Source organism: Malus domestica, chromosome 15, assembly GCF_042453785.1.
Source record: "Malus domestica chromosome 15, GDT2T_hap1".
Lineage (NCBI taxonomy): Eukaryota > Viridiplantae > Streptophyta > Magnoliopsida > Rosales > Rosaceae > Malus > Malus domestica.
Genome location: NC_091675.1, coordinates 48,003,035 through 48,075,123, shown reverse-complemented (window position 1 = coordinate 48,075,123; position 72,089 = coordinate 48,003,035). Strand labels below are relative to the sequence as shown.

The 72,089-nt window shown below is 36.1% G+C and overlaps 4 protein-coding genes across 7 annotated transcripts; 3 read left to right on the top strand and 1 right to left on the bottom strand.

Moving 5' to 3' along the window:
* The first annotated feature begins 3,406 nt into the window (after positions 1 to 3,406).
* On the top strand, positions 3,407 to 5,276 carry LOC103431703 (AT-hook motif nuclear-localized protein 28-like). The gene has a single exon (XM_017331291.3). The coding sequence runs from the start codon at positions 4,110 to 4,112 to the stop codon at positions 5,073 to 5,075; it is 966 nt and encodes a 321-aa protein (XP_017186780.2). The 5' UTR covers positions 3,407 to 4,109; the 3' UTR covers positions 5,076 to 5,276.
* A 22,823-nt stretch (positions 5,277 to 28,099) lies between these two features.
* On the bottom strand, positions 28,100 to 34,860 carry LOC103401985 (ubiquitin carboxyl-terminal hydrolase 16). 3 transcript variants are annotated; one of them, XM_070813343.1, is made up of 12 exons: positions 34,203 to 34,825; positions 32,805 to 33,352; positions 31,870 to 32,720; positions 31,688 to 31,779; positions 31,193 to 31,278; positions 30,920 to 31,082; positions 30,687 to 30,807; positions 30,417 to 30,574; positions 29,729 to 29,813; positions 29,428 to 29,640; positions 28,972 to 29,033; positions 28,100 to 28,865 (listed from the first exon to the last, which is right to left on the bottom strand). In XM_070813343.1, exons 1-12 carry the CDS (start codon positions 34,490 to 34,492, stop codon positions 28,436 to 28,438), a joined length of 3,099 nt encoding a protein of 1,032 aa, XP_070669444.1. In that variant the 5' UTR covers positions 34,493 to 34,825; the 3' UTR covers positions 28,100 to 28,435. The 3 variants fall into 3 exon arrangements, with proteins under 3 accessions (XP_070669444.1, XP_008338940.2, XP_017178717.2); XM_008340718.4 differs by having other exon boundaries at positions 31,870 to 33,352; positions 34,203 to 34,860; XM_017323228.3 differs by having other exon boundaries at positions 28,161 to 28,865; positions 31,688 to 31,776; positions 31,870 to 33,352; positions 34,203 to 34,860.
* A 22,198-nt stretch (positions 34,861 to 57,058) lies between these two features.
* LOC103401984 (eukaryotic translation initiation factor 3 subunit C) lies at positions 57,059 to 61,873 on the top strand. 2 transcript variants are annotated; one of them, XM_008340716.4, is made up of 4 exons: positions 57,059 to 57,250; positions 57,684 to 57,755; positions 57,884 to 59,668; positions 60,679 to 61,873. In XM_008340716.4, the coding sequence occupies exons 2-4, from the start codon at positions 57,732 to 57,734 to the stop codon at positions 61,651 to 61,653; spliced, it is 2,784 nt and encodes a 927-aa protein (XP_008338938.2). In that variant the 5' UTR covers positions 57,059 to 57,250; positions 57,684 to 57,731; the 3' UTR covers positions 61,654 to 61,873. The 2 variants fall into 2 exon arrangements, with proteins under 2 accessions (XP_008338938.2, XP_070670162.1); XM_070814061.1 differs by having other exon boundaries at positions 57,113 to 57,250; positions 57,512 to 57,755.
* Positions 61,874 to 66,400: 4,527 nt separating this feature from the next.
* On the top strand, positions 66,401 to 70,722 carry LOC103425266 (universal stress protein PHOS34). Its single transcript, XM_008363347.4, has 5 exons — positions 66,401 to 66,967; positions 67,111 to 67,214; positions 67,347 to 67,465; positions 68,731 to 68,824; positions 70,344 to 70,722. The coding sequence occupies exons 1-4, from the start codon at positions 66,757 to 66,759 to the stop codon at positions 68,813 to 68,815; spliced, it is 519 nt and encodes a 172-aa protein (XP_008361569.1). The 5' UTR covers positions 66,401 to 66,756; the 3' UTR covers positions 68,816 to 68,824; positions 70,344 to 70,722.
* Positions 70,723 to 72,089: the final 1,367 nt, after the last annotated feature.

Here is a 72,089-nt window from a genome sequence, read left to right as displayed (position 1 = left end):
GTTTGAAAATATAGAAAATAAAATTGGTATAATTAAAAAAAGGGTTGCAAATTAAAAATAGGTACAAACTAAAAATAAAAATATATGATTCAAAATTTAGCCATAAATATGTGTGTGTGTGTGTGTGTATCTAATGTAATATTTCTAACACTAAATGAATATATTTAGAAAATAAAATTTAATTATCTTGACATGTAAAATATTTTATTACTAAAATAATTAATGATGTTAATTAAAACCAAGAAACCTTAAATAAAAATTAAAAATAAATAAAATTTTAATTAATTAAAAAAAAAGGAATGAAAATCTAATTTTTCCTTAAGCAAAATATCCAATATTTCGGGACCGCAACTAATTTATATGCCAAAATAGGATTTACCTTCTCATGGGCATTCCTTCTTTTGGACGCAAGGAAGGACACATTGTAACAACGGCAGCGGCAGCGGCATCAGCATAACACGAAGGGGAAGGAGAATTCTCTCCCCTTCTTTCCTTTTCTATTTGAAAAGTTACGGTTTAGCCACGTTAATATTTTATATTAATTTTTTTCATAAAAATAATAAAATAAAAAATAATATGTGAAAGAAAATGAGAGAATGGAATAGGAATAGGAGAAGAGAAAATCTCCCTTCAAGAGCTCAGCTGGTACTGGTAGTGTGGTCTGTCCAAGTGTCCAGATCATGACGCCGTGTGGTCCACTTAATTTGTTGTTTTGCTTTTGCATTTAAATTGGTTTTGAAATTGGATAAAAGTAGACCAATCTTTTCTGATTTGGGGAAAGTGACAAATCCAAAGTTCCAAACCCAATAATGTATACACAAATGTGGATTGATATCTAAGCAAAATGATAAGGAACTTTGAACCCCCCTTTGATCAAGGCTTAAAAGCATGCCATCCCTTCGAAGCTTCAATTTAGCACATGAAAATTGAACCACCAAACTATCTATTTAGTCTCGTGTCATCTCTTTCTTACATTCAATCTTGTTGAGCTTTAGGGTAAAGAAATCGTGGAGTCAAAGTAAGTGACTTGAGACTCCACAACGTTTTAGATTCACAAGTTCATTTATGCACATATGACTTTCTTTCTTTCAATCAATGTCGATCAACCATTCTTTTTTTTTTTTTTTCTTTTTCTTCCTAGATAGAGGGGTAGCTTTAAAATGTTATGTCATTCTTTGTCCTGTTAGGCTATACTACAAGGAGTTTTTGAGTTTTTAGGGCAACTTTCTAACATGATGGAGTCTCATTGTCTTGCAAAATTAATCAAATAGGCCACTTGTCTGATCGGCCTCACCAAGATGTTATCTTACGATCGCAGATTATTTTTCCCTGCTAATTACTATTTCTACAATGCCATGTGTCATTTTATACGATTACTATGTGTGTATCTATTTCACACAACGATCTCTACGTGCTATGTGTCAAGCCATCTCCAACCAAAGGTTATATGTCACTTTTATCCCGCAAATGTGCAAAGTTCGTCTCCAATAAAGGCTTATTTCTTAGTTAGCAAGGTCTATATTTTAATATACAGCGTTTGCTATAAGTAGCCCTCTGGCCGACTTTTTATGTAACTTTTGTAGAGGTTGCGTTAGGCTTCTTTCTCTAAATACAACTATTATTGTATAACCCTGTACAACTGTAGATGGAAAAGATATAGTCGAGATTATACATGAAAAATAATCTTTTAAAGAGAGGAATCACAGCCCTCCGCCCTCTATAGCCCCTACATTGTTGGCGATGACTTCATGTCACATATGTGTTAATCTCTCCCGATTAATAACCTTTTTTATAAAAATAAAAAAATAAAAAAATAAAAAAATCAATTGTACACAACCATGTTTTCTGTCATATAACGTTCATGCCTCTTTTGGCGCAATAAATTATGTCTCTCTTTCATTATTTAGTTTTTTTTTTTTTTTGAAGAAAATGATATACAAACTTTGTTTAATTATGTTTGTTGTTTTCGTTTAATTAATCTAATGACCAAAACAAAAAGGTAACGCATGACAAGCTAAATTAGTTCTTTTATAAATTACTTAGCGAGAGAAAAACAACATAGTAGGAAGTCGGCAAAATTGCACAATGAAGGCTAACGTGCCATATTACCTACTCAATTGCCTTGTAAAAAAGAAAATTGTGATTCCAAATTATTAAGCAAAACAAGTAAGTAAAATTCTATTTTATTATTTTCTTCAATCTGTAACGTCTACTTTTACTTTTTAGTTTTGTTATCATCCTTCACATAGGATCATTTAGTATTAAAGAAAAAAAAAAGATGTGGAGTCTCATTTGCCTATCATAGTATTGTAAGACCATCTCCAACCGAATGGGTTATGTTTAGTCCCCGTCCAGATTATAGCCTTATAAGAAATTATTTTTTAATGAATAGTGTTAGGCCATATTTCTATATCATCTCCAACTGAAGAAAGTTATTTCTTAGCCTACTCAATAATTTATTATTTTAAGTTTGTTCTTTAATTTTATTGGTTAATTTTTTGAACATATTTTGAGTGCCACTTTAAGATGTGACCATGTGAAAGTTATTGAAAAAATTAAGGGAATGATTATTAGAAGGGGTAAGAGAGGGGTGTGTATGAAAAAAGTGTTTGAAGTGAATAGAATATGAAGAATTGAAATAAAATGAGGTAAGATAGTATGGAATGATGAAAAAGATGTAAAATATGGTGAAATGTCTTAGGTATTTATAGGGAAAAAAAATTAGAATTTTTTTTTTTAATTTCATCTTAAAAAAAATTCTAGCTGGACCCAACCAAAAGAGCTGGCTGGCTGGCTAAGGACTGGTTTGGTATTGCTGTGTTTTGAAAAAAAACTGCTGTGAGAATAAGCGGTTGTGCTGTGAGAATAAGCGGCTGTGAAATAAATCAGCATAGTGTTTGGTAAACTTTTTTGTAAAAGTGCTTTTGGAAAAAAAAAAAAAACAGTTTGATAGTGGGTCTTTTCATTAAACGAGCACTGTAGCTCCGTGTGCTTTGAAAAAAAACTAGTTTTCCAAAGCTACAAATAGCAGCTTCAGCTTTTTCCTTTGCTTTCAGCTTATTCTCACAACAGCTTCCAAAATAAGCCTTTTTTTTTCAGTTTACCAAACACCTAAAACCCTCACAGCTTTTTTTATGGGTGTTTTTTTTTAAGCACCTCACTCCCAAACTATCCCTAAAAATGGCCAACCTGCTGTGCATATGACTAAATTTTGGCCCGGTGAGTCCTAAGATTGTTTTTGCTCAAACCTCTATTGGAGATAAATTTTATGTAAAAAAAAAAAAAAGTAATTCTTCGGCCTAAAACCTTATAGTTGGCTCGGTTGGAGGTGACCCAAGTAACCTTGCCTAGAATATTTGGTTTTCACCTAAGTGGCCCATCAAAATTTGATTTGTCAACTCAATTGCGAGATGCTCTAATGCTAATTGTAACTAGAGAGAAAAAACAAAGTAAAAAAGGCATCCCCCATTGCCCAAAACCATAACCATCAACGACAGTCGCTTTCAATCCACTCGGTCGGACGGGAAGGCAGGCCTTCAAACTCAAACCCTCTCTCTCTCTCTCTCTCTCTCTCTCTCTCTCTCAAACTTTGAACGAAGTAATAGTAAGGCGGTGCCAAGCAGCTTGAGCCAACCAATACCCATTCTCTTCTCATTTTCCTCAATGACTGCTCTCTCTCTCTCTCTCTCTCTCTCTCATGTGTGATGTGTGGACCATAGTCTAGCTCTCCCAACCAGCGGCGCCATTAGTCTTAACTTGGTTTCCAAGCTCACCCACCTCCCCCTTCTCTCTCTCCCTCTCCCTCTCCCTTCCCAGTCTCCACTGCATCCATAGCCATATCATATCGTAACATTTCATCCACATCCCAAATTTTTTTATAAACAAATCCAAACACCCACCTCTCCCCTTCTCTCTTCCACTTCTCCCCTATCAACTGCATAGCCCCCAAAATCCTCCCTCTCCTTCCTCTTTATTTTATTCATATCTCCCCAAAACCCACCAATCATTTACCTTGTTTCAGTTCAGCAGCTAGACAGAGATATATATATATATATATTAGAAAGAAAAAAAAAGCAAAAACAAAAGAGAGAGAGAGAGGATCAACAAAGATGAAGGGTGAATATGTTGACAGCAAGAGTGAGTCCCAAACCATCTTCTCCAAGCTTCACCACCAAAACCTCCACCATCCCCACCCCCAACACCCCCACTTACACCACGCCCACCAATTTTCCAACCCTTTCCAAGTCATCCCCCACCGTGAATGCCAAACCTCCGAAGAAGAAGACACCAGCCGAACCAGCAGCGGCACCGCCACCGTCACCAACACCAACCCATCTCCCCACAACCCCCACCCCACCTCCTCCGCCGACCCCATCAACAATAACAACCCTTCTGCCGACGGAGCCACTATTGAAGTCATCCGACGGCCCCGAGGCCGCCCACCTGGCTCCAAAAACAAACCCAAGCCCCCCGTCATCATAACCCGCGACTCCGAGCCTCCAATGAGCCCCTACATTCTCGAAGTCCCCTCCGGAAACGACGTCGTCGAAGCTGTCTCTCGCTTCTGTTCTCGCAAAAGCATCGGGCTCTGCGTTCTCACAGGCTCCGGAACCGTGGCTAATGTCACCCTTCGCCAGCCGTCAACTACGCCAGGCGCCACCGTCATTTTTCACGGCCGTTTCGACATCCTCTCCATCTCGGCTACTTTCCTCCCCCACTCGTCGCCGTCTTGCCCCGTCTCCATCCCCAGCGGCTTCACCATCTCTCTGGCGGGCCCGCAGGGTCAGATCGTTGGAGGCCTCGTGGGCGGGGCCCTTATCGCCGCCGGAACGGTTTACCTAGTCGCCGCGTCGTTTAACAATCCTTCTTATCATCGCCTCCCCGTGGAAGATGAGGTGGTCAGGAACTCTGGCTCGGGTGAGGTCCATTCGCCGCAGTTGTCTGGGGGTGCAGAGAGTGGAGGACACGCGCCGCAGCCTTCACAGTCGTGTGGGATGTCCATGTACAGCAGTCAATTGCCTACTGATATAATATGGGCTCCAACTGCAAGGCAACCACCACCTCCGCCTTACTGAAAATGTTGATTAATTTTCTGTCTTTTTTTTCTCTTCTCCTTTTTTTGTTTTGTTTTTTATTTAATTTTATTTTCAGTGAGTACTCAGACTAGTTACTGTTAATTTAGAAACTAGAAGCTGGGTTTTATTATTATCTGAGATTGGGTACTTAAAAATATTTAAGTTGTTGTCTAATTTCTATGTGAATTACCATTGCTGTTCCTATGCGATTTTGGTTATTTGTTTTGATGTAGGATTTTTAAGTGAAGCTAGAATTTAGAAGCTGTTTTTCTTATTAACTCATTACCATTTGCCACTTAATAATAGTAATTGTTACTTGTTAGGGAGCAGTTATTGACATTCTCTCATGGTAGTCATTCATCATGCTTCTCTCCCCATTCGAAAATGAAACACTGAAACGACGAGAAACGTGAAGCATGACTATGTTAGACTTCTAATATCAGTTATTTATGATTTAGAGTGCTAATTACCATTGTTATTCTATGCTATTTTAGTTTATGTTTAGATGATTATTGCAAGTGTAAGATTAATATATTTGGATGGGGGATATTAAACCATGCAGTATTTTTATGTGAATTTAGACTTTGGAAGCTGTTTCTTTTGTTATTTAATTTTATCAAATATTAAGTTGTTAATAATGTAGAGTGTTTGATAGGAAACTATTAAAACGAGAAATCTAATTATTTTAGAGTGCTAATAACGGTTTTCGATCTTTTCCATCTTTTGAGACGGAACTTGAATGCACTAGGGTTTCCAGTAAGGTATTTAATAATGCGGTCAGTTATGATTTGTTACTGTGAAAAGATAACACAAAGCAGGGTCATTGGGTCTGTGTGACTCTCTGAGTCCTGAGTTTTTCTGCTGCTGCGGTGCTGTAAGCCTGTGGGGTGTCTTTAATGGGGTCTGGGCTGGCTATTGCCTCTTGGGCGGTGTCAAAAGTCGAAATCAAAATTCAAAAGTGCTTTTCTTTTTTGGCTTTTGATGGGGTTTTGGAAAGAGAGGTATGGGGGGGTTGGTTTTTAGGATTGCTTTGAAGTTTGGAGCTGATTGCTCAATGGCTTAATGGGAAGGAGGGGTTTCGAATGGGTAGCAGTACTATTCGATTCTGATGCTTTAGCTGTTTTCTGCTCTGGCTTTCTGCAGAAGCACCACTGGCTCAAAGATAATGCGTTATTTCTTTTTATTTGAGTTTTCTGAGCTTCTGAATTTTCTTGGCCAGTCCAGTCGGATCCTTTTCATACACTCATATCTAGATAGAGAGATTGCTTTCATTCTTTTATCCACTGGGTACTTAAATGGTCTCAGACGACAGCAGAAGAACACATGTATGTCGAGAGTAAATCCCACCATGGGAAGAAAGATTAATTTTGTGTGTTTATAAGTAGTTAGTTCTTCCTCTCCTATCTGGATAGGAAGGATACATATTAATGCGATGTTCCATGTCAATGATAAAACCATATATGGATAAGTTTTGTTTACCTAAGTTATATCATTGGCACATGATTTTACAGTAGTATAATTTATCGTGTCATAAAAATTTAGAACTTGGCTACAATATAACTGGTACCGAGTACAATCACAGATTCACGATTAGATATGTTGTAACGACGTCTAACGATCATATCCACCCATTTATAAGTGATTTTATGAAGTACAACAATAGAATGTACTTAACAAGTCCGGCAAATGTGTTGTCCCTCGACTTTGTTTCTTCTCCATGTTTATTCGCAATCAAAAACGTTTGTACTTTGTGGTTTGTCGCCATCTCTACTTTGCTCCCCATCCTTTCCTTGATGGGAAAGAAGCAACATAATGAAAGCTTGCTGGCTTTCCCGAGCCTTACAAAAACTATATTATTTCATGCTTTATTTATATTTTTTTTATTTCTTGAAAAAAAAAAGAAAAAAAAAAACACAGAAGAACCACTTTGTTTCATGTCATGTTTTGTAGTTGTTGCAAATTGCTAGCCAGAGTGGAATCTTCAACGTGGGTGTGTACTCATATGGTCCATAGTGTTTTTTGTGTCTGGAAATGTTTGTATTCGCACCTTATACATGGGGGGAATTCCAATTACGATCAAACCAGTCGCTTTGTGCTTGATTGTCAAACAACGGATGAATCGGGGGATTCGTTCTTGGAATCTCTTCTAACATGGATCGGGAAATTCTTTCTGGACTTGGATCCTCTCCTGAGCTAATGGAGAGAATCCTCCTGACCACTAATCAATGACCGTTGGATAACTAATCAATGACCGTTGGATTTTTATCCAACGGCTACAAACAGGGGGTCCCTTTAAAGTTATAATAATTATAGCTGTTGGATAAAAATCCAACGGCCCATGATTAGTGGTCAGGAGGATCCTCTCCATTAGCTCAGGAGAGGATCCAAATCCATTCTTTCTTGTAATCTTGCTAAGGTAATAGTTAATTGGTTGTTGTATCGGTATATAACATGATGAAATTTTGAATGTTATGATAATATAAAGTTTCAAGTCAAGAAATTAATTACTAGAGAAGATCATGTTCCCATATTTGTTTACCCTCTTTTGTTTGTTACGTTCTTATAAATGAAATATCACTACCGCGTCATGTAAAAACATAAACATTGGAAACATTTCTTGAGGAGAAAAAGTAAGGGCCATAGAGTTCAACCTATTCTTTAACAAAAAAAAAATTAAAATTAAAAACTTCAATCAGAATTGTTTCAAACAAGCTCATAGTAAGCATCTATGTACTAGAATTTTGGGATATAAGGCTTCTTTTGGAAATGATTATTTAAAGAACACTTCTACTCGTAAGCATTTGGATCTATTATAGAAGCAAACTCATATTAATAAAAAAAAAAAAACTAAGAGAAATTTTATTTGAACCAATATAACCTCTTTTTATACTCAATTTACATTTTACACTCATATTCCTTTATAATTAAATTATCAATAGATCTTTACATCCGAAGTTACTACCTAAACTAACCTCACAAACTCAATTTAATATATAGGAGACAAATTAAGGGTCCTTCTGGAAATGCATCTTTGAAAAAATAAAAACTTGAATTTTAGGTGCTTTTCCAAAAAGCACTTTCATTTTTTACCGTACAAAGAGTCATTTTTTAATAAAAATGTAAGTGCATTTTGAAAAAGCACCGAAAGTTCATGTGTTTTTTAACCTATAAGCACTTATAAGTTTTTGCCAAATAAAATAAAAAAAATGTTTTATTGACCTAAAAGAGTACGTAATTATTTTAAAATTACTTCTAAACATGCATTGAAAAATGTAAAGGTAAAACATTTTACTCAAAACTACTCGGACACTATTTTGAAGAGTAAGTTTACAATCGTATGAGAACATGCATCATGCTTAACGGCTAGATTTGTGCCAATGTAATTAATCACAAGAGGTGAACAAGGTGATACACCACATGAGGTGAAGGCAAATATTGTCTAATATGATATCTTCATTTTCAAAGCTTACATAGATATATGAAAACCAGTAGTGGATTTTGAAATTCATATCCTGATTAAGTTCATTGTCAAAAAACTTACTGTGTAAGGGACATGATTGTATACAGTTTTACCTAACCAAACAATGAAGTCTTTGATCACCTAGTTTTGTCAACAAGCACCTACATTTTGAAAAATGTTTCCAAATTTTCCTTTTACTTTTTTAATGAATCCTTTTTCATTGTGTTGGACTTGGATGCATTGACTATAAGAGATTAAAAAGTTACACAGTTTCTATTAATTTTTGTCTGATGATATTTTTCAATTTTTTTTGGAGTAATTAGGTTTTCATCCTTATTTTTACTACTCTATTGATTAAAACCTTATTACTTTTCAATTTTTGATCAAGGTCCTTTGTATTAATAATATCATTAATTATTTCAATAATAAAATATTTTTTATTTCTAAATATATTCATTTAATATTAAAAATATTACAATTAGTATATTTATATTTATGGCTAAATTTTTTATCATATATTTTTATTTTTAGTTTGTACCCATTTTTAATTTGCAACCCTTTTTTAATTTGTACCAATTTTCCTTTCAGTTTTAATTTGTACCCATATATTAATTTCTTTTTGTGCCCATATTTTTTAAAGTTTTATTTGTATTGTACCCATATTTTTTTATTTATTTGTACCCATTTTTATTTTTGCTAAATGTACCCATTTTGAAGAATGTATCCATGTTTTGATACAATAATTTTTTGGTTATTTTTTATGAATGTACCCATGTTTACACACACACACAATAGTATATTTATATTTTAATATTTTTAATCCCACAAATTATGGTTTTTTATTTAAAATCTCATTACTATAAACAACTATAAATTTTAATTTTTAATTTAAAAAATATAGTAACGTACATAGAAATAAATTATCAATTAATTTCAGGGACTTGGATCAAAAATTGAAAACCAACAAGGTTTCAGTCAAAGACTATTCATAACTAGGGACCGCATCCAAAGTCTCCCATTTTTTTTTAATAGACAGTTGAAAACATAAAAAAAGTGTGAAAGATAAAAAAAGTGTGTAGATAGTGCCATCATGAATATAATTAACAGCAGCCATGCAGCCGCCCCCTTTTCTTGACTATTATTAATCTTTTTTTGCCTTAATTTCAAATGTTTGTTCTAATATTAATCATGATTCTGTCGACTTAACTTTTGATTAATGTTCTTATTAATGATTTCTCCGATCTTTATGGTCAGCAGCCACCAATAGACTTACTATTTTCATTTTATCGGTGCTAATTAAACCTAACGATCTCCGCAACGCTAGCTGGCTAGTTGTTTTCCAATTGGTTTTCTCTTTCTGTTGTTTTTTTTTTTTTTTTTGCCCTAGATTCATATGAACAATGAAGTTAGCGAGATCTTAAGACTCAGAGAACCTTGATATCAATTAAAAAACACAGCACCAGTCACTATTAAACAATACGATGATATACTTGCTTGGAGGGGATGAACTCATTCTTTCTTTGTGAATAGCGTATTTTTGTTGTACGAATTTCATAAAGGAACCATTCAATTTCTTAATCTTCATTTAAAGATCATCCATATAAAAGTTATTTCAATTAGAAATCATTTAGTCTTTCAAATGTATAAAACAAATCGATGATGTAGGTACCAATTAAATATTCATAATGAACCGTCCATTTGTTGGATACATTCGGATGATTAAACGATTTGCAATTCGAATGATTGTTTTGTATAAGTGATCATCTAATGAATTGATTAATAAATTATACAGTTCGAATGTTCAATTTATTCGGTTAAGACATGGGGATGTTGCAAATTGATATTGAAAAATAGTTAGTTAGTCTATTTCAGACAATATGCATAGATATTGAAAAATATATTTAGATTGTGGTAAACCTTAAGTTGCAAATTGATCCTAACTAAAACGTACGTACATGTTCCCTTAATTTCTACTTGAGCAGCATATGTTATATATATATATATAAAAGCACGCCGAGAACGTATTAAATTGTCGTCAATTCGCAATAGAATGAATATAAATTAAAATTCCATATTCCACTGTACCGACAATATAATATGCACGTGGTGTTCTAGTCATTGTTCTTCAATAGGGAATCTAGATCCTCGTCGGATTTTTTTTGTGAGGATTTCGGAGATTCGTGAATCAAGTTTTGTTCATCGTACATCGTGCGATCATAAATTATTTTAAATATTTTTATTTAAAATTAAACACAAACAATATTTGACAAAAACTGACCGCATGATATATGATAAATGGACACGATTCACGAATTTCCAAAATCCTCACCAAAAGGATCCGGAGAGGATCTGTTGGTTCAATATGTATTCTAATTGATCATCGGGTCAGGGCATGCATTTGCATGGGTCAAAAGTGATGAGCTTCAATGAATGGGACAAGAAGCGTTAATATATTATGACTTTGAATGGCCTTGTCGAACAAAAAGAAAAAAGAGTCGTTGAATGGAAGCGGAAGGAAGTTAAGGTTTTTTCATAAAATTAATTTGATATGGGGAGTAGTTTAATTTATAAATTCATGCAAGATTACTATTTTCATTCATGTGAGATTCATTCTCAACACGCATCTTCACGTATGGTGAATTTTTAAACTTAACATGTGAACAACACAAATTAGATGAGGTTAAGCTTGTGCGGCTGTTGATACCAATTAGAAGTACCCTAAATTATCTATAAACATATGCAAGATCCATACTTCCATATGCAATGGGTGGCGAGGATGATGGAAAGCATGAGCTAGCATACAGAGAGATCGAAAGACAGCAATCTCTTTCAGCCGAAAAGAAAAATGAGAGACTGAGGGAGATATAATATGATTCGTGAGGCGGATAAAGACACTATATTGAACAATATTATTGATGCTTTATTGGACATGTCCGAAACACCAGGGAATTTTGCGGTGTGTACGGCTGTGAAACTTTCTTTTCATGACTTTTAGTTTCCGTTGGAAAAGCTAAACATACATATCTATATAAATTCAGGCGCGGCGCATGCATGCATGCTTGATATATGCTTTGCGCATGGAATTTGGATGCATGCATTATTTTTCAACTGAATTCCTTTTTAGCTGGATAATATAACAAACAATGCCCTTCTCAAGTAATTAATATGTAATTAATTAGATGGATTCTTCCAACATATCGGCCAGTATCAAATTATCAACATTGATCGGGATTTTATATCCACTCCTACTGTGTTTTTGAAAAATAAGGAAATAGAACTCAAAATCAAGCTGAAATTAATACGAAAGACTCCAAGTAGAGCTCCTAAGTAAAATCAAGTGACTCTTCTGCCAAGATACAAAAATTAGAACAAGATGAGGCGTACTTCGCTAGCCTATGTGTGATATCTCATTATGATTGATGTGATATCTCTTTTTTTTTTCTTTTTTTTTCTTTTTTTTTTTTTTTTTGAACGGGAGTAGTAAGTCAAACTATACTTCCCAAGAAAGGGAAGTATATTCATTTTGTATTGAGATTTACTCGAGCATATAAATCATGTTCTAATGTTCGTTTTGTTTAACGAAAACTCCCGTATCTGATTTTCTCTTTTCTTTTAACCATCTTAATTTTAGTTCAAATGATCTGTTTATAGAAATATTTGAAAGGATAGAACCCTAGGGAAAAAAAAAAAAAAAAAAAACCTAACGTGGACCATTAAACAAAGACTCTAACCTAGAATTCAAATCCTCAACTCAAAACTCGAGACCTACACCTTAAACTTCGAACTTGGGACTTGAGAGTTGAGACTCAAAAAATACCTATGAGTATGGACTCCAATATCCTAGAGAACCAAACTTTATACTAGATTCAAACGTGAACCCTGAACTTATGACATGCATGGAACCCAAAGTTAACATTTAACACTTGAACTCCGACCGTGGTATGGCCTTTCGCCAATAAGTTGATTAACTAAATCGCAGAATGAGTTGATTAACTAAATAGCATTACAGAGGAAGTACGGAGAAAATGGGATCGAATATTGATTGTCACAATTATTTTATCCGTTTTGTTAATTATAAATATCTTGAGCTTTTTCTTTCGAATATAACACTAGTAGAAAAAACAGCTTGCACGACGAACCATATTTCGTCGCACAAGAGGTACTTGCGCGACGGAAAAAAAAAAAGTGTTGTAGTGTAAAAAAGATAGGAAAGGAAACAAAAAAAAAACAATTCGTCGCGCGACAAACAATAGTTGTCGTCGCACAAAGTCATCAAGAAAATGCAGGGTAATTTTTTTTGGGGCGAAAACCTTGCGTGACGAAAAGGGGACCTTTGGGCTACGAAGGTTTTGTCGCGCAAGTTGCTATCAGTTTTCACTCAGACCATTCACTGCAGGTGAATCAGAGGAATCAATACTGCAATTATTACAAATGTTTGGGCGACAAAGCCTTCCTCACACAAAAGCCCTAACCTTCCTATAAATATGCACTCCTGCTGTCCTTATTCTTCACAATTCTGTTCATGCTGGGATGAAGGATACAAACAAGGATCAAACCGTGCGCGCCGCAGACCTGAATGATTTGAGGCAACATTTTGAGTTCGCGCATGCGATTTCTGTAGCCATGCAGAATAATTGTCCTATTGCTGAGTGGTGTTCTTGGAAATATGTGCCCGAGAATGCGAAGAAGGTGGTGATGGATGAATTATTAGTTAGTATAATGTTGATGGATCAATAATTAATTTTGTGAAATTTTTTGTTATGTGTTGGAATTAATTATTTGTATATATGTGTAACAGTGTAAGTAGACTCTTGATGATGATACGAACGAACAGTTGATGAAGTTGATGGAGGATGCGTTGGAGGGAGGTTACAATCGGTGGTGTTATGAAGTCGAGCGGAATGGATGACCATTGAAATAGTAGTTTTAAATTTATGTTTTTTAGGACAATATTTAAATTGAAGGTTTTTTTATAAGTTATGTATTTGGACTTAATTAGGCTTTAATTCATTTTTGCTTTTTAAAATAAATGAATGGATTAAGGTATTAATTATTTTTAGAATAAATATTTAAGGTATTAATTATTTTTAGAAAAAAATATTTAACTGAATATTTGTTTGTAATTATAAAGTTTACGTAAATATAGATATCTATGTTTACGTAAACTTTATAACTACAATCATTCCGTTCGTCGATACATATATTGCATGACGCTATTTTTGTCGCTCAAGAAAACTTTGCGCGACAAACAACAGCTGTAGTCGCTCAAAGTACAGTCAGATTGCGTTCAAACCTTCTCATTTATTACGCATTGACACGTTTTGCGTGACGAATGGGTTTGTCGCGCAAAGGAATCCTAGTGCTATATAAACATAGTTTCAGAACCCTAGTTTTCAAAAAAAAAAATTGTTTCAAAAGAATGGCCAATTCTAGAGAATGTTCTGGCAAAGAGAAACTTGTAGTGCGATCAGAGAGGATGGAAGCAAGTGCCGTACTTTGAAGACAAAAGTATGGCTGATGCGTATGCTGAATTTAGGTATGACATTGGGAGTTTGGTGCGAAGGAAATGTTCTGCTGAGTTTGAGTCTTGGAAAAAGGTCCTTGAGGAGTTGAAGAAGTCCATGCTGGGGAAGTTATCGGTAAGTTTGTGGTAACTAATGAATAATTATTTTTGTTAAAACGTAATACTTTTTTAAATTACTAATTTATTATTATTGGCATTAATGTAGGTTCATTGGGATGTTGATAAAACCGATGAGAAGCAGCGGAAGTGGAAGTATGTGGATGGGCTTTTCAAGCAAAGTTTCCGGCAATGGAAGTTTGATGTGTTGCGGGCGGGTGAGGATTAAAGTTGAATTGTAATTTTTTTTTTTTTGAAATAAGATTTTGTGGACTTTATATTTATTTTAATTAATAAATTTATGTTATGTGGATGAGTATTAATATTTACATTAATTTGTATTTGTATTTGGGATAATAAATTAGTTTTGTTAATTAATTTAATTTTTAATTAGGTTTGATTTTTTTATTTATATTAAAATAAAAATGTACATTACATAAAAATAAAATGGAAAAACATAAAAAAATAATTAAAAGTATGCATGCAATTTGTTTAAAATAATAAATTATAAAGTAAATGAAAAAAATTGTAACCTTGCACGACTATACATTGTTTGTCGCTCAAAGGGTATTTGCACGACAAAGACGGTGTTCGTCGTGCAAAATCAATCGTCCAAAAGTTAACCTTATAATCTGGATTCAGAAGTGTAGAGGCAAACTGCAGTAAAATTGCAGATTTAGCCTCTGCACTCATTCCCTTCGTTTTTCTTCAATCTGACATCTGTCATTTTCATTTTCTCTCAATTTCATCATATAATACTCCCTCCATCTTCTTCTTTAGGTTGATCAAGCTGTCTCGGTATGTCTGGTAAGCATTTTTTTTGTTAGGGTAAAAGTATTAATGTAAATTCATACTAACGCCATGAATTTCGTTGTTTATAGGGATATTGTGTGTGATTAGCGATTGGTAAAGAACAATTGAGAAGGTATCTTCTTCGTTTTATTTTTAAAAAAATTAAATTAATTAAATTTTGTTGAACTTATGTTGTTATGTTTATAATGTGTTGTGAAATTATATTTATATTAGGGTTTTTATCACAAATAGTCCTTGAAATTAACACATCCAATCAAGGTGATCCCTGAAATTGAAAATCAATCAATGTAGTCCCTGAATCTTACTATTGAAAATCAATGTGGTCCTTGAATCTTACTATTGAAAATCAATGTGGTCTTTTTGTTAAATTTCCGTCAAAACTTCTGTTAATGGCTGACATGGCACATGTGGGACCCAATATAATTAAATATTACTAGCTACTCCAGCTGGTTCTCGTCGAATCATGTCCACCATTGCAAGGTCTAATTGCTCCCTCCGCTTGCAGCGCAGCTGCTACCATGTCCATAATGTTGAGCTCAGTTGTGGTGTTGTTAGGGTCGCCCGAGATTAAGTGAGCACCTTACTCCACTGCACCCTTCCTCCTTCCATGGACCTTTCCTCTGTCCCCATAAATCCAAATCCATGCACCATTCATTCCTCCCTGCAAATCCAAGCAACCACCATCTTTTAAATAAATTTGAAAATGAAAAAAAAGAACAGAGGAGATCGAACCTTCCCCCTCCAACCCAATCTGGTAATCCCTTCCACATACCACCCTGCTCTCCTGATTACTCTCTCTGATTATTCATGCGTTTTTTTGTCTTTGGAAGAACCAAAACATGTAAGAAACCAACCCATGATTTCAACATCTCTCTCTTTCCCTCCTCTTGGTCTCTCAAAGATTGTGTGTTTCTGCAAAACATGGTGGGGAAGATGGTGGCTTGGTGTTTGGGCTGGGTGCTCACAGGAGGAATCAGACCTCGCAATGGTGGACGTGGTTCGGCGAGAACAAGCTAGAGTAGCTGGGAATATTTAATTGTATTGGGTCCCACATGTGCCATATCAGCCATTAGTAGAAGTTTTGATGGAAATTTAACGGAATGGCCACATTGATTTTCAACAGTAATATTTAGGGACTACATTGATTGATTTTCAATTTCAGGGATCATCTTGATTAGGTGTGTCAATTTCAGGGACTATTTGTGATAAAAACCCTTTATATTATGTTGTTAAATTTGTACGTGACGTACATATATGTGTTCTGATGTACGGAGTTAATTGTAATTAACTTCGTACTTGTTTTTTTTTATATAGTAAAATTTAGTTTCCCGTTCGAGAATTAGTTAGATTTCGCGCATGGATGTGAAAGTATGATTGTGGTCCAATTGATTCTTGAATTGTCCCATTATTTGGACAATTTGGGAATGTACAGTTATGGTGCATGGTTTATGGTTGAAGGATTAGGTTTCGGTGTCATCTCTGTATGTTCTTCTGGTGGCTAATAGGTATTTCATATCTATGTTGTACATCTGAAGAATTGTACTGAGATGCTGCCAAAATTCATCCACATCGAAATCTAATCTGATGTAGCCATAAATTACGTGGCATAACTATGCATTCCCGAATAGGATAGGACCCTTACCAGAGGCATAAGGTGACACTATCATTTGTATGAAGTTGTTGTGATTGTTGTACTGTTATTGTGGTTGCAAGAATTATGAACAAGACATGGATACAAAACTCGAATAGATGCGCAGACGAATACTTGGATGAAATCGAGGATTTTATTGACTTTGCATGTACACACAACTCGGGTGCAACTAGAATCCAGTGTCCTTGTAGGAGGTGTAACAACACGTTAAGGGAGACTTTTGAAAATGTTCGATTTCATTTAGTAAGGAATAGAATGGTTAAGACCTATAATACTTGGAACCATCATAGGGAACAATTAGACAATGTTTCGTCTTCAAACACCACAAGAGTGGACAATGCTGAACCTATTGTGGATCCTAATGAACAAGTCATGGATATTATAAATTATGCTTTTCCATTTGCATCGACAAACACCAATCAGGAAAGAGAAGATAAAGAGTTCGACGGGAAAACAGAGTATCGCCTCAGACCTAGAGAATGGTCCAGTGATCAGATTTTGGAACAGTTTAACCATTTGGATTTTGCTCTGTTTAGGAAACTAGTGAGTAGGACCAGACCTTCTACACATATGAACTAAAAGCATAAGCCTAAGTTTTTTTAGCTCCTGTATTGGTCGAAACTAAAATTGAGACACAACCTCAACGTTATGCATGTTGAGAAAAATGTATTTGACACATTGGTGGGCACCATTCTAGATATCAAGGGCAAGACAAAGGGGTTTATGGATGAATAGGGACAATGATAAAGCCATAAGGGATCTTGCGTTTTTTTCCATGAAAGAATGACAAAAAAGAGTTTTTAAAGTTTGTATCATCTGTAAAGTTTCCCAATGGGTATGCTTCTAATATCACGCGTTGCGTGAATGTTGACGAGGGTAGATTTGCTGGACTAAAGAGCCATGACTGTCATGTGTTTATGTGACGCTTACTTCATGTGGGTATTCGACACCTATTGCTGGAAGATGTTGTAAAGGCAATCATGTTGTTGTCTAGATTTTTTTCCCAACCAACGACAAGAAAGTTGCGAAAGACAGGCATTAATCAGTTGCACCATGACATTGTCCAAGTCCTATGCAAGTTTGAGATGATATTCCCTCCAGCTTTCTTCACAAGTATGATCCAAGTGATGGTTTAGTTACCCGAAGAGGTATTGCTTGCTGTCTTGTCAACTATCGTTGGATGTATCATATCGTTTTATTTTGGCAGGCTTCTCGGGAAGTTGAAAAAAAAGTGTACGCAACAGGGCGAAGCCCGAATATCAATTATAAAGGCTTGGGTTCAATATGAATCGCTTACTTTTTGTGGAATGTATTTAAAAGATGTGAAGACGAATTTCAATCGTCCTCAGCGCAATAATGATGGAGGTGTGAGAAAGGAGAAACTTTCTGTTTTTGCCCAATGCGCACGACCCTCTGGAGGTCTTGTACGAGGCAAGTCATTTTCCAAAAATGACATGGAGGTAGCTCATTGGTTCGTACTGCAAAATTGTGACTAGATAATGGCATACCTAAATGAGCATAAAGAGATGATGAAGCGAGAACATCCATCACATATGTATGCCAAGAAACACCAAGAATTATTTCCACAGTGGTTTCTCGAATATGTAAGTTATACATGTTTTGTATTTGTGATATATATTGTAGTATTTAATTTTCTCAAACTAACAGGTTTATGTTTTTGTATAATATTAGGTGAATAAATTGAAAGCATCAAATTCTCCCACTTACAGTGAAAAGTTATATAACTTGGCGTTCGGCCCCGATTCTCACTGAATTGTTCTCAGGTTACCATGTTAACGACGTCAAGTTTTTTGGGACTGCACTAGATGACAAGTTGTGTACGCAAAACAACGGTGTCCATGTCCCAGGTGGAGGCGAAAGTACAAACATTGATTTCTATGGCAAACTAACAACTATCATGCAATTGCTTTACAACGACCGATACCAAGTGATCATTTTAAGTGTCGATGGTTTGATACAAACTCAAATAGGCAGGGAAGTGTTAAAATTGACCATGGCTTACTATATGTGAACACTAATAGAACTTGGTACAATGACGACCCATACATTTTGGCAAACATGGCAAAACAGATTGTGTATCTAGATAACCCTAAAACCGGGAGAGGTTGAAAAGTTGTTCAAAAGATGGATCAGAGGAATGTGTATGCTATACCAGATCAAGACCCTACTAATGATGACGTCGACAACATCGCTAACCAACGTTTAGAATCTTCGATGGAAAATGATGCGGAAACACTTCGAGATACAAATCTTATCCAAGAACCGTTTCAGATACAAGAAGTGGCTTCAATCGAAATACCGATTCAGTTAATTAGAATTGACCTCGATAATATTCCATGATACGATGGTGCAATGGGCCCAAACGACGACGATGACCTACCTATCGAGGAGGAGGATTAGGAGACCAAAAGTGATGACAACGATGATGGCGAAAGTTATTTAGTGTTCGGATGACGAATAATGCAATTTATTTGTGACTTGTTATGTAAAACATATTAAATGAATTTTTTTGTAATTTAATTATCTTATGTTATAAATAAATTATTTTTTATTTGAATAAATATAAATTTAAAAAAAAATACCCGGGTAAATTAAATTTTCAGCTCATTGCATGGCAAATAATTTCGTCTCGCATTTGCACAACAATTAATTACTCTTCGTCACGCAATGAGCTGAAAATTTGACTTTTTGGGCGCGCAAGAAAATAATTTTTTGAAAATTTGAAATTTTTGCTCGACGAATATCTTCTGTTCGTCACGCAATAACCTCAGGATTAAAGTAAAATCGTAAACACTTTCCCCTCAACTCTCATCTCTGTAAACTCTCCCTCCGACAACCATCTCCCTTAGCTCTCCCTCTCACTCTCTCTTCCTCCTCCGACAGCCCTCTCTCTTCCTCCTCCGACAACCTTATCTCTTCCTCCTACAACAATGCTCTCCCTCTGAGGTAAATTTCAATTTACTTAACTCTAGTAAAATTAGGAATTAGGGTTCTAATGTCCTGTGATTTTTATAATTAATTGATTTATGGTTGCTCGAAATCTAGTGCTTTGAATAATTGCTTTGATTTGATAATTGTTTTGAATTATAGTTCTAATCTGCTTTAGGGTTCTAATCTGATTAGGAAGAATGGGTTCTAAAATTCACATCTATAACGCACATGCAAACACAAAGTGAAGTTTAAAACTCCAATTTAGAAAAGAAAAAAAAATCCTCAATTCGAGTTATAAAACCTAACTTTAAGAAACCCTAAATTCAAAATTCCAAACAATAACATAGATATTAGAAAGATTCACAGAATAATTACTTTTGATGCTCGCTGCTTCTACCTCCTTGGTGTTACCCCTCTCAAAAGGTTAGCACCTTTAACTCTCTATCTCTATATATGTGTATATATGTATGTATGTTTATATATGATTAAACCTCTATGTATAATTGAATGTATGTATGCCATGACAGTTTTTTGGTGCGTGTTTAGACAGATCCGTATACAATTCGGCATTTGGGTGTTTACAATTTTGGGTCTTTTGGCGAAAGATTTGATAAATTTACGGTGTTGTGACTCAGGTCATTGAGATCCAAGTTCAAGTTGCTGCATTTTTGTATATTTTTGTAAATCTCTGTTGGTTTCTTATATTGCGTGAAATGCATATTGCAATAATGCAACATTTGCATCCACATTTGTCAGTTTTTCTTGTTCTCTTTCGTTCGGTTAGTGTTAGAGCTTGTGTTATCGTGCAAATGTTAAATTTTTTAATTTCCGGGGAAAAGGAAAATGCTAAGATGTGCTGAATAGCTTTGAGGTAGTGAAATCTTTTCTCAAGTTTGCAATTAAGGAAGAAACAATACAATATGGATTTAGTAACGTATAGACGACCCCGAAAGTAATCATTTAAGACATCTACAATAGGTGTAGTAGGTCTCCTTCATCAATGAACGAGATTCGTTTATAATATCCATGATTTGTTATATCAGAGCTCCTCCGTTTCCTTTTTTTGTTAATCTCCCTCTATGCCTTCGAGTAATAGAGGCTATTTTTAGGTTCAGTTTTCATCCTAGTAGGAAGAATAGGAAATTTGCTTCAAATATTCCTATTAACTTGATTTCTCTTAGATGGTGTTTTAATTAGGAATTGTGTTGTCATTTAGTAATAGTCGTTTACTATGATATATTGGGCTAGCAACTTGTGTTTGTAGTTCTTATGGTTGCTAGCTAGGCTCTCTAAATACTCGAACTAACTAGTCCGAAAGATTGTTTCTTTTGTGAATGCTTCACTAGTTTCCTTGTCATTCCGACTTTTGGTATTCCTTTCAGATTAGATAGTTCGAGTATTTAGAGAGCCTAGCCAACAACTGTAAGAACTACAAACACAAGTTGCTAGCCCAATATAGCACAGTAAACGACTATTACTAAATGACAACACAATTCCTAATTAAAACACCACTTAAGAGAAATCAAGTTACTAGGAATATTAAATGACAACACAATACTATCATAATTTTGTGGTTTCATAATTTTGTGGTTGCCAATATTTGTTTATAGTACTTTATGTCAAAGTATCAAACTTGTTTACATTATCGTGGTATTTAATTGTAAGTCACTTAGGTGTGAATCTGACACGATATTAGAACATTTCAAATTTTTATGAAATAATATTAGAAGTGGAGAACACAAAGCCTTATTTGACTGATTTTTATGATCTCAAGCTTTATAAGAAAAATAGTTCCAATCCCAAAACCTATATTTGTGGCATAATAGTATATCAAAATGGTTGGGATTCTGGAACTTGTCATGTTTATAATTATTAAAACACCCAAGAGTGTTTTAGGTAGGGGTGGGCACTTGAACCCGAAAACCGAAACCGAAACCGAAACACGAACCAAATTGAACCTCACCGAACGGTTTGATTTTGCGGTTTCAAAACGGTTTCAGCTTGAAACCGAACCAAATGAAGTAAAAACGGTTTGGTTGCGGTTCCGGCCTTCTGAAACTGAACCAAAACCGAAACCGCATACCTTTATTAAATTTTAAATTCTAATTGGTTATTTCAATGAGTCCATACATATAGTATGTGTTGAGCTCCTGCTGAGGGAATCTATGCTGCTCGGACCCCATTAAAGTAGTGTGTGTTGAGCTCTTTCAACTACATGCTCATTACTCTTACGCTACTCCAGCATTCCTTATGCTAGCAAATCAGGAGCAACAGACGCCGCTGACTGCCACCAAGAACCACCCACCGCCCACCAACACCACTTCTGTTTGTTTCACTCCCACTCTCACTCTCAAGTGACCAATTTCTTGTCTCTTTAAAATTGGATAAATATAAGGAAAATATGAAGTCTCAAAGTGAAGGATGAAACAATCAATCAAGGAAGCAATTCCGATGCCATTCCCATTCCCAATTGTAAATGGGAAATGGAAGAAAAAGGGAATTTGCAGTGCAGAACAAAGACAGAGAAAGACAAAAGCGAAAGGGAAAGAAAAGATCCAAGTGAAGTGAGGGAAAGAGAGATGACTGAGACTGCCTGCGAGTCTTTGAGTGAATACCGATCAAAGACAATGGTTACTTGTCTCTGATTCAAGAAAGTTGAAACACCAAAACTGTTTTATTGAATTGGATGAATGTTGTATTGAAGCCATGCTTGATTGAATTTTAATATTGTATGCATGTTTGAACAATGCAGTAATAGAAGTATATATCAAAGGAAAATGAAATGAGATACTACTAGATAACCATAATTGTTTTTTCAAACAATGAAACCAAACCAAAACCGTTTAAAACCAAACCGAACCGAACCAAATGGTTTGGTTTCATTTCGGTTTTAGCCTCAAAACTGCACCGAACCAAACCGCAAAAACTTGTGGTTTTGGTTTTGGTTTCCCTCAAAATCGCACCAAACCGAACCGCGCCCACCCCTAGTTTTAGGGTTCATGATTTCCAATGCTCAAAACATGGATCAGTGGTTCAACTTTGCCTGAGTTAACAACATAATTGATATTTTATGGACTTTGATAACACCACGTGTTATAACTTTGCCTGAGTTAATTGATATTTTGTGTGCTTCACTTTGATGCCAAGTTATTGGCATGACATGCTATTTTTTTTTTTTAATCAGAAGGATATGCAAACAATATCATGTCTAAAAGAACAAAAATTATTCACATGTCATATAAACCAAAATTTTTTTTTGTAGTAATGGCATATGTATGCAGTGATGATTCCTTTTCCTATTCATACGTGTTGCAACTTGCAAGTGTTCTTTGTAGGAAACAAGTTCAAAAAATCTGCTTTATACTTAGAAATAAACCAAAAGGAGTGAACTGGTTACATGTTTGTGTGCGATTAGAGATAAAAGAAAAAGGATGGGAAAGGAGGGGAAAGGAGGGGAAATGTATAAACTATTTGAATTCAGCTCCAAGTGCCAGGTCCATTGCAAATTTTCAATCTTTTTTTGGGGTTCACGTATAATTATGCTTTGATCGATGGGTTTTTAAAGTTATGGTTTTCTGCTAATTGGGATTCTTGAAAGTTTTTATCTTCATAAAGTTGGTTTGTTGAATTTTTATTGGGGATCCCTGTGTTAGGTTTTCATTTGGTCAAATTGGGGATAAAAGATTTATGTCGTCTTTTCTGGGTGGGTTTTGAAGCTGCATCCTTTTATTCGGATATGCCTGGAAATTTTCCATATTATGTCCTTGTTTTGTTGTAGTTTCTATGTTGGCACATGGTATTATTTTGCTTTGCTTGCTGGTATTTGGTGTACTGATTCTGCTCTGTATAATTTTTTTTTTCCTTCAGAAAAGACTCACCAATTATTGTACCTTGTTCCATCAATTATATCCTTCAACATCTACAACTAGGAAACAATGGATGCCAATTTTTTATTTACCTTATAATATGTCTGTTGTACTAGAATTTCTTCACAATTCAACTCTAGGGTGATGATCTGCTATCAAATTTGAGTACTGTTTTGATTCTAAATGTGCTTTGTTTTATTTTTCTTGAATTTCAAATACTTGGAAAACGATTGTCAGTGCTCATGTTTTACACCTGTGTTTTGTTATGAGTTAAGGAGTTTGTGCTTTGTCAGGGTCAAGTAAGATGAGAAATATGTTTGTGCTACCAACTATGGTTTGCAATTTATATATAAATGTAATATAGAGAATAAGCACTGGATTTGGCACGTTGACTTCAATGAATAGGCATTGATTTTTTGTTTTCTAATTGTCCAGATGTCGTAGCTTATTAGAAGTCGTAAGGTGATTACGACTGCACCCCGTTCGATTCCCCCGCCTCCTACTTCAACCGCCACTGCTCTAGCAGAAATGGAGCCCATACCGATTAATCTGATTGATGTGGCTGATGCAATTGCTCCCCAGGTTTCCCAAGTGCCGGCATCATCAGCCCCTTTAGTTACGATACCTATTAGCGCCAGTCGTGGTCACCGCCGCCCCCGCACGCCCGACACGACATCGGCATCCACTACTGATGCCTCGAGGTCCCAACAAGGTAAACATGTGATAAACGCTATTAACTGATTTTTTTTTTCTATAGTGCCTTGGTGCTTTCTCCATACAAAATGTTCCATCTCATACAGGAAGATCAATTAAGCATTAGAACTTGAAAGTTTGTCATTTTATTTCCAATAACTGTTCGAATAAATCTCTTATGCTAAATTTTGTCAATATTTATATTGCTAATTAAATTTGCCTATATTGTCAAACTTGTGACTTGAATTCAAAATAATGTAACAACAAATAACTTAAAAAATGAGTTGCTAAATAGAATGTGGAAGTTAAATGTTCCTCATGCGATTAAAAATTTTAGTTGGCTTTTAATTCTGGATAGGTTACAAACGAGATATACACTATGTAATATTTCACTTGGCATGCACTACTGAAGCATTCAACTGTTGTGATTGTTGTTGGATATCATATATTATTCATTACAAAGTCCAGGGTTAAGGAATTTTTATAACTTTAGGGGAGGTTCTGCCGAAATTTTGGTTTAATTTGTTGTGTTTATTTGACTGTTTTTGTTTTAGCAAAGAAAAATACTCAGGGACCTTGTTGCCATTGAAGACGGCGAAGGTCACCTGAGTGACCAATGGATGTATCACGATCGGATACGACGACCGGCATCGGGCTACACCAACAACGGAGCAATATAGCGAATTGGCCCACGATAATGGTCGCATCGTTCGGACTTATTGCCCTATGCAATGGAAGTCTTGAAGGCGATGCCAGACGAGGTGAGGATGAAGGTGTGCGCACAATTGTCGGTAAGTATCCTACCTTTTAATTGTTTTTCCTTTAAATTTTGTATATTTATATTACTTAATGCATGTAATTAATTTGTTACATTGCATACAAACTACAATTTCGACGACATCAATGACGATATGTTAACGTACATCAACAGGCTCTTCACTTAATGGTACAAGTAGTTGAAGAGCGACATGCACCAATATTTTGAGACATTTGATGCTCCTCAAATCGTTCTTGAGGAGGATTGCCCGAAGGAGTTTGAGGACCAAGAAGATAATTGGGTGTGGCTCTGCAGTCATTTTCAGGAGCTCAGCTATGTGGTATGTTTTTTATATTAGGTTTAAAAGTATTATACGTTTCTTACTAATGTTTATTGATTTTTTTATATTTCATTTAAACTAGAACTAATACATTTATTTTTTGTATAATAGAAGAAGGCGAAGGTTAACAAGAGCAATCGGGAGAAGAAGACTCTTCTCCACCATTTCGATTCGAGACCCTTCTCATATATGATGAAGGTGCAGGGGCATGTAATAATAAAGTTTTACATATTCAATTTTTAATATGTCAGTAATATTTTTTTTCTTTTTCGTACTAACATTTTTCTTCTCTTGTTCTATTCAAGGGGTTCAAAATTTCCGGAGATCTGTCTTTAGAGACGTTTATGTTTGACCCGGGGATGAGTTGGCTGAGTCCCTTCATGTAAGTATTCCTCAATTGTAATTACTATCTTATGCATTCAAGTATCATGGTTATTATTTGAATGTTATTATTGATATTTCATGTTATATTACACATGCGACGATGATGGCGAAGAGGCATTTGGTTCTTCAGGAGTCCGCCTCCCAACTTCCTCCTGAGACTCCATTCGAGTCTATGGATCCCCCAGAGGATGTGGGGTATCAGATCTTTACAAAGACCTTGGATCACACTCTAGGGCGGAGGCCAAAGAAGTATTGTATGAGGGATGGGGAATGCCCGGTTGTGGGAACCTAGAGCCTATTCATCATCACAGTCAAAGAGTGAGGTGACAACTTTGACAGCAGAGGTGGCGACCTTAGAACTGAGCTCGCCTCGTATAAGAGCCAGATCTCACTGATTGTACAGGCCCTCAGTCAGTCCGACATTCGTCCCCCATCGACATCCGAGCCCCTCCAACCCAAGCATGCCCAGAACTCTGCCCCTTCAACCTCTTAGCCCGTCCCCAACCCCGAGACCTTCGTGCCCCAAGATTTCCAGCCACCTTCGAATGTTGACCTCGTTGATTACGCCGCATTATTTTCTTAGTTTTTTACTCCCTTACTTTTAAACATTTTCCTTGTACATACATTTTATATTTATTTAAATAAATTATTTTTCTCTTCATTACATTTTTAATTGCAATTTAATTTTATTATTTTATTACAAAATTAAAAAAACATAACAAAAAATTAAATTTTAAAAAAAAATTATCTTTTTGCGCAACGAATACCTTCGTCTCGCAAAATTCTTGTGACTAACAAGGTTTCTTCGTGCAAGAATAAATTATTGTCGCGCAATTGCGCAAAGTTTCGAGAGACAAATATTAGTCGTCCCACATTTGTATCCTGGTATTTTGTGCAACAAACACATTCATTCCTAAAAAATTTGTGCGACGAAGGCTAAACCGTTGCATCGTGTTCTTGCGACCAATGCTATTTTTCATCATGCAAAGTCTTTCTTCACGATCTTTGAGCAACGGATTCTTCGCGGCGAAGTTTCCGTCACGCAAATGTTTGTGTGACGAAAATACACTTTGAGTGACCAACTTTAGTTCGTCACACAAATAGTTAAACGTAGTAATGTAAGTGTAAAATGTCTGATGAAATATTTCATAAGCTAAACAAGATCAAAACACACCTATTCATGTTCAATTTCGTAAGCTTGTTCATCAACTTGGACAAAAGAATTGATTGATTCCACTCTCATCTACATTCATTGCCCCCCATATATATCCCCAACCAAACACCATCAAATCCAAGTGGTTCGGTGTAGGCCAAACAAGGGGATGGGTTCGGTGCAACCTGGCATGAGGGTCAAGGGCAGGCATCATTGACAAAAGTACACGTGTACGGTGATGGTGACTGCATTTGGTGTGACCCTTGAAGTTGAAACTTGAAGAGGACGAAGATGAAGTGGATCACAGGGAGGGATGAATGCACGTATGGGCAAGTTTTGTCGCGTGTGGGCCGTTTATTTGGATTGATTGGACTCCGTCCGTCGTCCTTCAACGTTCAAATTCCCCGCCAACAATAACATGCCGCGAGTCGATCGTTGACTTTCTGATCAGCAAATTTTATACGACTCAACCCCTCACTTTAATTAAAACCCCGGCAACCTCCACTTTCTTTTCTGTTTTTAGTTGGCCTTCACTCTTGACTCAGTTGCAGATACATCTTTTTTCGGGATAACATTTGCATTCTAAATGTTTGTTTGGGAACATTCACATACTATATAACACATTACGTATGTTATATTGTTATCTTGTGTCGTGGTACATGATGGGTTAGTAACATTTAGGTATCAAACTCTCTATACATGAAAGCCGAACTTGATATTTTCTATTTACAAATTACAAATAATATACTTATGGACCGTAGTATTAGTGACATGCAAAAAATCTGTTTTCATCCAGTGCCCTATTTGCATTTGAAGAGAGAAAGGGTTTTACTCAAACGCTCAATGAACGTACGATTTTTGTTTACTTGCTCAAAAATCTGATCCTATAAAATAAAAAATTACTGTTATAGTAAATAATATTTAGAGAGAAAATAGAAAGGAGAGAGAGAACGAGGGGCTCAACTGCCTAACTTGATTGTGTTTTCCTCTTGGCGTTGACTGTGTTTTTCCCTTAGCCTTGTGCCTTTTTATTTATACTAATCCATATGAACTTTACTTGCTTTTCAAGTAATACAAATCATATTAAGAAAAATGATCTTTCTAGATCTTGTAGAATTCCTATTTCTCACATTCGTAGAATAAACTAACTGCAACAATTACGATATGAACGAAGTTCTTGAATTTGCAAGGCAGAGGGCGAGCACATAGACAAACATTAGAGAAATGCTACATGTAATCGCTTACGCACAAGGAAACATTGTGAAACTCATATGCATCGACGGCTAAAATTTACTGACTCACCCACCACATCTACATATAAAGACTTAAGCAGGCTAACTGGCAAAAAGGCCACGGCCCATTTTTTTTTTTTTTAAATAAAACAAGATAAATCAGAACATTGCATACATCCCCTCTCCATCTCTTTTATTTACCACTTTCGAACGTAAATATATATATGTTAAACAAATGTTTGCCGTTCTCTCTCTACTTGATTTTCTAAATTTTACATCCCCTAAAGAGTCGGGTCCTAATCTCTCCGAGTCAGTTTTCCTATTTCTACTACTACTTGCTTTTTTACATTGTCTAGTGGTGTCAAGAGTGCAAAAAAGAAACCGTCACCGCGCCATCTGAATCTACTGGCCTGCTACTCCCAACAGTTTCAGGGGAAACTTAAGCATACCGGCACGAATCAGAGAGGGGCGAATGCTTAGTACTTGAGGGTGAGGAAGACGAAGAAGTGTCAGAATCTGAAAATTTTCTAAACGAGCTACTCCAACCATGCACTGAATGACCAAATATGTAATCGGACAAGTCATCGGTGCTGGTAGAGCAACAAGTACTATCAGTACTGTAAGAACCTTCGTCGGAGTTGTTGCTGATAAGGGAAGAATTGTCACTTGATGAGTCCTGTTCCATAATCCTTTGCAGCTCCTCTGGTGAATATGCACTGGGTACGGAAGGGGGAACAGCAGAATGTGTGGAGACAGATTTTGGTTTCAAATTGGTAGTCTTTCCACCGATCCAGGAAGGAATGGCTCGATGTTTGGGATCAGGAGAGATTATCCTGTTCCTTATCAATCGCGGGGCCCTTGGCAAGCATCTGCAAGGTAGTTCAGTCAAAAGCCCAAAAAACAATGATTAAAGAGACTAGATAAGAGAGAGACAGAGGAGGGAGAGGAGCAAACAAAACAGAAGAGATCCATCACCTTGAATAAAGAAGCATGTAAGCGCCTTTCATCAAGACCTTTTCAAGTTCCACAGGTGTTACCTGCCCAACCAAAGCCAACACATTATAAGTTAAAAGCGCTCAAATATGCAATTACAACAACATTCTGGTTATGCATGAAAACAAATAAGCAAGGCATAGGAGATTGACACATGTATAGCGCGTGGAAAGTAATAATCGTAGGTGTAAGGGAGGAGGTGTGGACCATTTGTGGGCCAGTTCGATCTTGGTCATCCTTGTGGGCTTTGGTTTCTTGTTTTACATGTAGACTAAATGATGTTTAAAGGGAAAACCTTGTTCTTTGTATTGTAATTTCTTTCAGGTAACCCCTTGACTTGTAGTAGATACTATTTAGGTAAAAGGAAAAACTAAGTAACAAAAAAGGAAGAGTAAAGTTGCAACCCATATTAAAGACATAACTTTGTATTAAACATACCGTGCTGTCATCAACCATGAACCACTTGTTCTGGGAATTCCTGACATAGCACACGTAGTGACCAGAAAATGCGGAATTCATGATATCTAAGTGAACAACCACCCCGTAAAGTCTGTATATAGGCGATTTATCACTTGTACTACTCATAAAAGGTGCCAAGTCCAGGATCTCAGGAAACCGGATAGGCTTATTGATCTTCCCAAATTTTCCAGACTGTTTACAGGAGAACACACATCAGATAAAAGGAAAAGAATTTACAAAAAGCAGAGACTGAAAACACGTCCTTGAATAACTCAATTACCTGAAAACGCTTTAGTGCAATTGTAAGGATATTTGGAGCTTCCAGTATCGTCAACTTCTTTTTGGCCTTCTCATAAGATTTGCATCTGATTGACATGATATTGAAAAACACCAACAAAGTTAGTGCATCTTAGCCAACAATTCCATAAAATTAGAAAAACTTCAATGTAGTTATTATAGTTGTTCAAACTCTGACGGGAGATCAATGAGTAATCATCCATAGGCAGATTACAAAAGGGGAAAAGAGGGGAAATACGATACCAACTCCAGCAAAACCTACATCCAATATTATTTGATAACAATCAGACAAAAAATTAACTTTGGTGCGTTGCGGAGCTAAAATTGTAATAAGAACTCCGTTTTTTCCTGTACATTTCACTATAAACCAAACCTTAGCAAATAATCATGCCAAAGAGAGAGAGAGAAAAAAAAAAAAAAAAAAAAAAGAGAGAGTAGCAGGGTTCAATTTTTGTAAATAGCACAGAGAGTTTGAATTCTTATAGCCCATAATATCTAATCAGAATGTGGACTTAATATAGTATTCATTGCATTGCCAAAATGGTTCACCAAGTTATAATTCATTGCCAAATAAAGGTTGATTAAGGAAACATACTGTATGGTCTAACAAGAATTAATAGATGTTCAAACATATTTCTAGAAGAAAAGGAAAAAAAAAAAGGACAACTAACCTGACACATTGGTATTTGTTCTCCCCATCCAAGGTCTCAGTACCAGTAAATCGACGAAGAGCCTCTTCCAGGGTTCCTATATCACCCTCAATCTCAACAGTAAGATCCATCATTCTTTCCTGCCGCTCAGACTTACCTTGGCACTTTGTGCATTTTATCTGCACCATATAAAATCAAATTTATACATTCTATAAGGAAAATTATTATGTAAGCTCAGACGAGACAACACAACCTTGGTTGTATAAAACTTATAATAACAGTAATACATACCTTTGATCGAAGGTAGCCTCCAAATGTAAGGCCTATTAAAGTTGTTTCTTCTTTCAAGAAGCGCGACGAATTAACCCCAGCTTCCGTAAGGCAAACTGATTGCATCATGTCAATAGCATACCTGTCAATTTAACTTATCAAGTCAATAAAAGGTTTTCAAGAAGATGAAACAGTAAGTGTTACTAATGCATAGAACAATATGTAGGCTCCAGAGATGTACAAGTTTAGCACACCTTAGAAATTCATGGGCATCTTCTTCTCTCCCATTACCAAGTTGACTTCCAATTTTTCTCAACTGGGAAAGTATTCCCATAGGAGACAGAGGAGAGCTCCCTTCCTTTGCCTTCGAAACTAGACTTTCAAACTCACACATGAAACACCATTCCTTCTTTACACCTGACAAATTAAAATCTCATCAATAAACTGTGCAGAATACAGGATCTACTGACTGTACTAAACAAGTACTTGCTAGGAATCCAAGGAGGAGAACATGTTCGAAAGCTTACAAGCCTTAGAATGGAATCCTTGAAGCAAATAAGCAGTCAGAGGTGGAGTAAATGACAAGCACTGTAGCACTGCATTGGCATAGCAGCTGCAGAATAAAAATAAAGAATACATGAAAAACAGAATAACCACACTTCTGATCAAAACTCAAAAGTTTGATCTATCAAATCTGTTTGAAAATGAAACCAGCAAAAACATATAATAAAGTTTTATGCACATAATAATTGTAGCAAATATAGTTAAACAGTGTAATAATCATGTCCCAACATCGGGAAAATTTCCCATTTCTGGTTTAGAAGACTGAAAGATGGTAGTACACCATACATATGGAACTGGGTAATACTGACTATATAAAACAAGTAGCAACATGCACGTTCACCTTGGTTACAGCTACAAGACTTTATGAAGATCTAATCCGATTCACTTCACTACTTGGTTCCATGCACTTTTTTTTTTTTCCAAACATGACCACATGAACAGGTACCATATGATGTTACCTGTTACCGCAATTTATAAGGCCAGAAGGGCGCAATTCCACCTTGTTCCAATTGTAAAGCTTGACAAATAATTCATACCGAAAGAGTTCCTGCTGAAACAAAGACACATAATCAATTCACAATTATTGCTAGCCGGTTAAAATGTTAAGGAATATGCACTAAAAAAGAATAGAAGGTCAAACCTTCTCGCTGTATTTTCCTGCAACCTCACTCCCAACTCCGACAGGATAGTGCTTTGGTATTTTGGATCCTCTAAACTGATCGAAAACCTTAAATACAGAGGTTTTCAAGCCATTCCTGTCATTTGAAAGATTTGTAGCTTGAGATGAGACAGCATTACTAGCCTCAACAATGTCAACTTTTCCAGATTTTACACATGGAAGTGAGCCTCCAACAGCAGATGCATGGCGAGAATCAGAAACACTGGGTGATGGAGTTCCAGCTTCCCTAGACTTCAAAACATCTGAAGTTCTGTTGCAGTTCTTAACAGCATGATCTGACCTTTCTGAACTTGTGGATAGCACTCTACTAGGTTTCAAAGCATGTGTGCATTTTGAAATTCTTTCAGTGCCAACAGATTTATGAACAGAAGGCGAGGAGGAAGACTTAATTTCTCTGAACTTGAAGGCATGTGAATTGCTGCTAGAATCATTATCCCCATTTTTCGACCATTTACTTTTCTGGGATGGAGAATTCTTGACCTTCACAGCATCTCCACTAATCTTCTCTGATAAATCTGCTCCACAAGTGGACTTACTGAGCTTCGAAGAATCCAGAAGATCATCACCTAACCTAGTGCCACTTGACCTGGAGCCTAGCCTATGAAGGGGAGGTGAAGTACTTCCAGACAAGTTGAATGAAAGATGTAAGGAAGATCCAGAATCAGATATCTTTCTATTACTAGCTACACTGGAATTGGACACTTGGGCATCACTCCTGGACCCTACGGGATCAAGAGTGTTCCCCCAGAAATCAGAGGATGGCGTACAAGACTCAGCAACTGGACCCTCACTCATGCCACTGTTGTTCAAACCTGAAGAAGAATTTGATCCCCGCTCATTTTCTTCATCCTTAACACTAAGTTTAACCTGATTCAACTTATTCAACTTAGCAAAACCACCAACAGAATCAACCAAGCTAGCAAACTTTGGAGATGATGGCTTAGATTGATCGATGTTGTTACCATTAAGGGGAGTCTGCTGGGCTTTCATAAAAAAAGGGGTCTGCTGGATCTCAAAGGCATCATCAGCAGATGGTTGCCCATCTGATCTGTCAGGTTCAAATGAACTAACACTCCCACTGACAGAAACATCGTCCGAAGATTCAGTACCGCTGGCAGAAGTAGAAAATCCAGAAAAAGAGGTAGCTGGTGAGTCAGATGTAGAATTTGTTCCTTTCCTCTCGGCAAGAAATTCATCTTCACTATCATCATCCCTTATACATTCAACATCGGGAGGGCAACCAGGTTTAGGCAATGCAGGTTCCTCAGAAGATTTTTCAACAGACTCCCTGCTTTCAAACTTGTTGGTATTAATTTCAAGGTCTTCTTTGGTTACCTTTAGTTCAAAATCACTTGCCACTACAACATTCTGGTGAATTATGCTAGGAGGACGGCACTCTTCCTTGTGACCTTGTCGCCAATGAACAATTTGACACTTTGCAGAACTGAAACATTTAATTGGATGTCATGTCCATGAAATATAATACCATACCAATTACAGATGCCCGCGTTTAAATGAACAAAACTATAATTCCACAAAGTTTTTTACTTTTTAGTCAAAGTTTATAGGGGTTGGCTACAGCCTACAAGGATTTTTATTTCATCATTATCAAAGGTATAATTGTTTATTGAAGCCTTAAATTCTCTATGGGAATTCCATGATCATAAGATGTCACTAAGTTCCAAGACAACCTTCTCTCTGTTACTTTGTTTGGCTGTTTGAAATTTCATCAAATTATCTTTTACCATTTTTCCTTTTTTTGACAAGCAGCACAAGCTCGGCTATGCCATGTGGACTTCTTGAATCAGAGAATAAGCATACTAAAACTAAAACAAACAAAAAAACAATCTACAAATGGTTGTTAATCATTGTTACTTCGCAATTGTCGCAACATCTTAGTAACTAAAATCCCCTTCCCTTCACCTTTCGTTTCCATAACAGACAGTTTAGGAACACTTATAAATACTCATGGGAGGTTCAGTAAATCAAAAACAACATAAAAATCATCAAATTCCTTCTTCCTATCTGAGTCAAAAACCGGTTTTTCGAGTTTTCGCTTCTTCAACAGATTCAGAAGTAAAATCAGATTAACCACCAAAAAAAAAAAGCCATCCCCTGAATTAATGTTCAGCAAAAGGGAAAATAAATAAATAAACAACTGGGATGCACACAGAAATTTCAAAAAATACATCATATGCTCAACATGCAATGTAAATAAAGAATAACAAATTGGCACCCAAATCACAAAAATTAGAAGAAAAATGAAAAATTAATTAATTTATCAGAAAACTTACCAGTAACGAACCGCTTTGCAGCGGGCGCAGCGCGTGGTGGTGGGGCAGTAACAAACAACGCAATACGAACCTTTAATCTCAGCTACCGGAACAGCGCCGTACCCAGCCGTGACCTCGAACTCAGCTCTAGCATCTTCCTCCTTGGCCAAGACCAAAAGTCTCCTGATCTCCTCCCTCCTGGCGTTAGCGAGGCGCCATTTTCTCCGAACCACGAAGAATCCGATCACCGACGCCAGAAAAGAAACCACCAGCACGAGGCTCCGAAACCCTAAATCCCCAGCCACATGCATTTATCCTCCACCCAATAATTCACGCATCCAAACAGACCCAAAAACATAGACGTAGTAATTACCAACGGCGACGCCCGCGGCGGCGGTTTGGTGGTGATTGAAGAGACGGACGAGCACAGCCGTCCGAATTGGGCGATGGTCGCAACGTACGGCGATGATGGTGGTGGAAATCGAAGAGACGAAAGGAAAAGTGCCAGGAAATGAGAATTCAGGTGGGAAAGAAGAATGTGGTTGGTTGCTTGGAGAGAGTGTGGATTTTTCAGATTTTTAGCGACGCTTGTTTTTTTATTCGGACAATAAACTGGGAAAAATCTATTCGGATTTTACTATTTTTGGGCTTGTGAGAAATATTCGGGGAAAATAAAATTATATTAAATTCCAATTTCAATGAATATTAAGTTATTAATATCGATTTTTATTTAATTTATTTTTTGTTTTGGACGTTGAGAGAATATTGATTTCGGAAAATTGTCGGTCGGGGGCAAGGAATTTCGCACCAGGGCATCGAGAAGCGTGAATTCTTCGCTTTCAAATATTCGGTTCGACCGGCCGGCCGGTTCTTGTGCCGGTTTGGTTCGATTTAACTAATACGGAATTGGACGGTTGCACGGTGTCGCTCGTGGTGAGTCAAAAGGTACGCGTGAGCGTGGGGCAAAAGGGTTGAGGAGGACATCCAACGGTGGTGATTGGTTGGTGGTGGAGAACGATGGTTCACTCACCATTTTGGGTGTTTGCTGTACATAGTGAATGGGAATCCACTAACACCTAGTTTGGGAGTGAGGTGCTTAAAAAAAAAACACTCATGAAAAAAAGCTGTGAGGGTTTTAGGTGTTTGGTAAACTGAAAAAAAAGAGTTTATTTTGGAAGCTGCTGTGAGAATAAGCTGAAATCAAAGGAAAAAGCTGAAGCTGCTATTTGCAGCTTTGGAAAACTGGCTTTTTTTCAAAGCACATGGAGCTACAGTGCTTCTTTAATGAAAAGACCCATTATTAGACTGCTTTTTTTTTCAAAAGCACTTTTACAAAAAAGTTTACCAAACACTCTGCTGATTTATTTCACAGCCGCTTATTCTCACAGCACAGCCGCTTATTCTCACAGCAGTTTTTTTTCAAAGCACAGCAATACCAAACCAGCCCTAAGGGATGAGGCAATTCAAAAGTAATTGCCTTTCCTATAAATTGGTTGAATCAAACACTACTTTAGCACGATTGGAACTTCCACATGTTTAAAATGCTTAGTTTGATATGATACGTATGATCTACAACTGATATATAACGTAAAAATTAAATTGTGAGATTTTCTTCATCACTAAAATCCCTTAAAACGTTTGATCCGCAACTGACATATACGTATGATCTGCAACTGACATATAACGTAAAAAACACTTAAAACGTTTATTATATCAATGTTAATAAGAAAACGCAGAACTAAACTGATGTTGACTATTCATGGTCAAAAATTGATGCACTGGCTACACTTTTTAAAGCCTTTGATGGCATTGAGATTTGAGAAGCCATTTCCATTTTAGATCTTAAAGCCATTTCAACTTTAATGTAACAATCCATCATAATAATTAAAATATTAACTTATATAAAATACATATGAGTTTTCCATATTTTAGTTCTTATTGGTTGGTTAGTATGAATACGGTGTAACCAATTTTTTATTTTTCCTTCAAAGATGTGTAGGATTGAAATTTATAAGCATATGGCCCATCGGAAATATAGAAAAATGGATGGGCGTGTGTGCTTATTATTAATAAGTCAAAGATGGAAGCATGAATTTGTTTGGTATTTGAACTACAATTATATTCAAAGCTTCAAGAAATGGCAAAAGTAGAAAGATGACGATAAACTAACTCATATATTGACCAATGAGTAGGATGTCCCCATTTTTCATTTAGTATGGTAATATTTTCTTGTAAAGGGATGTCTTTTCTTTGGAGCAAAATGTTTGTTGAAAAGACAAGGGCACATGACAAAGAAAATCCTAGTCCAATATTACAAGCAAGGAATTGTTGTAGTTTCAAAGTTTAAGCAAATGGTAAAAGGTGTGAAATGCAATGTGCTTTTAAGGATGTTAAATTTTGATACAAAAGATATATGAAATGAATTGGGTGCCAGCAATGCTTTATGGCACAGAATGTTAGGCAGTTAAAAAACAACACGTGCAAAAAATGAGTGTAACGGATATGAGAATGTTTCGATAAATGCATGGGCACATGAAAAATGATAGGATTAAGAACGAAGATATCTAAGGTAAAGTAGGTGTGACCGTAATTGAAGATAAGATAAGAGAAAATTGGTTAAGGTGATTTGGACATTTGAACCGAAGATCTACAGATGCTACGGTTAGAAGATGCGACTATGAGACGGAGACTCAAGTCAAAAAAGATAGAGGAAGACCTAGAAAGACTTGAAAAGAGACTTCTAAGAAAAGATATGGAGTACTTAGAGCTAACGGAAGATTTGCGCAAAACAAAATCATTGTTATCGTGATTTTGTTTTAAGTTTGTGGTCAAGTTTTTTAATTTTCAAATCTTCAAACTAACATCTTTTTTGGATTCACGTCAGTTTCATCTTTCAAGTGTTTAACTGGTGAAGCTGACTGGAGATTTTAATCTAAACCTACATATCATTTTCATATCATCAAATGCATAATTTTTGTATTGGTCTCGGTGCCACAAGGTGAAAAACTCAGGAGGAGCTGCCACTTCGTGAAGACCAAAGGAATCCCTCTCATGTAAGGCAAGGTTGCACAAAGGTAAAGCTGCTTCGTAAACTAGGTTTAGGAATTGAGTTTTGCATGATACTTTATAAGAATCTTGTTTACACTAGTGGATTGGACTCAGTGGTTGAGTCCCCAGTTTTTTAACCCAAAAGTGGGTTTTTTCTAGCTAAAACTTTCTTGCGTTCTTTGTCTCTTAAACTTGTCCACATATCTTATTTACTTGCATATGTTTCATACATCCTATGAATTGTTATTTGATATGTGTTAGAGACTAAGCTTACACTGCATATTATGAGCAATGAATTTGTTTATACCATATTTAGGGCCTCGTATTTAGATCTCGTACAAATACTTAGGGGACTTAAATGTAATTATATGATAAAGGAAGGGGCAAATATGTAATAAGTGATGAGTCTTTATTCTATAAAAAGACCCCTCGCCCTCACAATTAGGGAAGGCCAATCCTAGGCCTGAGATCCCCTCTCTCACCCTCAGAAGCTCTCACCCTTTCCCTCTCTATCATCTAAGAGAAATACAATACAATCAGTGTAGATGTAGCCCAAACATTAGGGTGAACCATGATACATCTTGTGTCATTTACGTTTATTGCAGATTCACGGTCGGATTTACGTTGTTCCAAGACCTCCGATTTTGTGCATCAACATTTGGCGCCGTCTGTGGGAATCGATACGAAAAGTTGTGTCGATTCTCTTTCATTTTTTTACCTCCACCGTGAATCTGCAAAATCTGCAAAATTAACACTGCAAAATCTGTAGAAACCTAGAAACCTCTTTGGGCTTTTCCAAAAAATCCCCACAAACACAAAAACCCAATAAACAGATCCTACTTCAGTTCCATCTCTCCCTCTCTCTCTCTACTTTCTCTCTCATCTACATACCTGCAACGAATAAGCTTGTTAACAGAGTCTCAGATCTAATCTAGACGACGCCCTCTCCTGGTCTTACCCACACAGACCCCCAACACAATGTTCGCAGCGGCGCCTGATTGCCTGAAAGCATTCGCCATTTCTTCCTTTCAGTTCTTGTTTTCCGATTTTGTTTGTGAACAGAGCAGAAATTGATTTTCTGCAATTTCTGTTCGAGGCAGTGCTACAACGCATTCTTGCGACAAGCTCGAATCGCCGGGCCGCGAGATCAACAACTCACCGAGCGACAAAATCAAATCCAAGTCCCTCAGGGCGAGCATCTCAATGTCGTCGTTAGTGATGGTATCATAAATAAAGCAGCATCCTCTCTCGTGGGTCCTGGTCAGAATAATCCCGGCGAAGTCACTATGTGACTTCACGTCGAACAAAGACCCAAAGTATAGCAGATTCAGAAGCTCCTCGATGGTAGATTTGGTTTTGCGTTTTGTTGGGCAAGGATTGGCGGTGCTCTCTCTCTGTTGCTACCTATCTCTCTGCTACCACCTATCTGTGAAATTATGACCCTCTTCCCTTCCGCCAAGTCGCGTTACTCTTAGCAAGTTCAAGGGAAAGGTTCTTTTGGTTGTCAATGTTGCTTCAGGATATGTGGCGAAGAGAATCTGGAGCGCTGGAGCCTACGGGTCCACGGCGGCTCAGCTGCAGTACGACGAGAAAACGCTTCCATTGTTTTTTGGTTCTTTGCTTCAGTTCGTTGTTAAGGAAACCGAAGCCCTCCAATCCAAGGTTGGTAGAAGGTCAGCTCACCAACATCGACTGCCCACGCTGCCCTTGGATGCCTCAGACCGTTAAAATGTCCGAGTTTGAGATTATCAACCATGCTAGCCTCGACTCCGTTGAATCAAATCTGCTAGGCTCAGATATCTCAGGAGTTGCTTAGAGAGGTGCTTCGTCGGAGCTTGATTTAAGAAACATTTCAAAGCTTATCCTTCCTCCCTTAGGTGTTTCGAATTACAACCAAACTCATATCCAATCAAATGGACGGATTATCTCGCCCATGGATTCAAGATACAGGCGGTATTCACTTACATTGCACGAGAAACACTCATGAGTAAGAAAAGAAGATGCCCACTTTCTGAGGGTATAGAGGGGTCACTTTTTACAGGAGAACATGCAGGGAATAGAGTGGAAAACAAAAGCGAAAGTAAAGCAGAAAAGGAAAAGAGAAAAGAAGAAAAAGGGCAAAATGATAAGGCTCCTATTATTACGATTCTTTTTGTCTACCAGGTGAAGATACAGAGAGAGTGTGACGGAAAGCATAACGCAAAAGCAAGGAATAAACACCCCACCAGAATGATGTGATTTATTTTCCTTACTTTAAAGTGATGTAATTTATTTTTCTGATCTTTCGAAGACATCTGTATAAACCCCATCAGAGGGTAAAAAAAAAAAAAGTCAAAGCCCAAAATAAATAGGCTGGAATGTTATGTAAGGCGAAGGCCCATAAGCCCAAAATAGCACCAACCAGGTCATCAAAAGTACACCCAGTACTTCATAATTATTCGGCAACCCGTCGCTATTACCACCAACTAGGTGATCAAAAGTACGCCCAGTACTCCAAAAATTATTCAGTAACCTGCCGCTATTACCAACAACCAGGTGATGAAATGTACAACCCGTACTCTAATATCATTTGGCAACTAGCCATTCATGCCACCAATCAGGTGATGAAATGTACAACCTGTACTCTCCTTCATGCCACCAACCAGGTGATAAAAAGAACGCCCAGTACTTCAAATTATACATGAGCATTACTCATGTCAATCATACATAAACTGACACACCCTGTCTCGAAGGAGGGCATGTTGGCCGTCACGTGAGAGTGACGTAACCATTTACACAGTTCGAAAGCTTTAAAAAAATACAATTACTAAGATGAAACACCCGAGGGTGAGTCCTACTTTTGTGAATTCTGTCAGAACACCGTTGGATTCCTCGTGGCCACCAAAGCTCTGCTATCTAGAACCTGGAGGGGCGCAAAACAAAATTGAGTGGGTCAGTAAAACAAAGTTTTTCGAAAACATTTCTAACCCCTCGCTGTAAAACCTGTATACTTTCCCAGAAAATAGCATAATAGCATATAACTTTTCTTATATCTCAAATCATCAATTTTTCTTAAAACTAGAAAGTATGCCATGTTATAACTGTCAAAAACAAAATGAATGATGCATCAAAATAACAGGTGAAATAATGAATCAACCGGAGACCCTACAGTTGGTCCTGTACGGTTAATTCTATAGCTCAATATCCAATCTAACCGGAGTCACCTCGGTGACCTGTACGGCACTACACTGCATATAAGTCGGAACTACCTGAAGTAGTCTGTACAACATGAATGGTGTAATAATACGCTCTAGTGCTTCTCTCATCAATCATATGTGCACATAATCTAAAGTCACCTACTAGTCGGAACCACCTCGGTGGTCTGTTCGACTAGTATGTCGGAACCCTCTCATGGTATGTACGACATGCACCTACTTGGATCCAAGGTGAGCGTGTGGTGCGAGGTGAATAATATAAGCACTAAGAGCTATCAACATAATATACATCATCAATGCACATGAATAACATAAACTCACTTGATACTCACATGTGCGTCCACAGCACCAATTCACACATATATATATATATGCATCAATTATCAATTCATAAAATTCACAATATGCATGCATGGCATTTTAAAACATACTTTCATTTTAACTCAATTTCTGGGAAAATCGATAGTATATAGGTAAATACAGAAAATACTACCCACTCACCTGGAGTTCACCTAACAACTCCCTAGCACAACACATCAAGACGTCATGACGATCGGCGCCTAGAACAATAATCAAATCCAACCTCAGAAATCGTATCGATAGAATATAACTTATATAAAACACATCACTACGCAGTTCGATCCGGAAAATCTGCAACTCAGATTTCAAATCCATAAATTCCAAAGGTACACAATATACCTCTAGGACAACATCCTAAAATTTCATTACCATCCAACGGTCGGATCTCCGTCAATTTCCAAAACCAAGTGACGGTTAACATTCTATTTTATGAACTTACAACTCCAATTCCGAAAGATTCGTAAATCGGATTCCTGATCCGTAAGTTCCCATAATCCTCAAATATTACGTATCACAACGTATCAAAGTTTGGTGACGATCCAACGGTCGGATCGTCAATTCACATTTTCATCTAACCACGACTCGAAACGAACTTAGGTTCAATTACTCAATTTATGTCCATCAATTATCAAAACTGAACCTAGAACCTTAAACACATGCTAAGAATGACATTGGCGGGCCATTGGCCACAGGCCGCCGCACGGGCCTCCGCGGGTGGCCGCCCCGGCTCGCTGGAAAATCCAACTATTTCCAAAAATTCTAAAAAAAATACAGAATTGAAGATCTGAATGAGTAGAGTAAACTTTATACCTGAGGCCAAGGCCAATTTAGCCTGGAAGAGCTCCAATTTCACCCAAATTCGTGCGGAACCCTAGAATTGAGTGAGTTCCAATTCGTCCTCAAATCAACTCCAATGCTCCAACTAATGCTTGGGCTATGTTCTAGGCCTCAAGAGGAAGCTATGGGTGGTGGCAATTGGAAGAAATTGCTTCGGGATTGGGTGATTCGAAGCAAAAGCCACCGCACCCCTCCTTGCGGTTTTCTCCATTTTCAAAGCCAAATCTCTCCAAATTTGAGATGAAATAGATAGAGGGGAGTTCATGGAGAAGTTTCCAAGTGATTTCTTGAAGCAATTCGCTGGAAAAATGGTGGAATTTCGACGGCAATGTGTAGAAAACCCGACGGGTCGTGTGCGGGTCGAAATGGGTCCGGCCGATCCCCTCATTTTCCTTCTCCCTTCTTTCCTCATTTCCCTGATTCTAATTGGTCCTTCCCTTCTCTCATTGTTCCGATTGATCCATCTCCTCCTTCCTTGGTTGGGCAGCCAATCCCTCTTCTTCTTTCTTTTATTTCTGATAGGGCAGTCCACCTCTCTCCCCTCTCTAACTGGTCAGCGCCCAACCTTTAATTCCCCTTCTTAAAACTGAAATTCTACCACAAATAATTGAATTACTAAAATGTCCCAAACTTTAAATGTTAAAATCTTTTTCGTTATAACTCTAAATAGCGAACTGTCTGCGCCCACGCGTCCGTAGTGACGAGTACTATGAGGATAAAATGGCATTTTTGTAAAATCCTTTATTAAACTTTAAAAACTCTTAAAATCAGGGACGGGCTGTGACATAAACATTCATGAGCATCACCCATGTCAACATTCATGAGCATCACTCATGTCAACATCCATGAGCATCACTCATGTCAATCAAACATCCATGAGCATCCCTCATGTCAATCAGCTTCAAAAGATTCATTTACAAAAGCTCTAGCTTCAAAAGCTTCATTTACAGAGCTACAGCTTCAAAAGCTTCATTTACAAAAGCTCTAGCTTCAAAAGCTTCATTTACGGAGCTCTAGCTTGGCAAAGCTTCACCTACAAAGCTTCAGTGCAGGGTATACAAATACTGCCTCCGAACAACCACCACTTCGGCCCATACATGGATTTAATTTGAAGTCTCCAACCAACAGACTCTATTGACCGAAGACTTGGGGGACTACATTATGTACCATATATTGGGCCTTAACTAGGCCTCATGAAAAATACTTGGGGGACTTAGCCCATTACTTATGTATTAAGGAGCGAACCCTTATTCTATAAAAGGGACTCCCTCACTTTCATTAGAGAGCACATATTATTCATGTACTGAGGAGCGAGCCCTTATTTTATAAAAGGGACTCCCTCACCATCATTAGAGAGCATCGCCGCCTACTGAGCAACCGCCTCACCGCAAGCATCAACTCTAGCCTATATTTATGTATTGAGGAGCGAGCCCTTATACTATAAAAGGGACTCCCTCACCTTCAAACGCCACAAGCCAAGCCAACCAAGGCAATATAAGCCACGAGCCGAGCAGCCTCGCAGCGTGTGCTACTTCTAGTTGAGCATCATTTCAAAATTGAGCACTGCCTCACATCGAGCGTCAGTTCAAGACAGCATCTAGTTACTTCGGCCTACACATGGACTGAATTTCAAGTCTCCAGCCAAAAGACTATCTTGACTGAAGACTTAGGGGACTACTGTTTATACCATATTTAGGGCCTCGTATTTAGATCTCGTACAAATACTTGGGGGACTTAAATGTAATTATATGATAAAGGAAGGGGCAAATATGTAATAAGTGAGGAGTCCTTATTCTATAAAAGGACCCCTCGCCCTCACAATTAGGGAAGGCCAATCCTAGGCCTGAGATCCCCTCTCTCACCCTCAGAAGCTCTCACCCTCTCCCTCTATATCATCTCAGAGAAATACAATACAATCAGTGTGGATGTAGCCCAAACCTTGGGGTGAACCACGATACATCTTGTGTCATTTACGTTTATTGCAGATTCACGGTCGGATTTATGTTGTTCCAAGACCTCCGGTTTTGTGCATCAACAGAATTGAATTGAATTGTTATTGACTATGATAACTAGTGAACTAAGTTTGATTCATATATTTGCGTTTGATTAACCAACGAATCTGTACTTAGTTGACCGGTAAGCTTGACTAGTCAATCCAACATACTTTAATTCATAATTGCTTTGTCATTGCTGTTTGCATAATGAACTGATATGTAAATGTGTTCAAGCTTAGGAATTATTGTTGTGAAACTAATTTGGGCAAACTCTGATTAGTTGAACATATTGGTTAGTTAGGTTTTGTCTTTGCAACTGCACTTTATATCAATGACTAACTGGTAACTAGTTGACTAGCTCATGTGACTAGTTTACTGTGTAAAGTAAATTTTTATTTGTAGGATATTCCATCTAGTAACCGATTTCAACCCCACTTAGTGGATAAGGCTTGGCTGTTGATGTTGTATATGTTGTCCTAAGCTCACTCAATGATACTTCTAATGGCAAGTGATTATTTGGTCAAGTGATATTTAATTTTTATTTTATCAAAGGTCTTGAGTTCAAATTTCTTAAAGGATAGCTATTGTTCAATGAAACAAAAATAATACCTCTAAATTAGACATCACATTGAAATAACATTTATGTCATATATAACAAGTGTACATATATATCTTTTCTTTGTTTCCAAAATATTATGCTAATAAGTCACGCACAATAGAAATTTCACATACATAGACACATAAGTTATGGTTGGTGATTTTCACTCTTTTATTTTTATTTTTAATATTTGTGTGTTTTTCTATTCCTAAGTCTTTAACCCAAAGGGGGCCTGAAAAAAAAAGCAAACAAATATTAAAAAAAAATTGCAAAGTGTATTGGAGGTAAAAGAGATGCGTGAAAATCATCACCCATAAGTTATCTTGAGTTTTTCCTCACAATGTATACTCAGTTTTGAGTTTTTTTTTTACTGTATAATAGTTGAGTGTAAGCTTACATAACATTAGTTCTACTGAGTCCGTTATCAAAACCAATTCTAATTTGCACCTTGTAGCTTGTATAACTAATGAGAAAAAGCTCTAGTTACAAGAGGGAAAAAATGTATAACTAAACTTTCATTGTTGACCTCTACTTTTGGCCTTTGGGTCAATGGAAAACCCCACTAGTTTTTTCCCTCTCACCCCACCCCTTTGTTTCTCTTGTCTTTTGACCATTGCTAGCTTCTGTTTGTGGTTGCTTTTTTACTTTCAATGTGAATTTCTATGATTATGGCACTCTTTTGCTTTGTAAATAAAATATCATTTTGTAGTAATTATGGCCTACTGCCAAACCTTGAGATGACCACAGTTCATATATGAGATTATGGTTTTCATGGTTCTTATGGTTTGTGCACTTGACAAATGATTACGAAGAGAAAAACTCGGCATTTGTTGAAAGTGACTCGTAGCAGTGCTTTTTTGTCAAGAATTACAAGTTTTTTAGAAGGTGATATGGTCTATTACGTGTGGGCAAATTGTCTCTATAACCTTAGTTGATATGACTCATAACAATGATTATTTACTGATCTAAACCAAATTTTCAATACTTGTTATAATTCTATATTGTTATAAAACAATTCAAAAAGTAGACAAAATTTTCAATACATTAGAATCTTCACTTGTTAATCTACCATATAAATAGTGTATACAAAACCTCCTTATTGTTAAGATATGAAACCAATTTTAAAATTAACTAGCTCTTGGTCTAGTTGCATGGTTCTTTTTTTTTTTTTTAATGATATGAGTCCCAAATTTGAATTCTCTTTCTCATGAAGTAACTTTTTTTTCTTTTTACAAGAATACAATTTCATAAAATAGATATTAGATAACTGTTCTTTTATTAACACACTATATTTTGTTGAAAATATCTTATTCTTTTTCTTCAAACTCTCAAACCTACTCACACTCTTCATTGTGGAGCAAAATCTAAATAACTAAATGCAAAAACACATTGATGAAAAAACTGTTTTGTAACCAGTGTAACATGGACTCGACTACTTAGTGGCACCACATGAGGTATGACTTAATATTTTTCATTTGAAATCAATTTGAACTACGTCTTATTGTTTGTGGAACCCTAAACACCAATACAATTTGTCGGTGGATCTCTACAAAAAGGGTAAAGATATTTTAGTAGGTCACTACTGAAACGTGAAGATATATCGGCAAATACGCACTGAAAATTGGCATCATTTCATTTTAAGTACTTTTAAGTAAGAGCCCACTAAAACTATATAGGTGTTTGCTGAACTTTTTATAACTTCAGCAAATACTTGTTACAATTTATGTGAACGGTGTGGGTGTGAGTAATTTGGATAAGAAAATAAGGTGCACTAAGATTTTCTTTTTTTAATGCAACGTTAATTTACACCAAGGGAAGGGGAAGAGATTGGACTAAGCCACACAATGAGCCAACCATAATAATTGGTGTCATCCACATGAGTAAAACCTAAGCTCTCACACTTACAAAGTATAAAGAAATCTTATTAGACCATAGTACTAAGAGCCGTTCAGGATTGTTGCGTTTTTAAGGAAAAAAACTGTGTTTAATGTGCTATAATAATAATCAGCTGTAAAATAAAGCAGTTAAGTATTGATGAACTTTATCTATTATGAATATTCAACAATTGGAAAAACACCTTCAACTCTTCACAGAAATGCTCTACATGAACCTTCCACTATTTTGTGAAAATTGAGTTACTAACCATCAACACAATGTTTGACTAGATAGATGAGATAGAGTTGGTAGCTAATGGACGATGACTAATTGGATAGATGAGATTTTCTAAAAGCTACCAATGAAGGTGATCAGCTGAACAAATGAGGTTGAAATTGTAAAGACGGTTTACATTAAGAGTCTCGACTAACTAGATAGACGAGGAGTCTTTTTTATTTTGTGGCAAGCTATTGATCTTAAGTCTTGAACAACAAAGAATCTTTGATTCTTTCACCAAAAGAGGTTATTTCATCAGCCTTTTTTGGTGATGTTCAATGTTTAACTATCACCCCAAATTGACGGGGTGTTCTTCCAAGTGATAAGAAAGCTTCATACTTTCATCGGAGTGGTGGGAACTTCCCTTTCCAAGACTTACTCGATATTTGGTGGGTCTATCACTATTTCATTTTGAGAGACAATGTGATCAAAAAATTTCACTTTGTGTTGCCAAAAATCACACTTCTCAATTTTGGTATACAGTACTTTCAATGTTGTCTCTGAATGTTATTGTAGACATGCAAATTTCGGTGAAAATAAATGATCACCAAACACATTAAATTTTGCATGTGAGGGCTTACATGGCATGCAATGGGCTTATGTGGCATATGACTCATCAAGGCCGGGAATTAATATTTGATATTAATTTAGGAAATAGTTATTAGCACTTCAAAAATCTCATTTGACACTCCGAACTTTCTATTATTAGAAAGAAAAATACACCTGTGAGGAATGTAGAATGAGATTTTTGGAGTGCAAATAACAATTCCCTTAATTTAATATTATTTTAAATTAAAGCAAGTAGAAATGCCAAATTAGGCAAGATTGATTATTTGATTGTATTCAAATAAAATAATTGATTTATTGATTGATTGATGAAAATAAATCACGAACCAAGCCACAAATCAAGTCCAAATTCATCCATACGCAAGGCTTGAAAAGTCTATAAATACAAGGTCTCTGGGCAAAAGAAAAGGATTCAAAAATCACTCGAGCACCTAGATGTTGTCAAACTCAAGCACCTAAATCCTCAAAATACTTAGAAGAATTCAGAAAGTTCTATTTGTTCTTCACCAAACCTTCGAAGAATCATCAAGCACTACTACCCGTGCCGATCCTTCAAATCACCAAGAGCCAAAACCTTGTGGCAACCATTCGTCCAAGATCAAGTCATCGCGACGATTTTATCAACAATCTACACATCCACACATCTTTCAGAGATTGAATTAGAGGAAACTTGTAAATAGAGATTGTAACCCTAAAGAATTCATTAATACAAAATATTCTTTGTACACATGCTCTTATTTCATTTGCTAAAGGATTTTTGTGTTTACAATTATGCATGCTCCACTTTTGTTTTAGAATAGATCAAAATATCAACAATGAAGAAGATAACAAATTGATCTAGAATTGGATTCAAAACTCAGTTTCAAATCCATGAATATTGATGGTGCATTAGTTAATCTAAAGGACATTATCGACCACTCGTATTGTTCATATCGCGTATTAAATACAATCTTTGTGGCATCGCAGTCTCTGTGTCAGTCAGGTTTCCTGAAATAGAAACCTCTAATATAGTAAATTTGGTTCTGGAAACTTCCAACTAATAGTAAGTCCAAATGTCTAAAATGTCTCACTACTTCTGAGGCTCGTAACTTCTTTATTCTAACTCGAAATTGAGTTTCGTTTGCGCCTATGTGATCATGGAATCAAGCTCTACCTAAACAACTCAAGACTTGACCGAAAGGGTCGAGGAAATTCAAAATGACCAAAAATACCCTTCACTTTCTTGAAACGGGAAAATTTAATGAACTAATTTCAATTAAATCTTTGAAATACTTCTAAAATAAAATAAAAAACTAAAATTCAAGATGGGATATCACAAGAGGTAAGCAAATGATTTCTCGATTAACATCTTTGAATGAATTAACAATAGGGATTTGGGCTATTGGAGGTACAAAAAATTTTATTTCGAAATGGGCAAGAAAATTGTTAGAAAATGATTCTTTTAACGAGGTATAATGAATTTCTTAAATCAGTTGGTTAGGAATTAAAAAGGAAATGATTTTATGATGACAATAAAAAGAGCATGATATTTTGTTAGCCAAATCCATTCTTAGTGTTATGTAGAATTGTTTTTGGGGTAAAGATAATAAGGTTTGCAGGCAAAAAATTGAAAGCCAAATTATAAGACATGACTTTCATACTTCAATTAGGATGGCCAAATCTTGGAAATGATACAAATTGACAACAATTCCTAAAGTTGCAAGTGTTAGTCCTTAAGCTTTAGTATAATCTGAAGATACGAAGGAGTCGAATTTCCCAGTATCAAATAATATATTAGCATGACTACTATATACTATTGTTGTACCTTTCATGACAATGTTCTCCGCCACCACATCATTCAAATGGATTGAGCGAGATAGTGGATTAATAGCCTTCTTGAGTTCGTTGCACTCCCTTGAGAAACCATATCCACATGCAATGGAGTTAAAAAAATAATGAAACCTTTTGCACTATTTTACTTATGACAAATCAAATGTTCATGCATTAATACCCTTATAGCAAGCTTGATTTATGGGGACTTGTTGATGCAAATTTCCGCCGTCTCTTCCTTTGAAAAAGATGTACCTACAAAATAATAATACCTAATCTTAAGGCAAAAGCCTCACGCAGCCATGATGAATGGAAGGGCTTTGACTGAAGAATCTCTGATGCCAAAGTTAGAATTCTGAAAAGAATGTATTTGGGAGTTTGTGGGTAACAAATGGCTTAGCATTTTAATGGGACGAGATATGTATTTATAAGAAAGTGACCAAGCCTTAGGGTGATGAGTGGCTAGCCCTTTATGGAGTATTTGGGTGGTAATTTTAAGGAGTTCCAAAAACAGCAGTCACCTTAGGATTTGTTTAACAAGGTTAATTGTATATAAAGCTACACCAATGCTAATATCGTGAGTAAGTTCTATCATGCGACTGAAACTCGTTTGAGTAAATGTAGTAAGAGTTGGCACATAATCATCCTCGTACAAATTTAGCAATGCTTCGACAAAAGTTTTTCTTACATGAGCAATATTATAAGAAGAAAAAGAGGAAGTCTAGCACGAGTATAAAGGAAAATAGTTGTAAGACACATCCAACAGCCAAACTAGGGTAGAATCAAACTTACTTTGTCATCTAATGCACATCCCAGTCCCTTCGGGGACATCTGATAAAATGGGAACGATAAAGAGAAGATCTAATGCACATCCCAGATAGTCCAAATATAAATTCTAAAGGAATAGTGATGGATATGAGAGAATCCACACACCTAGTGACTCTATGCAAGACACCCGAATATTTGGATTGTCGTCAATAGTGATGCACAAATAACATACAATTATCATAAATGGGAACTTTATCAAATCAAACTAGTTTCCTTTGTTTCTTACTTACAACTAAGTCAAAATATCCTACCTAGTGTTTAAAATGTTGGTATCGATGAAAATATGGATATAAAAATTGTAGAAATACCAATGGCTATATCCAATATCAATATCGATATTGGTTGCCTTCAATGAAAATGATGGACATTTGCTAAAAAAACATGAAAATTTGAAATTATTGTTTAGGGAATATCATATGAAGGCACAACACACGTATGAATAAAGAATTAATGATTAAATACTGTGTAAAAAATAAGTATGTGATCTGTGAGAATGAAAACTTCTTTCTAATGACATGTAATAAAATATTTCACTAGCCCGAATAAATTACACATCACTTAATTGAAACTTTCTTCATGAAAACAACACAAGTTTTATTGAATTAAACTAATACCATATAGAATGCATAAGTTCATGGAGTTAAAACTGATAGCCAATCTTCATCATTCCTTTTGATTGGGCCTTTCTGCGTAGTACTTTCATATTGCATCAATCTTCAAATATATGATAGATTGAAAAACTGAATTAACATAAAAGAAAAAAGAAACAAAGAAGGAAACGTTAAAAAAAAACGAATTAGTATAACAAAATCAACATATACAACTAAGCGTTAAAGAAATGTCATAATTGAACACTAAATCACCAATCAACGAAATGAATAAAACACAAGTGTAATATGAGTTTTTTAATTTTGGTTGTCAATAAGAGTTTTATGGTGAGGCTTACCAAGGATACTTTGAAAGAGTGGATTTCCAATCCTTAGTATTGGAGCACTTTTATTTTTAAAAGCAATAGTTAAGGTGAGGACACACAAAAGATTATTTCCGATAGGAACGAAAAAGATTCTACACCCTTTGAGATATTAAAGCAATAATCATTTTGGTGATTGAAAAACTCTTTAAAACGAAACAGCTTGCTAGAAATCCTTCATGGTTTTGAATGATTTTAATTAAATCAAAATGTTTTTGTTTCAAACATTTTTTTATGATTCAAAATCCAAAATTGAAGAATGTTTTTTACAGAATAAGATGGTGTAAAAATATTTTACTAAAGAGTAAAGAATTAAAACTAAAAAGTAACATGTAAAGATTGCGCCAGTTGTGTAGATAAAAAGTTAATACAAACTTAATTTGGCCGTAATTTCCTCATTCCTTAACTTTCTTAATCGGTTCAAAATACTAACTTGAATTTTTATTTTATTTTTGTGTGAATTAAGATTATACACTTCATTTTAACTAAAACCATTGCATTGGTACAATTTTTTGAAAATGTAGAAGTGACGAATTTTCATTGTTGTTGACTTAGTTCAATCAATATGATTTAATCTTTTAAGTAAGGAAGTATGAGATAGATTTATTGCACTTACTTGTAGTGATAGAGGAGTACTGAGGAAGAGGACTTGAAGCTTGAAAGCGATAGTTGTAGAAACAAACCGATGATGGATTGTTTACTCCCTTTTCCTTATCTTAACATCTTTGTTTCATATTTTCTTGAGTACCTTAGTATGTGTAAGTTTGTATTTTATATGTGTATACTTTTACATAAAACATCAGAAGGTTTATCATTCAATTGTCGATCTTTTCCGTAGATGACTTAGTAAATAGTGAGTACAAAAGCCTTCATAAAATAATGACCCTAGGCTTACTAGGGTGAAGGTGAAACGATTGAGATTTTAAATAGAACTTTACCCAGCCATATACTCATTTGTGAATAGTTGTAGATGACTCAAATAATACTAAAATAAACTTTGATATTTTCCTCAGGTTTTGGTTATGATTATTTGTTAGAAATAAGAGTCATTAACTCGGAAATACAAATGGCTACGCTTAAAGAAACTCTGCAACAAAAAATTTGAATCATTCACATGCATTTGTATGACCAAATAAATTATTTAATGAAATGCATGACCAAATAATTATTTGATTGCATCTTTTTCATTGTTCTAAAAATCGGCCTATGTGGCCACCTAGGCTTTGAATGGTCGGCCTACCGCCGTGATTAGCTCCTAATGACTCACAAAATCGGAAAGAATATTAGGCAGATACCTGGATAGAGTTAAGGGGGGCTAGGGGGCTGGACAGATCTGGGCAAGGGCTAGGCGGGCGCTTGTGGAGAATGCCAAAATCTGGAAATATTTTTTGAAAAGCTAGCGTTGAGAGGAATAAGATTACCCCCACCATCTACTCATTTACTAGTTTTTATATTTCTTTATTATTTTTCCATTGCTCGTAGGACCTCGTGTGGGATGGCATGGATAAACTAAATAGGAAGCCATTTGGTTTCTTTGCTAATCCAATTTGATGTAAAACCAAATTTTTATTGGGAGTTTTAACGAAACACTCCCGATACTGTTCACTTTAACGAAAAATGACATTTTTACTCGAAAAAGTCACCCTTGGTACTATTCACTTACAACACCTTTTTGTCCTTATGATTAACACTCAAAGTTTTCAAGCCTCTTTCATTAGTTTTCCCTTTTTTATTTCTAAGGATTTTTTGTCCAATTCGTAGGGCTTTTGGGCAGTCAGATCTATGTACTTTTTGGGTTTTGTAATCAATTTATGAGTTTTTTTTTACAGATTTGTAGAATAGCAACTATTACAAACCAATTTGTATCTTTTATTTTATATTATTATTAATTTTGTTTTAAATTTCTAATATTATTATTTCTTAAAGTGTAAATAACCTTCATTATAAAATAAATAATATATTTATTAAATCTACCTAGGCCCCGCCTAGGCACTAGGTTCTAACCCGCTGCCCGTGACACACCCCGACCAAAAATCAAAGCACGCTAGCCGTCACGTGAGGGTGACGTAGCCATGTGCACAGTGCGGAAGCGATAAGGATAAGAAATATACGAACAAATAAAAACCGAAAGCTAACTAATGTGCACTAATAAGCAGAAAGTGCTAGCAATGAGATACAAGTGTAAATACACCTAATCAGAGCGTAGAAAGTCTAGGTGCAGTCCAATAGGACAAGTACTAGTTATACAGTACCAGAAGATATCCAACAGATATTATAATTTGTCAAAACCGCCGAGATCCTCAAATACCACCAACAGCCAGTTTACCTAAAACATGGAGGGGCGCAAAACAGAAAGTGTGAATGCGCAAAAATAAAGCTTTTCAAAATCATTTCATTTATCAAATGCTCTAACCCCTCGCCGAAAAACATATATAATTTTTCCAGAAATTAAAAAAAAAAAAAAAAAAAAATATATATATATATATATATATATATATATATATATATATTCAAACCATGCTTCACATATCCATATTTATAAGTATGTCATGCCAAAATATAAAACAAAATAAGTAACTCAGGTGAAAATGAATTCATGGAAAATAACATATTAGCCGAAACCCATGCAGAAGTATGTACAGCTGAATTCATAGCTCATTGTCAATCTAGCCGGAGTCACTACAGGTGACCTATACGGCACTACACTGCACACGAGTCGGAACCACTGGAAGGGTCTATACGACAAGACTGGGTGTAATATAGTTATGCTCAATGCTACGTTTTCATGATAGATGTACGATAAATTGCTAGTCACTTACGAATCGGAATCACCTATACAACAAGACTGTGCACCTAAATTGGATCCAATGTGAGCATATGGTGCGAAAGGTGACATTATATACAGACATGTGCCATATCTCTGACTAAATCACTAACACCGGGGTGCAGGTTCATGAGCTCAATGTTTCTCAATTAATCACAACCATTATTCACATTCACAATTTATAAACTCACCTGAGACTTACCTGAGCGTCCACAGCACCACAATTATATATATATATATATATATGCAAACATCATTTGCATATTCTAAATGTAAAACGTTTGGCATGGCAATTTAAGTCATAACTTTGTTAAATGAATTTTTTGGGAAAATATCAAGTATATAAGTATATACTGAAAACCAAAAGCCCACTCACTAGTATGTCGAAGGGTCGTAGCCCCCGAGTCACCCTTGACTGCGCTCGTCCTCGGGATAGGTCTCACCTATATGCGAAATAACTATAAAAACGTTAATTTAAAGCACATAACCAATATTAGCTAATAACTTCTCATACATTGCTCAAATGAGGTATATAAATATACCATAGTGACCTACACAACTCCACGAATACGCCCAAATTTTAAAATAATTTTTGGAGCCCTCATGCGCTAGCAAGGGCACGGCCCTACGTGCGGCCACTAGCAGGGACCCTAACGGAATCCCCTAATATTCCATGGAATATTCCGTTAAAAAGTAACAGAAACCGTTAAAACTAACCAACGCTGTTAAGAATATTCCGTCATCCCCTACCTTCGAACTTCGGCGACCGTCGTCGTCACCAGAAACTGGAAAAAGTTTAAAACCTTGTATCTTAGTCATTTCTTAACCAAAACTCATGAAATTGGTCTCAATTTAAAGCTTATAACTAGAAGAACACATCCTTACCAATTTCAAGGCTTGAAATCCACGAAAACTCGCCGGAGAAAGTTCGATAATCCGATGAAAACTTAAAACTTGTCGAACTCGATTTCCCGACGTCCAAATTGCTTGGTTTTTCTTCTTTGAGCTTCGTGAGGATGATTCAAAGCTCCTTATGCCTTTAGAAACTCCTTAAAACCTCACATTAATTAGTGCATGAACAGTACCTAAACCGGAGTTCGTGAGAAACTAAGGTTTTTGATGGTTTTAAGTCCAAATAAAGGTATAAATCGACTTTGAGGCGTGTAAAGAGTTTGAATGTTACCTTTAAAACCTCGATCTGTGCCTGAAATGGAAGGTTTGGAGTTCGTCCGTACAAGGTTAAGGGGAACGGAAGAAAATCGAGAGGAAGGAGAGAGAGGTCTATGTGTTTGTGTGGTGTGTACGTTCAGCATATGTGTGTGTGGTCTACATTTCAGCTACACACACAATCACCAAACATTTCCAATTTTTTTTTATTTGGTTCCAAAAGCTTAGGAAACCTAGATAGGATAAAAATCTAAGTACATACCACACACAACACAATTCAACGTTCAAGGGCAGAATAATCATCTCACGTCATCGATAAATTTTTATTCCAGGACGGGGTGTCACAGCCTGACTAGCGCCTAACGTCTTTTATAACCTTGATCTTTTCTTTCAACCCTCTTTCTATTTTAATCCTATATAGTTAACGTCATAGGTAAACGTCGATAGATTAGCATCAAGTATTTAAGGGATAGTTTGAAATACATCTAAGGTTATTTTGGTTATTTATATCTCAAAAGTTAAAAAAAAAATGAACTAACTCAATTTCATTTTCTAAAATAAACATAAGTATGAGTTCTTAAGAGATATATCTCCAGTCCCACAACCATTTTGGGGAATAGTGGCGTAAAATTTTATTATTGTGGGATTCTTTAGTTATTTCTAAGTTTGGGATTATTATTACCCAATTGGCAATCAGATAATCATGAATGATTATGATATGTGTCTGAAAAAAGAAAGGTCTCATGAATCTAACATTTTTAGATCACTTTTCTATTAAAAAACACATATTTAGATCACATTCTCTTTATAGCATATTCCTTGGACTTATTGTTTAAGCGTATAACATTTAATGAGACAGCTTTAAATAATAATCTTTGCCTTTAGATTAAACTAGATTAGTCTAACATGTGAAATGTCAGTAAAGTATCTTCTCATGATATGCCTTTTTTCAACAATACATATCATTGTTTATGCACCTACCTATCAATGTTGCTCAACTTGATGATCCTAAAGACACCACCTTGGATATATCTTACTTGTAAGAAGTTGGTGCACCTAAGTTGGAATGTGAGATGAAGGATCTAGGAAAGCACGATATTGTCTTGGTTTTCAGATCGAGCATTGTTCTGATTGTATTCTGTTCACTAGGAAAACTACACCAAGGCAAAGTTATGCCACTTTAATGAGGAGAAAATGTTTCTTTCGAGTACATTCATGGTTGTTCGTACGCTTGATGCACAATGAGGCCCATACCTTCCTAAGGAGGATGATGAAAAGGTCTTCGAACCTAAAGTTCCATACGTAAGTAGAACTGGCATTTTATTGTACTTAGCTCAGTGCACAAGGCCGGACAGTGATGTAGTCAAAAAAACTTTGAAGGAGGATCAACTTTAAAATAAGAATAAAAGATAATAAGAAAAACTCATATAAAAATAACAGTTTGTCTTAATAGGAAATATTCTACTAAAATTACAATTGCCCTCCATGATTTTTAGAGTTTAAATTCTGAAAGCTTCTCATAATCACACTATTGTCAATATTATCGAAGATATTTTTCTCGATATATAATATCATGCTGTCATTCATCCATATATCTCCCATTTGGTTTTGAAAATGACTTTTCAATATCTTCATAGCAAAAAAACTCTTTCAACACTAGCCGTGACAACTGGTAAGATTAGTTCCAGTGTCACGAGCAAGAAAATTGTAAACTAAGAGTTAAGAATTACTTAATTGATTTGTTGATTTAGAAAAGAATTCCAAAGATGAACTAGTGAAGGCTTGTTGTCTTAGAGTTGGAGATGCCCGATTCTCTCAATAGGAGAAGTTTAAAAGTTTTTTGTTGATGGAAGAGAAGTTTAAAGTCTAGTGCTAATTGATTGATTACCTTTTCAGTTTGTGCAAATTTCCCTAATTTTCTAAATATTATAAATGTATTAAGTAATTAAAGGAGACAAAAAGGTAAGAAATAACTCTACCATATTGGACTCTTCGGTCATCTAACAAATAGAGATTAAGTTGTTCAGTAGACCACATATTGGACTCTACCATATATATATATATGAATATAGATCACTAATAAATTATAATATTAATCCATACTATTTTAATGGAATCATTAAAAGTTTACAAGGGGTCAAATGACCACCCTAACTATAAGGTGGCTCCGCCCATCGGCCGAACATCTTTGTTGTGAATCTTTTAGTAAGATACAATCTGCGCTTACACGCGAACATTGAAAAGATGTTTAAGATACGCTACTTTATCTTAAATGTACTGTGGATTTGTTTTTGTTCTATCCTTACTCAACCACGAGTAAAGTTGCCATCCCCTAAGTCATCATATGATTCTTGCCCCTCTCTCTCTTGCCGTCCCTCTCCTATCCTCACTCTCTAACCTTCAACACATTTTTATTTTTTATTTCTCAAAAATGAAGATTTGTCACAAGGGTAAAATTGGAATTTAAAATATGCAAAAAATTGTTGGGTCTGGGCTTTGGAGAACTGATAAATTCCATCAATACATAGCTTGGGCCCAGCCCAAAAAGAAAAGTAGAACGTTCGAGTGTGAGTGAGTCAGCCCTAATCTTGACTCTAATTTTCTCCCCAACAGTGCAAGAGTCTCTTTCAAGCCGCAACCGGAGTTCTCTGAGATTTCCCCTCACCTTATCTGCCATTGAAGCTCTGCCCCCAAATCTTCAGCAAAGCTTTGTTCATCCACTGTAAGTCCTTATCTCTCTCTGTCTCTCTCTGTCTCTCTCTCTTTCTCTCTCTCTCTCTCTCTCTCTCGTCATATGCATATGTTTTAATTCGTTTTCTGTTAGAGTTTCGTCACGAATTTAATTGAATCTCATATATATATGTTAGCCAATTTTGAAATTTTTCTCGCTTTCGCTTAGGGTTTTTATTGCAAGACTCATATAAGCTGTGTAAAATTTTTGTAAATCGGAGAATATGTTTCATGATGATTTTCTGATGAACAGGAAGGCGAGCTCTTGGCCGAATTTTCTTACCGTTTCTCGAAAACCGAACATGGATCTTATTGTTTTTTATGACCCGAATTTTTTATATTGCTGTGAAATTGGGTATTTTAATTTTAGCCCGTTCTGTTAGTTCTCTTGCGGTAAGATCTTTTTGTGTACGTTTTCAATGCAGATTCTTGTGATTCTTCTTTGACTTGTTGCGGTTTTCTTGTAAGAAAGGATGGCATCTCGATTCTGGACTCAGGTATTTTGTTTATAATTAGGGTTTTGTTTATAATTACTGGCTTGTGTGTTTCGGTAAAATCTTGAGCGTAGTGTTTCCTAAACCCTAATTTGTTGTATTATTTTTTTTTTGTGTGTGTGTTAAATTAGCCTGGTAGCGATTCTGAGGATGAGGAAAGTGACTATGAAGAGGAGGTTGAACCTACGGGTGGTGAGACTACCACTGAACCAGGCCTAAACCCTTACCTTCAGGCTAATGCAAGTGATAGTGAAGATTCTGATGACCAGAAGCGCGTTGTTAGATCGGCGAAAGATAAGCGCTTTGATGAATTGTCTGCGACTGTACATCAAATGAAGAATGCGATGAATATCAATGACTGGGTTAGCTTGCAAGAGAGCTTTGACAAGATAAATAAGCAGCTTGAGAAGGTCATGCGTGTTACCGAGGCTGTAAAGGTACCTACTCTCTACATAAAAGCTCTTGTATTGTTAGAAGACTTTCTGGCACAGGCTTTGGCAAACAAGGATGCTAAGAAGAAGATGAGTAGTAGCAATGCCAAGGCCTTGAACTCAATGAAACAGAAACTGAAGAAGAACAATAAGCAATACGAGGACTTAATTAATAAATATAGGGAGAATCCTGAGCAGAGTGAAGATGATAAGCCTCCAGAAGAGGAAACGGATGATGACGATGCATCGGATTCTGAAATTGAGGATCCTACTGATATTCCATCGTCAGGTAGCGAAGAACCAGAGGAAGAAGAAGAAGACGAAGAACCAACTGAAGCTGGTTGGCAGAAGAAGATGAGTAAGAAAGATAAGCTCATGGATAAGCAATTCAGTAAGGACCCTAGTGAAATCACGTGGGATACTGTTAACAAGAAATTTAAAGAGGTTGTGGCTGCTAGGGGCAGGAAGGGAACTGGAAGGTTTGAGCAGGTTGAGCAGCTTACCTTCTTGACAAAGGTTGCAAAGACCCCTGCACAGAAGCTGGAGATATTTTTCAGTGTTGTTTCTGCTCAGTTTGATGTGAATCCTGGTCTCAATGGGCACATGCCTATAAATGTGTGGAAGAAGTGTGTGCAGAATATGCACGTTATACTTGATATTCTTGTGAAGTATCCTAATATCACGGTGGATGACATGGTAGAGCCTGATGAGAATGAATCCCAGAAGGGACCAGATTATGATGGGACAATTAGGGTTTGGGGAAACTTGGTGGCCTTCTTGGAAAGGATAGATACTGAGTTCTTCAAGAGCTTGCAATGCATTGATCCCCACACTCGTGAGTACATTGAAAGACTCAGGGATGAGCCTATGTTTTTGGTTCTAGCTCAAAATGTTCAAGAGTATTTAGAACGGGTTGGAAATTACAAAGCTGCTGCTAAGGTAGCCCTAAGGCGCGTCGAACTTATCTATTATAAGCCACAAGAAGTTTATGATGCCATGCGAAAATTGGCGGAGCATACAGGAGAGAGTGATAATGGTGAAGAGCCTAGAGCAGCTGAGGAAAGTCGTGGTCCATCTTCATTTATTGTTGTTCCCGAGCTCGTTCCTCGAAAACCCACCTTCTCTGAGAGTAGCAGGACTATGATGGATATATTGGTTTCCCTCATATACAAGTATGGAGATGAGAGGACTAAAGCTCGTGCAATGCTTTGTGATATTTATCACCATGCTCTGCTGGATGAGTTTTCCACTTCCCGTGACTTGCTGCTTATGAGTCACCTGCAAGATAATGTTCAGCAGATGGACATTTCGACCCAGATACTTTATAACAGGGCCATGGCACAACTTGGTCTGTGTGCATTTCGTAATGGATTAATTACTGAAGCGCATAGCTGCCTTTCTGAACTATATTCTGGTGGAAGAGTAAAAGAGTTGCTTGCCCAAGGTGTATCACAAAGTAGATATCATGAGAAAACTCCAGAACAGGTGTGCAGTTGCCTCTGTTAATTTTTTCCATGTGCTTATTCTTTTTATTATCTCATTATGTGCGTATTATGCTTTAGGAAAAGGCTTTAGTACCCAACTCTTATCCCAAATTTTTATTCTTCCAAAGTCCCTCACTGGGAGCAAAGCCCCCATAATATAGTGGGACCAACCCTATGCAAGAATTAGGGAAAAAATTGGGGAAGAGCAAGGTCATCTAGCACCATTCTTCTATGTGATTTGAAGTCACTGTTTTGTTCATGAAAAGAAAATCCTCAAGTTTAAAATTTTAGTGTTTTCAGAACTAGCTGTTGATTTCAACAACCAAATAAAATTTGCGTGAACTCTTTTTTTAAAGTGATGGAAATGATTTATTATTTAAGAATTACATTATCTGCAAAAACTATTATTTATGAATTAGATAAATGATCTGATAAGCCATCTTAGTCGGGTCAAAGATCTGGAGACACTAGTTTAAAAAAAAAATGCTATAAATTGTATCTGCACCTTGCAATAGGATGTCAAAAGTTGGAACCGGGACTTGTTAGAGTTATATTATCCGATCATGAAAGATGTTTGTGAATATTTAAGATGTATTTAAACACTTAACGTTCTTTTGCTCATTTAGAATGTTTATTTTTTTGCCAAATATACTGATTCTGTGGAGTTATGAAATTCATGGTAATTTTGGTCCCGTAATACAATTTGGAAATTGCTGCGTGTGCTGCTGATTCTCTAATTTAAGTGTGGCATATCTTTAAGATTCTTGTTGAAGTTGACACAACAGATTGGTCACTTTGAGCGAAATAGCTAGGGACAACAGATGATTCACATTTGGAAAAGCTGAAACTAGTAATAGAGTATAGTTTGGTCATCATGTTTTAGAAAATGGGGCCTAAGAAACAGTTAATTAATTCTTTTTTCCAGACCCTACATTATTACTGCTCCAAGTACACTTTGAAATCATCCCTCTATTCTCTATAATTGTTTTTTTTTTTTTTCCCCGTTTTCAGGAAAGGCTGGAGAGGAGACGACAAATGCCTTACCATATGCATATCAACCCTGAGCTCCTGGAGGCGGTGCATTTGATATGTGCCATGCTGCTGGAAGTGCCTAATATGGCTGCAAACACCCATGATGCGAAACGCAGATTGATCAGTAAGACATTCCGTCGGTTGCTTGAGGTGAGTGAGAAGCAAACATTCACCGGTCCCCCTGAAAATGTTAGGGACCATGTAATGGCAGCTTCCAGGGCCCTTGGCAAAGGTGACTGCCAGAAGGCCTTTGATGTCATCAATTCTCTTGATGTTTGGAAGCTCCTTAGGAACCGTGAGCATGTTCTTGAGATGCTCAAGGCTAAGATCAAGGAAGAAGCTCTAAGGACCTATCTTTTTACCTTCTCCTCATCCTATAAGACTCTGAGCTTGGAACAACTCAGCACGTTGTTTGACCTTACAGAGGCCCAGACACACAGCATTGTTAGCAAGATGATGATCAACGAAGAGCTCTTTGCCAGTTGGGACCAGCCAACACGTTGCATTGTTTTCCATGACATTGAGCAGACTAGGCTGCAGGCTCTAGCGTTCCAGTTGACTGAGAAGTTGTCAATCCTTGCAGAAAGTAACGAAAGGGCAACAGAAGCAAGGATAGGTGGTGGCGGTGGGTTAGATCTACCTCAAAGGCGGAGAGACAACCAGGACTACGGTGCTGGATCAGTTGCTGGGAGTGGCGGTAGATGGCAAGATAACATGTCCTTCAATCAAAGGCAAGGTGGTGGCGCTGGGCGTACAGGGTACAACGCTGGAGGGAGACCATTCAACCAAAATGCTGGGGGTGGGTATAACAGGGACCGCACAGGTCAATACAGAGGGACAGGGCAAAACACCCGTTATCAAGATGGTGCATATGCAGGATCAGGGAGGTCCGCAAGGGGTTCTCAGGATACCTCAACTCGCATGGTCAGTCTAAATAGAGGGCCTCGCGCCTAAACATCAAGAAAAAAAAAGTATAATTATTCAGCAGCATTTTGATTAGAGCGCTTACTGTTTCGTTTCTGTTCTCGATTAAGTTCTCTCTTTATAAACCAAGTCCTTGATCGTTTGGATTTACGTATTTGGAGGCTTAAATTTGTACCTTTAAACTTTGAGAGGTGGGGTTTTGTATGCTAAAATACTATGGTTATCAAATCATGCAAGGCTTTTCTTTGTATTTTGTTTCATAAGTTGCCTGGTAAGGCAAATGCATGTTTTTTATATTTATGCTTGATCTTGCCCGTCTTCAAGTTTTGTACTTAAAACACATTTTAGGATGTTTGCTTTTAAGAAGGATTAAATTACACTGAAACCCACTCTCCATACCACTGGAGAACACACCTATGCCGCTTTTCGAGATGATAGTGATTTTCTCACTTCCGTTTTCTCCTCTGCACTTTTCCTTTTGTTTATGTCGATTAAATTCTACTTTGTTCAATCCAAAACTTAAAAGACCAATAAAAACCAAAATACCATTTTGAGAAAATTGTCTAGCTCATTATACTTCGAAGCGCCAAACACATGAATGGAGAAGGATAGAATTAGAGTTGTGGATGGAACTAATTTCCTTAAGCCTAGGGTTGCCAACGGATAGGTTCGAAAACTATTTCCAAGAGCATAGGTTACTTACGATTCAGAGCTAATTTGATATTGTTGTGCTTTAATAAAAAAAATAAAAACACGGCTTCTATTATTTTGTTAAAATAAAAAGTTGCGAGATAAAGCAATTGCCTGCATTTAGCTGGAGGTGTAGGAAATCATAAAGATGAGTTCAAATCTGTTATGCCCAACTTTCCTCTGCGAATTCTCTGACAAGTCCAATTTTTTCGATAACACGTTCCTTCCTTTAACTTCAATGTAACACTGTTTTTATCGACACTAAGGGGGTAGGAAATGGGTTCCTCGTAATAGACTAGCAATTATGTGGTTCAAATTTGCATTTGACGAGAATCGAACCTAAAACCTCTCACTTACAAGTGAAGAAGAATACCACTAAAACTTTTCCATAACATTGTTAACTTTTAATAATAAAAAAAATAAAAAATAAAAAAACCCTTAACACGAACAACAGAAAAACGCGGCGACACCAACACTTTCATTACCAATAGGGTAATACTAGGGAAATCAAATTTTTAGAGTAATGCTAGGGAAACTAAATTTGTAGACAAAATTTGCGAAACTAAAAGACTTGAAAGTTGATGATTGGTTTATCACTTAAGGGTTGATAAATGTGTTTCCTATTGGTGACATATAATTTAGTTTGCAAATTTTGTCTCCAAATTTAGTCTCTCTAGTATCACGCAACTTTTTAAAGCCAAATTTCCAAATCAAATGATGTAGTTGTAGATGATTGGATTATTAACTAAGTGTTGACTAACGTGTTTTTTTTTAATTAGTAATACATTATTTAATTGATCAATTTAAGTTTAAAATTTGGGTTCCCTAGTATTACTCTTATCAATATTGGAAATATTATTTAGCTTCCACTTCCACACTTCAAACTAATACATAGCAACTGTCTAATTCATAGCATTTATTATTAGAAAAATTAATTAAAATGGTTTGAAAACTTTAAGTTTTAATAATAAAGACAAAACAAAAGTAAATAGTACCAAAATTAACTTTTTAGTGTAAAAATATAATTTTTTATTAAAATAAACAGTACCGAAAATTTTTCGTTAAATTTCCTTTATTATTAAACGCTAGATACTATGGTTACCGAAGCGTGCAAAGCTTTTTCTTTGTTCTTTGTTTAATATATTTTTTTTGGTCGAATGTTCTTTGTTTAATAAGTTGCCTTGTATTGTTCAAAAAAAAAAAAAAAAGTGGAGAAGTTAAAAATGACGTGTGTTTTTGTCATTTCTAACAATTTGTTTTTATATTTATGCTTTATCTTCTTAGTGAATTTAACAACTAAAATTCAGGACTCATCCATTTAAAAAGTGTATTTGCATGTAAGGATGTGCACAATAATTACATTATGCATAAAAAAATAATAATTCTCTTCCCATGCCAATAAGATAATGTTCTTTTATTTCAATCGGAATCCAGATTCTGGTTATCAGCGTGTTAGGCAAAATGCTCTTATCTACTCAAAACACAAGCTCCTTATTACAAAATAAGATTTGTATTATCTCTTAAGATGAACTTAGTTACAATATATTCATGCACTTGGCCGAATCACCCTATTAACTCATCTATATTGTAATGACATCCACCAATCATATCTAAGCATTAATGCGCGATTATACTAAATACATATATTCCATATATTGTAGCCAGCCCTCGATATTGGAAATATTATTTAAGTTTAAAATTTGGGTTCCCTAGTATTACTCTTATCAATATTGGAAATATTATTTAGCTTCCACTTCCGCACTTCAAACTAATACATAGCAACTGTCTAATTCATAGCATTTATTATTAGAAAAATTAATTAAAATGGTTTGAAAACTTTGAGTTTTAATAATAAAGACAAAACAAAAGTGAATAGTACAAAAATTAACTTTTTAGTGTAAAAATATGATTTTTTGTTAAAACAAACAGTACCGAAAACTTTTCGTTAAATTTCATTTTATTATTAAATGCTAGATACTATGGTTACCGAAGCGTGCAAAGCTTTTTCTTTGTTCTTTGTTTAATATATTTTTTTTGGTCGAATGTTCTTTGTTTAATAAGTTGCCTTGTATTGTTCAAAAAAAAAAAATAGTGGAGGAGTTAAAAATGACGTGTGTTTTTGTCATTTCTAACAATTTGTTTTTATATTTATGCTTTATCTTCTTAGTGAATTTAGCAACTAAAATTCAGGACTCATCCATTTAAAAAGTGCATTCGCATGTAAGGATGTGCACAATAATTACATTATGCATAAAAAAAAAAAATTATCTTCTCATGCCAATAAGATAATGTTCTTTTATTTTAATTGAAGTTCAGACTCTGGTTATCAACGTGTTAGGCAAAATGCTCTTATCTACTCAAAACACAAGCTCCTTGTTACAAAATGAGATTTGTGTTATCTCTTAAGATGAACTTAGTTACAATATATTCATGTACTTGGCCGAATCACCATATTAACTCATCTATATTGTAATGACACTCATCAATCATATCGGAAGCATTAATGCGCGATTATACTAAATCCATATATTCTATATATTGTAGCCAGCCCTCAATTTGACATTAAGGGTAAAAAAAAATTCCTGTGTGGACTGTGCCTCTCCGTATTGGAAGAGCATTTCCCATCAACATTATGACCTTGGCAACATTGGGGTAACTTAATCGACCCCAAAAATAGTACTTGATAAGACATTTTTTTATTGTAATATGTACTTATCATTCTTCTCACGGTATCTAGTCGTAGACATAATCATGAAGTTTTCATTTTTGGAGTGTTTTATGTACTTATTGTGTTATATTATGGTGCGATTTCACAATTATTTTTTGGCAAATAAACACATTTAATATGCTACTATACCCTTATGTATAAGAGCATCTTCATCAGTTGGTGGAGAGCAATGACAATTGGCGCAATAAAATTACCTATACTTTTCACTCCAAACGGTAATTCCTTTGTGGGTCTGTAGTTTGGAAGGAGAAAGGGTAAAGACAAGAGCGATTACTATTCACAAATATGTTTTTCATTTTTAAAATTTTTTGTTTATTTTTTAATATATGATTGGGTATTTTTATTTTTTGGATTTTTTTAGTTTTAATTTTTTTAATTTTTTACTTTTAAAATAATCTTGGACGTTGATGAGAATGCAGGTGAAAGAATAAAATGTATAAATTCCATAATATATTTTAACCTTTTGTCCATCAAATTAACATTTGAAAGTCCAACTAAAAAACATAAGGATCTTTTTGGTGAGGATCATTAGAATCTGTAAATCGTGTTCGTTTATCGTATCTCGTGTGATTAGTTTTTGTCAAGTACTATTTATGTTTAATTTTAAATAAAAATATTTAAAATAATTTTTAACCACATAATATACAATCAACGGATAAGATTGATGGATTTTCGGAATTCTCACGAAACGGATTTGACGAGAATCCGGGTTCAAAACAAAATAGGTATGGAGCCATTTGGCTCTGGTCCTTCACGTGGGGTGGGCCCCCTCCATGTCTGATGCTTCTCCAAGCGATTGCTTTCCATATTTTCAAATTTTCACTGCTGGAGCTGATTTTTCTGGGCAAAAGACAATTCAACCAAAGTGCCTTTTGTAATTGGGGTGACTGCTGGAGATGTTCTGAGCATTCAAAAATTCAAATGCTTATTGCATCTCGTTTGTACACGTATTTTCATTTTTGGTCAGCCCCAAAATTGTCATTACAAACTAGATCTAAGAGAATTGCATGACTAATTTCAAGGCAATAGGTGTGCTTTACGATGTTCGTTGAAAGTTAGGCTCAACAAGAATTGCAAAATCACGAGGACCAATAAATTACTAAATCTCGTGTTATACGGAAATTATGTGAGAGCAAAAAATTTCTGAATTATATTAAGAAAAAGAGTACAACGCTTATAGATTTAATAGATCCAATTTACCAAACAACTCCGCCCTATCTAAAAATAGATTCAACATACCAACATAAAAAACTAAAAATACAAAAACTCTCGCAGAAGGAGAAATCAAATCAACAAACTCCTATCTTGTTTTTAAAAATTATTTAAATTACATATTAATAAAACTCTGTTTGTTAACCAAAATTCCATCAAATTACAATTTTAAAATAAAAAGGAAAAAAATATAATCACTGCTGCACATCCTCCCAACATCGAGAAAGGAGCCAAAATTCCAGACTCACTAAACAAAACCCCTAGTCATTGTGTCCTTTCGGTTTCGGCCAAAGCCATAAATGTTTAATAAATAATAATACCTTTCCTTTTTGAGAAATAATATTTTTTATTCTTTGGGCAATGGAGAAGGATTTCTTTTATTTATTTAAATTTGGTAATCTGAAAGTCCGATCACAAATCGGTAGCAAGTGACCCAAAAAAGTCAGTAGCAAGTGGAGCTTTTCTTTTAGGGCAATCGCCGGCGAAATTCAAGTTGAAAAACCATGACCGGAAACCTCGGATGCGTGATCGTGGCCGTTGATGGCAGCGAGGAGAGCATGAACGCCTTGACCTGGGCCCTCGACAACCTCAAGCTCCGATCCTCTGCACCCGACTCCACCACCTCCGCTGGCCACTTCGTCGTCCTCCACGTCCAGTCTCCGCCCTCTATCGCAGCCGGCCTCAGTCCCCCGGCCATTCCCTTCGGTGGTCCCAGTTAAGTCTCTTGTCTCCGCCGCCACCGCCGTCCACCGTTTTCATTCGTTAATTCATTTCAAATTACCAATTAATAATTCTGTTACATTTCTGGGATTTTCTGGCCTGATATTGACGAATTGGATCTGGATAAATTGGTTTAGACGATTTGGAGGTGCCGGCGTTCACGGCGGCGATCGAGGCGCACCAGAGGCGGATTACGGAGGCCATAATTGAACACGCTTTGAAAATTTGCTCCGAAAAGAAGGTTTGGGTTTATTTAGGGTTTAAAGCCGCTTGCTTTACTGATAAGTTTTTTAAGACCTGGTTTAATTTGATGATTTAATTTTCGTAGTTTTTATTGTGTGAAAGTATATTTTCATGGTTTTGCTGGGAATAGGTGAATGTAAAAACCCAAGTGGTTGTTGGGGATCCTAAGGAGAAAATTGGTGAAGCTGTTGAGAATTTGCATGCTGATTTGCTTGTCATGGGGTCCAGGGCTTTTGGCCCAATTAAAAGGTGACTTTTTTCGTTTCTATTTGTTGATAGGACTGATAAAACTACTAACCAACACGAGAAATTTTTGAGATTTCAATGCGTGCATTAGTACCACCATGTGGCAGTGTGATAGTTATACAGAAAAATTTTCTCCAATGACACACATCGCGACCAGTTTAATTTCATTGGAGGAATGTACTTAGTTTTGAGCATCCAAATAGGAAATATCTTATCTGAAGTTCTTACATTTGCGTAATGAAACATGTTTGTTAACTTATTCGAGCTAATAATACCGCTGAGGTCTTTGAGAACCATAGTCAATTGGGTACAAGCTGATTAGCTTAGGAAGGGTCATAGAATGCGCCTGTGAGTACCGTCTTGAAGCAAGTTGATGAGCCCTCTTTATGAGATGTATTGTGTATATGCATGGCATTTGACTATGTCAGCAACCTTGTGTTTCCATGCTTCTGTCATCTGTCTAATGGACTGTCTCTTTAGTGTTTATAGCCCTATAGTGCTACCAACACATTTTCCTTCTAGAGCTGCTAGTTTCGTGTGGGAGGAGCATGACGTGGTCACAGTAGGCATGGACTTGAGGGATGGTCATTTACTACATCTGTTTGTTTTTCTGTTTCTCAAATGGGTTGTGTAAAATTGTCGAGATTTTAAAGCCCAGGAGAAGTAAATGTTTCTTGAATGCAACCTGTGAATGCAAGCCTGTTCCCTGTGTCTTTGTTTCTATTGTATTCTATCTCATCGTATCACATTCTGTTCTGCAATATTTGAGAATCACCGTCAATACCTCGCGTAGGTCCGGGATAATCCATTGAAAAGCCCTCTCACATTCAAGTTTCAATGCCTCACATGCCAGTTATGTGAATAGTTTTATCGGAGGGAGTTTGTACACAACAGTTGTATGCTAGGATTTTTCCATGTGAAGACACAAAACTGACAAGTCTTTGTGATACCATGTGGCAAAATTATTAGTCTTAATGTTTTAAAATTTGTTAGGAGCAAGAAATTGAAGTTTCCTGTTGTATTTTGATAAAAGCAAAGTGGGAGGAGGATCTGACTTCATGTTTTAGCTTTATATATCTGTACTTGGTCTTACATCTTTTGGTTCTCGATGGGAGTGAGGGTAGGGCTGTAGCCTGTAGGGGCGAGGTGATAGAACACAGGATGGCTACCTTTGAGTTATTTCTTTTGTTTTAAAGAGTAACTTCAACTAATTAGACCAGAACTATGATTAAACATAACAAGATTTACATTGTGCACTCTGTATACAGGATGTTTCTGGGAAGTGTAAGCAACTTCTGTGCGAACCATGTGCAATGCCCAGTCATCATTGTTAAGGCCAAGACTGTTACCTGATAAGGAAAGGTATGCATCTCATTAATCTATCACCCATCTACAGCAGCATTTCCATTCTCATTTTTCTTTCTTGCGATTTTCTTTCTAACTTTTATTGCTCTTCAATTATTTATTATTTATTTTTATGATCTATATTATGATTCACTTCTCTTCAAAGCTCTCCATGCTTTTGTGCAACGTAATATCAACCTTTCCTCGTATCAATCAAATGACTCTATCTGACTCAGACTTAGATTTGTTTCGCCAAACATACCCTGATGGTGCATGTTATCTGATTTAAATGATATATTCTTGCATTTCAACTTCAGGACATGGTTGAGTTACCTAGCCGAGGTTTGTTGTGAGCATTCTAATTGGAAAATCCCACACAGAAGAAAATCCATTTGAAGTGGATGGTTTTAAAAGGGTTGACAGATTTTCTAGTTTGGGACCTGTGAGCTAAATTTTCATATAGATCCTACCTGCATATTTCATTTTGGACAAAACTGAGTCATGTTAGAACCTTTGCTCTGTTAAGCTACTTGTGTATCATGCGTTCAACGTCACTTTGCATCAAGATAGGAGGTTGACGATTATCTAGCTAATTTAGTTCAAGATGATTACTCTCTGCATCAAGATAGGAGGTTGATGTAATGGTTAGAGTAGTAATTACAGGATAAATGGCACTTTCATCATTCATGATGTCTCAGTTGTGGCACTGGAAAAGATCAATAATGAATCTTAGACAATGATGAATCTTGGAGTGAGTTATCTATGGATGATGATGAGGATAGTAAATTGTTGTGGATGTTTCTGGCTCATCTTTCTGTGCTGGTCTATGGTTATGTTGACATTCAATAAGGTGAGATAGAAGTTGGATGGTTTAAGCTATATTTATTTGGAGGCTGCGATGGTTAAATGCATAGACATGTTTATTTTCTCTAATGAGATGATGCTTGTGTCCCTCATGGGCCAGTTATTGGTTCATGAATGCTATTTCATAACCTGAGGTATTAAAAGGAAAACTAAACTAAATGCTGCTCTGATTTTCATTGCTCAACAAAAGTGTTCATGTAGAAGAATCAAAGAAGTTTGATGTGAGGTTGGTTTGCTTGAGTATTGGCTGCCTACCAAATTTGATATTTTCGTTTCATATTTCCTTTTATATTCATATGTTGGTGATATATTGAAGAACCCTGGCTCATTTTCTTTTCTATTCATATGTTCATGGTATACTGAAGAACTGTGGCTCGCTCACGTGTAGCTCCATTTCTCCCATACTAATCTTTCTTTCATGCGACCATTGTATCATTGTCAATATTTTCGTTTCGTTTTGTTTTGTTTTGTTTTGATGACCAAATCGCGTTGATAGTGAAAAAGTGCCCAGCTGCTTTGCTTGCAACCAGCTGTTGCAATTCCATAAAATTTTCATTCATTATGCAGTAAGCACCGTAGTTATGCTGTTTGATGTCATACCTCAGTTGTTGACTTTGCATCCCTATTTTCGAAATTATATATGGCTTTGATCGATCTTGTGCTTTATCTTCAGACTTGAGTACATCTGCCCTCGTGTGAAAGCTCATCAAGATCAACTGTAAATGTGGAATGTTTATGCAATGCTCGACCAATACGTTGCTGTGTGACCGACTGTTTTGATCCCACTTTTCAAGCCCTGTGAATATTTGGGGGAAATTACAGTAAGATGTGTAGTCTTCTTCTGCTGGAGAATGTTAAATGAGTAGTGTATAGCAGTAATAAGGTAGAAGTAATGATACGGTTATGTTACCGACTGTCCTTGACCATCTCTCATTGCCTGTTATTTTCCTCATGTCTGCATTGTGTATTGATGAAATCATAACCGTCCCTGACCATCTTTCATTTTGATTATTATGGCCTAAAACCAAGGAAAATCCTCTCCTTTAAAATTACGAGATTCTGCATCCTTTCAATTGTGGTCAGAAAATTGGACATACATATTTTGCTCACAAAGGTTAAGTAACGGAGTTTTTTTAGTATGCATCAGTGTATGGTATACACCGATGCATACATATCACAGTTTATAGTTGATGCCATGCATGAGGAAGAAAATGCCACGCACATGCATATTTTTTTAGAATACTAAGTTTGAGAAATTTGGGGCAAAATTTCGGATTGATTAATTGCATTCCAATTGCCATCCAAATTTTTTTAAATTTTCAAAATCGAAAATGTAGAGACTTGGAAGGAAAATTTTTGGTATGGTTTGGTCATGCAAACTTAGTACTCTAAAAAAAAAAAAAAAAAAAGGTTCAAAATGCATATGTTAAAATAAAGAGCATCATCATAAATTTTATTTAGTCTAATATGATTTTATGTCACTCTCATGTGATGGCCTACAAATATTCCAAAAATCCTTTAAAATTTTGAATGGTGGGTACATAAAAGTTTGAAAATCTTTAGTCTTGCAAAATGTAGAAGATCTGAAATATTTTCCAAAAATTATGAGATAAAATTGATTCTGAATTTTTTGATAAATTTCGAAGTTAGAACTGATTCGGAAACTATAATGATTGGCATTAGAATACTTATTTATGATCCAATTCGATTGAAAGTCACCCTTAGTCATGTAGTATGCTTTGTGACTGAATCTCAAAGCAATCGTTGTAACGTCAAAACAATTGAAGTGAAACAATGGAATTACGTGACGTGGACCAAGTGGTGGGCTGATGTACAAAGTGGGAACTGAAGTAGTGTGGTTCATGTGACGTGAATCCAAATATTCGAAATATTTGGATGGCAATTGAAATGTGCCTAGCCAATTTTAGACATCAAACAAGCCCTTGCACAACTGTGGTTTATTACTTTACAATGGCAAAGTTGGAAGAAAATTTGATCATGGAGGAGATTGTCAATTCTTAGCTCACGTACATATAACACATTACAAGTAACTATTAAAAGCTATATGACCCATGCAGAAACAATTTTCTACAGACAATAGTTGCATATTTGAACTATTAGTGTTTGATTTTCTGGTAGATTCAATGGAACAGTAAAATGCACACACACACAGAGCAGAGCTTTCTTCAAGATTTCAGTGTATTCAACTTGTTCACTAAGCAAAGAGCTCAACAAGCATGATTTAACGTTGGAGGAGTAAGAAACAACTTTACTCTCTCACAACATTACAAATCCATCACAACCATTCATTTCTAAGTCATCATGTAAGATGCTTGCACATGTCATGAGCTATGACTCATTCTAATCTAATCTAATCTAAATACCAATTGGAATATGATCCAAAGGTTTACATTAGATC

Excerpts from the sequence above, each read along its gene's own strand:
- LOC103431703 (XM_017331291.3), top strand. The coding sequence starts at position 4,110 with ATGAAGGGTGAATATGTTGACAGCAAGAGTGAGTCCCAAACCATCTTC.
- LOC103401985 (XM_008340718.4), bottom strand. The coding sequence starts at position 34,492 with ATGCATGTGGCTGGGGATTTAGGGTTTCGGAGCCTCGTGCTGGTGGTT. Across the intron at positions 31,083-31,192 it reads AGGATTCCATTCTAAGGCTT|GTGTAAAGAAGGAATGGTGT; the intron begins GTAAGCTTTCGA and ends TTAATTTGTCAG. Across the intron at positions 30,808-30,919 it reads GATGCCCATGAATTTCTAAG|GTATGCTATTGACATGATGC; the intron begins GTGTGCTAAACT and ends TTAAATTGACAG.
- LOC103401984 (XM_008340716.4), top strand. The coding sequence starts at position 57,732 with ATGGCATCTCGATTCTGGACTCAG. Across the intron at positions 57,756-57,883 it reads CATCTCGATTCTGGACTCAG|CCTGGTAGCGATTCTGAGGA; the intron begins GTATTTTGTTTA and ends GTGTTAAATTAG. Across the intron at positions 59,669-60,678 it reads ATGAGAAAACTCCAGAACAG|GAAAGGCTGGAGAGGAGACG; the intron begins GTGTGCAGTTGC and ends CCCCGTTTTCAG.
- LOC103425266 (XM_008363347.4), top strand. The coding sequence starts at position 66,757 with ATGACCGGAAACCTCGGATGCGTGATCGTGGCCGTTGATGGCAGCGAG. Across the intron at positions 66,968-67,110 it reads CATTCCCTTCGGTGGTCCCA|ACGATTTGGAGGTGCCGGCG; the intron begins GTTAAGTCTCTT and ends AAATTGGTTTAG. Across the intron at positions 67,466-68,730 it reads GCTTTTGGCCCAATTAAAAG|GATGTTTCTGGGAAGTGTAA; the intron begins GTGACTTTTTTC and ends CTCTGTATACAG.